Source organism: Mytilus edulis, chromosome 14 (assembly GCF_963676685.1).
Source record: "Mytilus edulis chromosome 14, xbMytEdul2.2, whole genome shotgun sequence".
NCBI classification, from domain to species: Eukaryota; Metazoa; Mollusca; class Bivalvia; order Mytilida; family Mytilidae; genus Mytilus; species Mytilus edulis.
In genome coordinates, this window is record NC_092357.1 from 928685 (window position 1) to 1000773 (window position 72089).

Below are 72089 nucleotides of genomic sequence, written 5' to 3' on the forward strand. Positions count from 1 at the left end.
TGTATAACAATGTTTACTTGAACATATACTCATATTAACAAACACATCCAATAACATTATGTATATCATGATGTTTATCATGTAAAAAGTATAACTATGAATGTACAAAGAAAACACAATCAAAAAGCCACAACATGAAAGACAAAACTTAATTTTAGTATAAAAAAAAGAAAAAAGTCCTTATGATAATCCGTTTGAATATCGATGGTGTTAAGTAATCGAAATATACATTTCTATTGATATATGTCTTCATAACACAAATGAAGAAAATGAAGAGGTTGATCATTATTAAATACAATACAATTCCTACTAAGTTCTTTAAAAAAATATAACGAATGAAACAAATGTATGCAAACTGTTCTAAGTTTTGTTAAAGTCAAAGTTAATCTTTCAACGCAAAAAAGTTAGCATTTAAGATAATATTATAAAATATATAACACATGTTTGGTGAACATAGATAGATTTACCTAAAGGCACTGAGAATAACAATGATAGTGAAAAGTAAATCATCTAACAAATTGTGACTTGGATGGAGACTTGTTTCATTAGCACTTATACCACATCTTCTTATATCTATGATACCAAATACAATTTAATTGTATTGTACATCAATGCAAATGCATTCAATTATGACAGTTGTGACAATAATAGGTTGGTTTTTTTTGCAGCTTGTGAAAGGCGAAAATATTCATTTTGGTAAGTAAAAATATACGTGAATCAATTATTTTCCAAAACATGAACGTGGAAACAGATTGTCTGTAAAATTAAGAAGAATTTTTAAATATGCATGTGTTCTATTACATAGTGTTGACTTCTATGAAAATGTTACGCAGGCACTTAACAAGGTTCTATAAAACTTGGTTCAAAAGGGAAAAATGTATACATTCTGCAATATTAAACGTACAGCAAGTAAGTGCAATAGGGTTAGACATTAATACAACGTTCTAATTATTGTCAAATTACCTCTTTATGATATATCTGCTGGTATTTTGCACGATTATACAGATAAAAATGCAAACTACTCCTATAACAATGTATAATATACAATGTAATGTAAAATGTATGTCCTTTCATCAATAGGAATTAAAAATATATACATCATGTCAGCTTCCATTTAGATTGTTATCGGGTATGAAATAGAAACACACATAACATTCGCATGATATACATGATATAAGTATTGCATTTCACAAAATAAGACCAATATTTGATATATTTTCTCCATTCAATTGCATATTTGTTTTCAATATTCTACTTGTCATTTTAATTATGTTGCAAACATTTCCCTATATTTTAACAACGCAGACATGGAACCTGAGAAGTGGGATCTGGTACCTACAGCAGAACACATTGACAGATTAGCTCCATTAGTAGGAAAATACTCCCTCCCGTTTCTTATCGAACTTGGAATGGATTTTAATATCTGGGAACAGATCAGCCACAGACAAAATGAAAGAGATTTGGTCAGACTGAACCAGGATATCTTAGAAGAATGGCGATTCAAGTTTTGTAGGAGTCACAATCTGAAACCAACTTTGCGAGAAATCGCACGTGCATTCGTTAACATTGGAAAAAATGTAAAAATCGTTGACAACACATTATCAGATTTATTTTAACTATTTTTGGTTTTGTATTAAGCTTGATTTTCTCTTGAACGCATATAAAACACGCTTTTCAAAACATTGTATAGAAATCATCTGAGAATGGATAAATTTAGATTAACTGCATGCAGTTTACCGCCTTCTTGGATTATATAAAAAAAAACAGTACATATCGGTCTAGTCCATTTTAAATTTTAAGACAGATTTAAAACCAATGTAAGAACATTTAGTGATATATTTCATTTTTTTTCAACAAATGCCAAATATTTCTGTTTCTGTAAATCAATTTTCAACTTTCCTATTTAGGCGAAGTTAAAATAAACAGTAATAATTAAATTAGATGTATGTTTCATTATAATACGTTTTTTTCTGTTTGGCTACACTGCAGTCTCGCGTTATTCCTTAACCAACTTCATTTCACAATAAAAATGATCATTCACGATGACACAAGGTCCCACAATAAAGTTCATAGGTAAATTAAATTAATTTGTACCTTCATAGGATTGTAAATGCGTTGACCGTGCGCACATACAAAATGTTCTTTGGTCAACGCTTTCACACCCCCAATGAAGTTACAAAACGACACATTCGATTTTTAAATGGATGAAAGTTAAAGAAAAATGCATGGTTTACTTTTAGTAAGAAAACAAGTTCGGTGGCACCATGTTTTTCTTATTAACTTCTTAACGTATACTATAATTAGTCATCATTGGTTCCAATATTATAATTTGATACACCAAACGCGCGTTTCGTTTACATAACAACCATCAGTGATGCTCAGTTCAAAATAGTTTCTATAAAACATTTTGTTCATCTTTTATTTGAAAATTCTTTTACATAGATTTCTTTTTATTAACATAACAGTTTTTTTTTTGTAAATAATTTTATTGACTTCCTCTTTTGGAATTGGCCTTGTTTATAATTTGTTCTGCTTATTTTTGTGATATTGTGTTCATCTTGTATACAGACCTTAAGCCTTTTTATTATTTTCTTTACTTTTGAAATACTAATTTACTTATCACTACAAACCATTAAAGTCTGAAATGGCCTATATCTGTACTCGACTGTACTGATTTTTACTCGACCCGTCTGAATTGGTCTGACTTTTACTTGACATTACTCGACCCCAGTCTGAACCATACTTGATTGTACTGAATCGTACTTGACCCTGATCTTTGCCGTTAAAAAAAGTCTGAATTATTACTCGACCAGTCTGAAACAGTCTTAACCCATTCTTGACATGTACTCGACCTATTTTTCCAGTCTAAACCATACTTAACCAAAGGTCTGAACAATACTTGACCAGTCTGAACCATACTAGACCAAAAACCCTCTACTTTTTTAATTGTTTAAATAAATTTCTTTTTTACTGACATATATAACAACAGCCAACAAAATTTATAAAAGATTTTAACCTTATAAAAGAAATATATCTCTGACTATATTTAGGATTAAAAAATATATTATATATAACTTATATCAAAAAGGGATAAAATTAAATAAATAAATAAAGTATTTTTCTGATTAGTGGTAAAATATAAAGTATAACCTCTGCTTAGGGCAAACTCATAAATAAGATCACACCTGGTCAGAGGTATTAAATTCTAAATAACATTGATTCAAAATTGCAACATCCTGTTTAAATCAAATAACAAGGCCTTTCGAATATACATGTATGTACTAGATAAGTAATACACGAATTTAAGAAAATAGGGCTTTCTTTTTACCTGTAAAACACACATGTACTGAGTTAATTAGAATATATTAAAGTGCTTTATGTATGCCATGTTAATTTGACAAAAAAATACTTAAATTATTTTTTTAAAATTTTACTGTTACTTTGGAATACATTTCCTTTTTTAAAAAGGTTATCAAGGATTGCTAGGGAAACTCTATTATAAAGTTTATATTAAATTCTTTGTTTAATAAAACAAAACAATTAAGCCCTCATTTTTTTTAAATTTATTAAGTTGTTTTATATACTATTTTATATATATCTTAATAAAAAGAAACATTCACTGCATTATAAACTAAAGTCAACTCACAACATAAATCTATACTAGGCTTAAGTTAATAATGAAAATAGTCCAGTTACCATAAAATACTTCCGAAATATTCATAAAATTTAAATAATATTGAAAATATTAGTCACAATTCATTTTTTTTAGATTATTTGATCAGCTTGTTTTATTTATATTTTAAAAGTTGATATATATCATTATGTAAGTGTTGATTAATATTGAGTTGAAGTTATATTATGATTGATAATGGTGAAATTTTAATAATTTCATTACTGTATTGAATACATTTTTAATTTCAAGTTGTTGTTCAAATTTAATTTTTATTAAAAAAATTCCTAAATTGATAAAATTCAGTTAATAGATACAAAGAATAGGTCTAGTTTGGTTAAGACTAGGTCGAGTATGGCTCAGACTAGGTCGAGTACGGTTCAGACTAGGTCGAGTACGGTTCAGACTAGGTCGAGTACAGTTCAGACTCGTATAAAACGGTTAAGTACTGGTCAAGTACACATTAAGACTGTTAAGTATGGTTCAGACTACAGTCGAGTATTATCAAGTAAATCTCAGACGAATTCAGACTGGTTGAGTAAAATTCAGTACAGTCGAGTACAGATATAGGCCATTTCAGACTTTTAATGGTTTGTAGTGTATCATCATTGATATATTATATCATATATGCACATTTATTATTAATGACTTAATCAAAATGAGCTGTGGCCATTCTCATTTCACTTGTAATATGATTTGTCAATCAATGTGTCCTAGACGCAATAAGAGAGTCGAATGGTATGCGTTTATAATGATCCTAAACGTGTCTTTATGTAAAGTTCAAAATATTGTCGGTGGTAATACATAAAACGACGTCCGTGTAAACGTGACTTTAATTTTTTTTTTAAGCAATGAGCATGCAGGTACCTCAGATTTGAGACGGAATTATAACCAACACTTTTGTGTAAATTTCAAGGTATTTGTACGTTGCGGCTCGTGTTCTTTTCATCCTTACATGTTCAAAGTAACTGTATAATGGTATATCAAAGCAAGCTTTGAAACTTAAATTCAAGACAACCGTATTTGTTCTTGATGATATGTTTGGGTTTTTTTTTTGGGGGGGGGGGGGGGGGTGCCAGGGTAAGCAAAAACCGTTTTAGGAGTAGTACCCAGCCCAGTGGGAAATACTGGGAAAACCCGGGTTTTACTGGGTTTAAGTGGGTAATACTGGGCAATACTGGGTAATATAAAATACTAGTCTTAATTCTAAAGAGGATTCAGTGATTGTCTAGATTGGTCAAACTGTAAACAGCATAAAATCTGGTTTTTTTTCAAATAAGTATAACTCCTATTAAAAATTAACAATTACATGTAAGAAAAATAAAATTAAAATAATGTATATGTACTGTCTCTAATTATTAAGTAATTATTCAGATTAGAACACAGATTTGTTTATGTAACAATAGTCAGCCCTTTAATTTTGTTTTTATCAAAGTTTGGATTGTTGAAACAATGCTTGGCAATTAACAAGGTTTCCATAAATGTGCAAATCTTGTTTTCTGCCTAGGTAACATATAGAATTAATGGAGAACCTGGGTTTTCCCACCCGGGAATTCCCAGGCGGGTAATACTTTACCAACCCTGGGTTTTCTTAATATTAGAATAATTATGGAATACTTAAATGATAGAAACAATAATTCAGCAATGTAGATGTATATACATTTTGTGTACAATTTGTATATCAAGCTTTGTATTTGTTAGTTAATATGTCAATTCTTTTATCTCATGTAGTAGCTCTTGTTCACATTATTTAATGTTAGATCCGTATATATTTGTTTTATCTTCTTATATATCTGCTCTAAATTTGTTACGAAAATTAGTGTTTTACCAGGCAGCAAACAATCCATGTATCGTTGTTTTGAGGTTCATATGTATATAACTTTATTTTTTTCTGGAATATTTTTTATACTGGGGAAAGTTCTAAACGAAAGATAGAGGCTTGTCTCACGCTGGTGACATCAATATGCTAATGTTCAAATGAAGAATCATAAAATGTTGAGTTAAACAAATCAAGGTCACAAAACCGAAGGCGTACCTAACGTCCAATTTTGCTCCCCTGGAAATCAACATCGCACCAGATTCATAATTTCAAGGACTCATCCTCCTAGCAGAGTCAAATGATCAATCAATTATTTCGAAATAATTAATTTTTACACACGTCTTCATGCACGTTCTTATTATCTGCACAGACTCATAAAACTATTGAATATTGTTTCAGATGAGTTGCGATTACAAACAGTTGCAGTAGTATGTCCAGGTCAAACATTACTAGTATAAAGGCATAATCTATAAATGAAAATAAATGAACAGATATATACTTTGAAAAAGTTTCATGTAACTACAAGGCTGCATTAAAATCTGTTGTGAGTTTTCAATGGAGTTTTCGTGACAAAAAAAGAGCTGACGGACTATGATAACGAAACACAGTTCCGTGGGGTATGATATAAACTGAGGGAAAGGATCCTGGTATTTCTCCTTTTTGTAGATTTGATGTGTAAATAGTTAGCATAGGTACCAGGCTGAAAATTTAATACGCCAGACACGCCTTTCGTCTACATTAGACTCATCAGTAACGCACACATCAAATAGTTAGAAAGCCGACAAATAAAAAGTTTAAAATTAAACATGTAAACATGTAAAACATATTGCTTTGATTGCAACAGACCCCATGATGTTGTAGCAGACCCAATGATAAGGTTTTGATTAATTCATTAAGACTGTTTTGTTTCTTTTTTGTTTATTCTGTCGAAATATTAAGAAATATAAACCATTTCATGTAAAATTATATTATTTTACTTATTATATAAATATAGCTTTTATTAATATCATATATATCAAATTGCTTTATAATAAACACTTTGAAATAAATGTTGGTGTTTCTTTGATTGCAAGCTTTTGGTTATTCATGATTTGTTAAAAAGATGTGGGCCGCCCAACAGTGATAAACGGACAAAGGCAATAAAAAAGGAGGAAAGTGGAGATACCCTTGGTTTTTATTTAAGATGTAACTACTACATGTACTACATCGGAATCTCTTTAGCTTGTTGTGTTGTTTCAAAGTTGTTTAAATAATGAGGTGTATCTATTCCTAGCGTTTATGCAATGATGGTTATTGAAAGAGCAATGCTTAACTGGCACATATTGTCTTGAATTGCTAACAAATCATTTCATTATGATTAATGGGTATATATGTTTTGTTATAGCTTTTGAAGATGATAAAAAAACGGGATTATCTTGAATATCTACGAGCAATAATGTACTGCCAATAAAAGCTCTAAACAGAAAAAACTAAAACAGTAAAAAGTTAAATCCCAAAAAGTTTGTTGCCCTAAATTGGTAATTTGAAGAATCCTTTGTAGTTTTTCGTTTTCATCTTGAATATGATAATAGATTGAGATACAATATAAACAGCAAATTTTCAGCAAAGTAAGATCTACAAATCAGTCAAAATTTTTACAATTTTGAGGTAAATATTTGGTTCTTTAGTCTTTGTAAACATTGCATGACATTATATGATAATATTCGTCACTGATGTCAACGGAGTCGCAAAGGTGACAAAATTTATCAGATCTTGGTATATTGTGCCCACTTCCCGTCTTGTGTTCTCGGTCAATTGTTTTACAACTGTCATACTATAGGTCCACTATAAAGCTTGTTATGCAGTACAGATTGCCAATTAATGTACGCTAAATCATGTAGAGCAAAACATAGTTTTTCAATAGGCATTCAAAAAGAAAGAAAAAAGATACCAGAGAGGTTCGAAATCACAAGTCGAAAATAAACTGACAATCCGATGTCTAGCAAAAGAAAGACCAGCAGACATACACAAGTACACAAAACACAACATAGAAAAATGAACCCCATCAAAAACAGGGGGATCACACGGAAGATGCTATACAAAACACAACATAGAAAAATGAACCCCATCAAAAACAGGGGGATCACATAGATGATGCTATACAAAACACAACATAGAAAAATGAACCCCATCAAAAACAGGGGGATCACACGGAAGATGCTATACAAAACACAACATAGAAAAATGAACCCCATCAAAAACAGGGGGATCACATAGATGATGCTATACAAAACACAACATAGAAAAATGAACCCCATCAAAAACAGGGGGATCACATAGATGATACTATACAAAACACAACATAGAAAAATGAAACCCATCAAAAACAGGGGGATCACAAAGATGATGCTATACAAAACACAACATAGAATATGAACCCCATCAAAAACAGGGGGATCACATAGATGATGCTATAAAAAACACAACATAGAAAAATGAACCCCATCAAAAACAGGGGGATCTCAAAGATGATGCTATACAAAACACAACATAGAAAATGAACCCCATCAAAAACAGGGGGATCACATAGATGATGCTATACAAAACACAACATAGAAAAATGAACCCCATCAAAAACAGGGGGATCACAAAGATGATGCTATACAAAACACAACATAGAATATGAACCCCATCAAAAACAGGGGGATCACATAGATGATGCTATAAAAAAACACAACATAGAAAAATGAACCCCATCAAAAACAGGGGGATCACAAAGATGATGCTATACAAAACACAACATAGAAAATGAACCCCATCAAAAACAGAGGGATCACATAGATGATGCTATACAAAACACAACATAGAAAATGAACTCCATCAAAAACAGGGGGATCACATAGATGATGCTATACAAAACACAACATAGAAAAATGAACACCATCATAAACAGGGGGATCACAAAGATGATGCTATACCAAACACAACATAGAAAAATGAACCCCATCAAAAACAGGGGGATCACAAATATGATGCTATACAAAACACAACATAGAAAAATGAACCCCATCAAAAACAGGGGGATCACAAACATGATGCTATACAAAACACAACATAGAAAAATGAACCCCATCAAAAACAGGGGGATCACATAGATGATGCTATACAAAACACAACATAGAAAAATGAACCCCATCAAAAACAGGGGGATCACAATGATAGTGCTATACAAAACACAACATAGAAAAATGAACCTCATCAAAAACAGGGGGATCACAAAGATGATGCTATACAAAACACAACATAGAAAATGAACCCCATCAAAAACAGGGGGATCACATAGATGATGCTATACAAAGCACAACATAGAAAAATGAACCCCATCAAAAACAGGGGGGTCACATAGATGATGCTATACAAAACACAACATAGAAAATGAACCCCATCAAAAACAGGGGGGTAACATAGATGATGCCATACAAAACACAACATAGAAAAATGAACCCCATCAAAAACAGGGGGGTCACATAGATGATGCTATACAAAACACAACATAGAAAAATGAACCCCATCAAAAACAGGGGGATCACATAGATGATGCTATACAAAACACAACATAGAAAAATGAACCCCATCAAAAACAGAGGGATCACATAGATGATGCTATACAAAACACAACATAGAAAATGAACACCATCAAAAACAGGGGGATCACATAGATGATGCTATACAAAACACAACATAGAAAATGAACCCCATCAAAAACAGGGGGGTAACATAGATGATGCCATACAAAACACAACATAGAAAAATGAACCCCATCAAAAACAGGGGGGTCACATAGATGATGCTATACAAAACACAACATAGAAAAATGAACCCCATCAAAAACAGGGGGGTCACATAGATGATGCTATACAAAACACAACATAGAAAAATGAACCCCATCAAAAACAGGGGGGTAACATAGATGATGCTATACAAAACACAACATAGAAAAATGAACCCCATCAAAAACAGGGGGGTCACATAGATGATGCTTTACAAAACACAACATAGAAAAATGAACCCCATCAAAAACAGGGGGGTCACATAGAAGATGCTATACAAAACACAACATAGAAAAATGAACCCCATCAAAAACAGGGGGGTCACATAGATGATGCTATACAAAACACAATATAGAAAAATGAACCCCATAAAAAACAGGGGGATCACAAAGATGATGCTATACAAAACACAACATACAAAATGAACCCCATCAAAAACAGGGGGATCACAAAGATGATGCTATACAAAACACAACATAGAAAAATGAACCCCATCATAAACAGGGGGATCACAAAGATGATGCTATACAAAACACAACATAGAAAAATGAACCCCATCAAAAACAGGGGGATCACAAATATGATGCTATACAAAACACAACATAGAAAAATGAACCCCATCAAAAACAGGGGGATCACAAACATGATGCTATACAAAACACAACATAGAAAAATGAACCCCATCAAAAACAGGGGGATCGCATAGATGATGCTATACAAAACACAACATAGAAAAATGAACCCCATCAAAAACAGGGGGATCACATAGATGATGCTATACAAAACACAACATAGAAAAATGAACCCCATCAAAAACAGGGGGGTCACATAGACGATGCTATACAAAACACAACATAGAAAAATGAACCCCATCAAAAACAGGGGGATCACAAAGATGATGCTATACAAAACACAACATACAAAATGAACCCCATCAAAAACAGGGGGATCACATAGATGATGCTATACAAAACACAACATAGAAAAATGAACCCCATCAAAAACAGGGGGGTCACATAGATGATGCTATACAAAACACAACATAGAAAAATGAACCCCATCAAAAACAGAAGGATCACATAGATGATGCTATACAAAACACAACATAGAAAATGAACACCATCAAAATCAGGGGGATCACATAGATGATGCTATACAAAACACAACATAGAAAATGAACCCCATCAAAAACAAGGGGGTAACATAGATGATGCCATACAAAACACAACATAGAAAAATGAACCCCATCAAAAACAGGGGGGTCACATAGATGATGCTATACAAAACACAACATAGAAAAATGAACCCCATCAAAAACAGGGGGGTCACATAGATGATGCTATACAAAACACAACATAGAAAAATGAACCCCATCAAAAACAGGGGGGTAACATAGATGATGCTATACAAAACACAACATAGAAAAATGAACCCCATCAAAAACAGGGGGGTCACATAGATGATGCTTTACAAAACACAACATAGAAAAATGAACCCCATCAAAAACAGGGGGGTCACATAGAAGATGCTATACAAAACACAACATAGAAAAATGAACCCCATCAAAAACAGGGGGGTCACATAGATGATGCTATACAAAACACAATATAGAAAAATGAACCCCATAAAAAACAGGGGGATCACAAAGATGATGCTATACAAAACACAACATACAAAATGAACCCCATAAAAAACAGGGGGATCACATAGATGATGCTATACAAAACACAACATAGAAAAATGAACCCCATCAAAAACAGGGGGGTCACATAGATGATGCTATACAAAACACAACATAGAAAAATGAACCCCATCAAAAACAGGGGGGTCACATAGATGATGCTATACAAAACACAACATAGAAAATGAACACCATCAAAAACAGGGGGATCACAAATATGATGCTATACAAAACACAACATAGAAAAATGAACCCCATCAAAAACAGGGGGATCACAAACATGATGCTATACAAAACACAACATAGAAAAATGAACCCCATCAAAAACAGGGGGATCACATAGATGATGCTATACAAAACACAACATAGAAAAATGAACCCCATCAAAAACAGGGGGATCACAATGATAATGCTATACAAAACATAACATAGAAAAATGAACCTCATCAAAAACAGGAGGATCACAAAGATGATGCTATACAAAACACAACATAGAAAATGAACCCCATCAAAAACAGGGGGATCACATAGACGATGCTATACAAAACACAACATAGAAAAATGAACCCCATCAAAAACAGGGGGTCACATAGATGATGCTATACAAAACACAACATAGAAAAATGAACCCCATCAAAATCAGGGGGATCACATAGATGATGCTATACAAAACACAACATAGAAAATGAACCCGATCAAAAACAGGAGGGTCACATAGATGATGCCATACAAACACAACATAGAAAAATGAACCCCATCAAAAACAGGGGGGTCACATAGATGATGCTATACAAAACACAACATAGAAAAATGAACCCCATCAAAAACAGGGGGGTCACATAGATGATGCTATACAAAACACAACATAGAAAAATGAACCCCATCAAAAACAGGGGGGTCACATAGATGCTGCTATACAAAACACAACATAGAAAAATGAACCCCATCAAAAACAGGGGGTAACATAGATGATGCTATACAAAACACAACATAGAAAAATGAACCCCATCAAAAACAGGGGGGTCACATAGATGATGCTTTACAAAACACAACATAGAAAAATGAACCCCATCAAAAACAGGGGGGTCACATAGAAGATGCTATACAAAACACAACATAGAAAAATGAACCCCATCAAAAACAGGGGGGTCACATAGATGATGCTATACAAAACACAACATAAAAAAATGAACCCCATCAAAAACAGGGGGATCACAAAGATGATGCTATACAAAACACAACATACAAAATGAACCCCATCAAAAACAGGGGGATTACATAGATGATGCTATACAAAACACAACATAGAAAAATGAACCCCATCAAAAACAGGGGGGTCACATAGATGATGCTATACAAAACACAACATAGAAAAATGAACCCCATCAAAAACGGGGGGGTCACATAGATGATGCTATACAAAACACAACATAGAAAATGAACACCATCAAAAACAGGGGGATCACATAGATGATGCTATACAAAACACAACATAGAAAATGAACCCCATCAAAAACAGGGGGTCACATAGATGATGCTATACAAAAAAACAACATAGAAAAATGAACCCCATCAAAAACAGGGGGGTCACATAGATGATGCTATACAAAACACAACATAGAAAAATGAACCCCATCAAAATCAGGGGGATCACATAGATGATGCTATACAAAATACAACATAGAAAATGAACCCGATCAAAAACAGGAGGGTCACATAGATGATTCCATACAAAACACAACATAGAAAAATGAACCCCATCAAAAACAGGGGGGTCACATAGATGATGCTATACAAAACACAACATAGAAAAATGAACCCCATCAAAAACAGGGGGGTCACATAGATGATGCTATACAAAACACAACATAGAAAAATGAACCCCATCAAAAACAGGGGGGGTAACATAGATGATGCTATACAAAACACAACATAGAAAAATGAACCCCATCAAAAACAGGGGGGTCACATAGAAGATGCTATACAAAACACAACATAGAAAAATGAACCCCATCAAAAACATGGGGGTCACATAGATGATGCTATACAAAACACAACATAGAAAAATGAACCCCATCAAAAACAGGGGGATCACAAAGATGATGCTATACAAAACACAACATACAAAATGAACCCCATCAAAAACTGGGGGATCACATAGATGATGCTATACAAAACACAACATAGAAAAATGAACCCCATCAAAAACAGGGGGGTCACATAGATGATGCTATACAAAACACAACATAGAAAAATGAACCCCATCAAAAACAGGGGGGTCACATAGATGATGCTATAAAAAACACAACATAGAAAATGAACACCATCAAAAACAGGGGGATCACATAGATGATGCTATACAAAACACAACATAGAAAATGAACCCCATCAAAAACAGGGGGTCACATAGATGATGCTATACAAAACACAACATAGAAAAATGAACCCCATCAAAAACAGGGGGGTCACATAGATGATGCTATACATAACACAACATAGAAAAATGAACCCCATCAAAAACAGGGGGGTCACATAGATGATGCTATACAAAACACAACATAGAAAAATGAACCCCATCAAAAACAGGGGGGTCACATAGATGATGCTATACAAAACACAACATAGAAAAAAGAACCCCATCAAAAACAGGGGGGTCACATAGATGATGCTTTACAAAACACAACATAGAAAAATGAACCCCATCAAAAACAGGGGGATCACATAGATGATGCTATACAAAACACAACATAGAAAAATGAACTCCATCAAAAACAGGGGGATCACATAGATGATGCTATACAAAACACAACATAGAAAATGAACCCCATCAAAAACAGGGGGGGTCACATAGATGATTCTATACAAAACACAACATAGAAAAAAATACCCAATCAAAAACAGGGGGATCACATAGATGATGCTGTTTACTCTGAGTTGGTTTTTTGTCTGTGTTTTCATTATTATTACTTATTTTTGTTATTACAATTATTATTCTTGATATCATCTAGTATATGGACCATAATTTCTTCTTCTGTCTTATCTTTTTGACAAAAAGCTCAGAAAGTAGTTTATATAGGACAGTTTTTGTTTGCTTTCCATCGTGACATAAAAGCAATAATATATATTTTGTGGTTGTTCATAGAAACCTTAGTAATGTTAATTGTTTGCCTCTATCCATTATTGCTTTTTTTCCACTGGCATTTTAAATGTTATGTTCTCTATTCCTGTTTTTAAATGAGAGCCGTGATGAAGTGGTTAGCGCATCGGACTACTTACACAAATGATTCTGGTTCGATCCAATTTCCAGGGAGAACTTTTCAGGGACCATAATATGGATCACTATGTGCAGTTGTGCAAGAGATATTATAGGTTAAAATGGCTTCTGATACAATGGAAACAGATCAAATAAATACAAAAATCTAAATTCTAAAACTTTGTAAGTTGAAGCTTCCGTATATAATTTTTAAAAGTGAAAGAAAAAAGGTTTTTTAATTATCTTTGTTTGCATCTTTAAATTAAAGGATGATATTTGGACATACTAGATACTAGAGGGGCGAGGGATACCAGAAGGACATTCAAACTGTACGAACGATAAAATAACAAACTGACAAAGCTATGACTTAGACAGAAAAAAAATATGATGGTACAAAACACTCAATTAGAATACTTAAGAAAACGCAACACAAACCCCACCAAAAATGGAGATGATCTCAAGTGCTCCAGAGAGGTTAGTATATCCTGTTCCGCATGTGACACTATTGATGTTGGTCATGTTATTACAAACCCGGTAAATGGTATAATAATTTACAATTTTTGGGAATTTTCCTCAATAGTTGATTCTATCGCTGATTTACGTCTTGTCCCCGAGGGTATCACGAACTCAGTAGTCAGCACTTCGGTGTTGCCATGAATATCAATAAATAGTATTTTTTTTAAATAAACTCTTTCAAAAGTAAGAATTTTTCGAATAACTAAGGATTTTTTTATCTAGGGCATAGATTACCTTAGCCGTATTTGGTACAACTATTTGGAATTGTAGGTCCGCAATGCTCTTCAACTTTTTATTTGTTTGGCTTTATAACTATTTTGATCTGAGCGTCAATGATGAGTGTTTTGTAGACGAAACCCGCGGCTGGAGTATTCAAAAAATGTTAAGCCTGGTACCTTTGATAACTATTCATCGGTATCAACATTATCAATGTTATAGCAAAAGAAGCCTATCTCAAACAATTAAGAAACTGCTAAACTTGATGCAACGTTTGAGGATCATAAATAACTGAAAAAGAACTGATGAAATGTATTCTACATGTTTGGTGTATCCAAAGAGCTATAACTCTAAAACAATTATCAACGGATTTTTCATACATAGACGTAATATAAAAAGTACGTACAGTATGCAGTTCTCCTCAACGACTACACAGTTGTTTTTTTAAAACAGATGTAATCTATATGAAATGTACTAAAACAATGTAAAAAGGGATCTAAAATCGATGGTCTTATAATACAGATTTTTGCTTAATATAGGTGGTCTATTGCGCAGGTTTGACTGTATTTGATAATGTATAAGTAATATACATCGCATTCTTCTCAAACGTGTTCATTCAACGAGGCTAGCTGACAAATACGTTGTTGTCCCCGCAGATAAAGCCCAAAAAAACATCGTTTATGTGTGTAAAACTCATTACATTAACTGCTTGATAAACGAATTAGGTATTGCCAATTAACTTGGAAACTCATCAACATATACCCGCACGACACTTACCAAAGAGGAAATCCTGGATAATAATAGGTCTTTTCTATGTTCCTTTGGAATTTCAACCAAAGATGAAGACCTGTAGCCCTTTTCACAAAAAATCTTAAGATAAATCTTAAGATTTAATCTTACCAGTATCGTAAGAGAAATCTTAAGTCATTTTCACAAAGGCGGTCGTAAGATTATTTTTTATCTTAAGAGTATTCTTAAGTTTTTATCTTAAGTAAAAACTTACGACTAATCGTAAGATAAACAATTGCATAGCAACCTTGTTTCACTTTCGTTTCACATGCGCAATGACGACTTCCGATTATCACTTATAGTCACCCCTTTGTCAATATTCTCAAATTACAATACAATGTTGTCAAAACCTACGAAAAAGAAAACAATACATATAATATATATTACACGCTGCATCAATATGTAGTACACCACCGGCAAATTCCGATGTACGATTAAATATGTAATGAGTGGGTAAACCGGAAAACAATATTATAAATGTGTTAGCTTGTTACTGCGGCAAATAAAAGGTGGTATAACGAAAAAGGTTCATGAACAAACAAGACGTGCAAATGCAAAAAAGCTATGGTATCGTGTGGAAGTAAATGTCATTTTAAGCATACATGCAAGAATACAATTAGCGATGAAAACTAAGATCAGCTGACTGTGGCATCTATATGTAATGTTTATGTAGCCTCTGAATTGTAAAATTAATACATTTTTTATATGTAGAAATCTACCCATCATTTTTAAGATACAGTTTATTGTATTATTTAAATGTTTTTATTGCATATTTGAAAAAAATACATATATGGTCGAAATACTCATATGGTCCGGGCCGTTAATAACCAAACGAGTATAATACTCATATGGTCTGACCATACGCGGACGGTCTGACCATACGGGTGTGGTCGGACCATATGAGTAAATGCATATGGTCATGATCATACGCGTACGGTCCAAATACTCATATGGTCCGAACTATATACAATGAAGAAGTGACAGTGGATAATTATGAGAGAAATTATATAAAAATAAAAGAGAAGCGTAATACATTATTACAGAAATCAAGTATATGATAAAGAAGGTAATTTGTTGATCAATAGAACATTATTTAACCTTTTTAAGAGGTTATCTCTCACATAGTAAAAGGATGAACATTTTAAAAGAATGTGTAGTTCATCTTCAATGTCTCCATTGTTGCAGCAAAGACTCTCTGCTTTGGTATTTTTATATATCGCCCTCTTTCAATAGATAAAGTATGAGCACTTAACCTTAATCTACATAATGTTGATCTATCACATTTGGATTTGCTTTGATCAACATACGAGGGTCTTCTACTAGGTTTATATAGTATATTGAAAAAGTTTAATTTGTTTAGTTTGATTTATGTCAGTCTCTTGCTTCTGGAAGGTATATCGTTGATTCTCTCTTGAATGGTTTTAAATTCATTTTAATATCAATAGGATTTACATTTATTTTTTGCAGTTGCTTTATACATTTTTAGGGCAAGTGAATTATGAATTTCAGTCTGCAAAAGTGATGCAGATGCAAAAGAAACAAGTGGTGTGTTTAGTTCATGTCTGCAGCTAGACTCGACAGAACATTTAAAAAAAAGCAAGGCGCTGGTTTTGTAACGCTCGTCAAGCAGTTTGAAGTTGTTGGATGTTACTATTTTAGTCTTCCTATCAAAGAAAAAAGTACTACATGTAGTATCAATTTTAATGTTTATGCTTTTCTTTTTAGATATTTAAAAAATACACATTTTAAGAGACTACTTATTCTAAAAGTAAAGAATATCAATTTAGATAATTTTTTAAAGAAGACATTTTGGTATAGATTTTTCTAATTTTCTTTAATTCTTAATGTTTATACTTCTATTAAAATCTTAATTAAGACCGGCAAAATAGCAAAACTCTATGTAAATCACTATTTTGCCGGAGCCGGCAAAATAGCCCCTAAGAGGCCTAGGTTCCGTCAAAATAGCCACTGCCTATTCAGAACATAACTGTCGCAGAAACTTGCGAGATTTTTCAAAGATTTTGTCAACTTAGGATATATTTGCTTGGACGGATTAAACATCTGTATGACTGTATGTGATTAACAATTTGTACACGGGATATTGAAAGTAGTGTACTCAGCACTGGAAATTGCGAAAGCTAACGTGAATGGAAACATTGATTTAAACGGATAAATCATATATATACCTGCGCCGTGAATGATCATGTATCACGATGGGACACTGGACAAAATCCATATACTTTAAAAAAAATGTGTTGATTTAGCGTGAATTTTGATAATATAACTATACATACTAAAAAAAATTGAGAATGGAAATAGGGAATGTGTGAAAGAGACAACAACTCGACCATAGAACAGACAACAGCAGAAGGTCACCAATAGGCCTTCAATGCATGCAGTATAATGAAAGCCATCATTGCTTAAAAACAAGCACCTGAGATCACCCGTGTTTTTTTTTTTGGGGGGGGGGGAGAGGGGTGTTGCTTATGATTAGTTTTTAAGTTTTTTTTATGTTGGGGTAAGTGGAGACCTGTGATTTTTTTTATTACTCGTTACAGTATTATTGTTTTGTTTTCGACCTTTGAGCTTAATTGACCCGTTTGTATCTTTTGCCTTTTTTTTTTAATATGTTCCTATGATGAAACAGTATATATATATATCGTTCTATAATAATATTTATTGAAAAAAAGAAACTTTAGTCAGTGGAAGCTTTGTTAAATTTTAGATGATTTATTATAGGTTTTCTATCTGTTTTTTTTTTTAATGTTGTCGATTATTATTGTAATTTTCACTCGTCACCAACATGTCTGACCCTATTTTTAACAAATTATTCTGCAGCTCTACTGAAGCAAGGACATTGGACGTACATATATAATGTACCTTGTATTAGTTGTATATGGAAATTAATGTAAGATATGCAGAAAACCAAGTGTTTTCGTGAAAACCATTATGTCTTTTAATTGTAAACAAACATTTAAGAAGCAATGTATTACCTTTAAAACATGACTGAAACAGTAACATTGTATTGAATTTGTAATAATAAATTATATGTCCGGCTTTGAAAGCATCTACTACATTTCTTAGTCGGAAAAGCATGCACTGTTGTTCTAATTAATAAAACCCGAACATGAAATCATTTGTATGCAGATGTGCAGTTGAAGTGGATTGAATATTAAAGTTAGGTTGAAAACAGGTCATCGTACAATTCCCCCTTTATCCGAGTACCCTCATATCTCATTCCAAATGTGACCATTTCTGAAACTGTGTGCACAATAATCCAACTGACAAATTTTAGGCTTTGGAAAATAGGTTTATTGATCTTAAACGTTCTTAATATATGTACAACCTTGGGTCTTGCTTGTGTGTAAGTGTTCGGGATTGGCGTAACATAATTTGCAATGTTTCACTTCATAGCGGATGTGATAGAGAGCACCAAATTTGCACATTTAAAAGTTTGATTTGTGTTGTTATACTTCTTGAATATAAGGAGGGATTGCCTTTGATTTGTTGGGAGTTCTTTTAAAGGCATCTCTGAGCGTGTCTGTTAAATCCAAATAGACTGCTTTGAATTTGAATGGCCATTATTTAACAAATCAAGGTCATCGGTCAGGTCTCGAAAAACGTGATCTCTTCTTAAAGCTCTTCTGTTTATAATTTTAAAACGAAATATAGCAGCCATTTTAATTTTCTATATTTCTCTTAAGATTTCTCTTAAGTGTAAAATATATACTTCAGAGTGGGTAATAGCACTCTTAAAGTTACGATAGTTTTTACTCTTAAGATTTACTTAAGATTTTTTGTGAAAAACCTAAAAATCTTAAGATTACTCTTAAGAGTAAAATATATCTTAAGATTTTTTGTGAAAAGGGCGACTGGATCTTCCATCACTGTATTGGATACCTAAACTACATAAGTGTCCTTACAAACAACGGTATATTGCTGGTTCTTGCACGAGTGCTCAACGAAACCTCTTTCAAAATTATTAACATATATTTTATCAGCAATCAAAGACGGGCTACAAAGTTATTGTGAAACTGCCTGTTCTAGAGGTGGCGTGAATCAGATGTGGATACTTAAAAATTCCAAAGATCTTTTAGAGTACATACAATCTAACTCTCTTTCATCTTGTAACAGTATTAAAACATTTGACTTTTCTACTCTTTACACAAGTAATCCACATTCCAAACTAAAAGACAAATTGAAAGAGTTGGTATTGCTTTGCTTCATAAAAAAAGTATGGCCAACGTAAATACAAGTATCTTGTCTTAGGGAGGGATAAATCCTATTTTGTAAAGGATCACTCTGATTCAAAGAACAAATTATTTGAAAGTGATATTATCAAGATGCTTGATTTCTTGATTGAAAACATATTTGTTACGTTAGGAGGAAGTGTTTTTCAACAGACTGTCGTCATTCCTATGGGAACAAACCGTGTCCCTCTACTTGCCGACTTGTTTCTTTGTTATTATGAGGCTGACTTCATGCAGGAACGTCTTAGGAAGAAAGATAAGAAGTTAGAAATATCCTTTAACTCTACTTTCCGCTATATAGATGATGTTCTTTCACTAATAATTAAAAATTTGGTGATCATGTGGAACGCATCTATCCCATCGAACTAGAGATAAAGGATACTACAGATACAGTTAAGTCTGCCTCATATCTTGACTTACATATAGCAATTGACAATGATGGTCGTTTGTGAACATTCCATTTAAAAGTAGCAACATTCCAGCAGCACCTGCATACGGTGTATATATCTCCCAATTGATACGATATTTCCGTGGTTGCATTAACTATCATGATTTTCTTGATAGAGGGTTGCTGCTCATATGGAAGCTATTAAACCAAGAGTTCCAAATTGTGAAGTTGAAATCATCCCTTCGTAAATTTTACGGACGCCATCACGAGTTGGTTGACCGTTATGGAATAACCGTTTCACAAATGATATCGGATATGTTCCTTACGTCGTAACTACAATCCTCTTCCCTTTCATGAATGTGACCTACCGAATTAGACTATTTATCTGATTTGTTATCACATAAGCAACACGACAGGTGCCACATGTGGAGCGGGATCTGCTTATCCTTCCGGAGCAACTGAGATCAACCCTAGTTTTTGGTGGGGTTCGTGATGTTTATTCTTTAGTTTTCTATGTTGTGTCATGTGTACTATTGTTTGTCTGTTTGTATTTTTCTTTTTTAGCCATCGCGTTGTCGGTTTATTTTTGATAAATGAGTTTGACTGTCCCTTTATTAACTTTCTTCCCTCTGTTTTAACCATGTATTGCAGATTTTGATAAGAGTTAACTTTAACTTACACGGTATACCAATGTTTAAATCTCATAGATTTACATTAAAGTCACTGAAACATCAGGGTAAATCGATTCAACGATTCATGGACAAACTGCCATGTCAATGAACAACTACTCAACATGTCAGCATCCGGGACTAAGACAAGACGACTCATGTGTCAAATACATATCTTTGAACAAGGAAACAAGACATAAGTGAGTAAAGACACCGAAACATCAGATCAATTAATCACTTGGAGATAGTGGCAGTAAAATGTACGAGTTTTGCCTGGTTTAGTTTAGTCAATATCGTAAAAAAATTAAATTATGTCGCAGACTTAGTAACGTCGATGGTATCCTCAATTTCAAAATGATATAGTTTTTTTTTTGTGATTGTACTCTGTTACCACTTTTTGGAATTTTGGATTTTACATGCTCTTAAACTTTGTTCTTGTTTGGCTTTATACATATTTCGATATGAGCGTCACTGATAAGTCTTATGTAGACGAAACTCGCGTCTGGCGTACTAAATTATAATCCTGGTACCTTTGATACCTATTTACACCACTGGGTCGATGCCACTGCTGGTGGACGTTTCGTCCCCGAGGGTATCACCAGCCCAGTAGTCAACACTTCGGTGTTGACATGAATATCAATAAATTAATGTGGTCATTTTTATAAATTTCCTGTTTATAAAACTTTGAATTTTTCAAAAAACTAAGGATTTTCTTATCCCAGGCATAGATTACCTTAGACGTACTTGGCACAACTTTTTGGAATTTTGGATTTTAAATGCTCTTTAACTTTGTTCTTGTTTGGCTTTATAAATATTTCGATATGAGCGTCACTGATGAGTCTTATGTAGACGAAACGCGCGTCTGGCGTACTAAATTTTAATCCTGGTACCTTTGGTAACTAATTACCAACGATAAGTTAAGTCGCATGATGATATTTACCACTAAGAATGATACTTAGGAAATTGGCTTGGTTTCTATTTTTTTTTCTTACAATTTAATCAATACCTGAACCCATGAACCTGTTCATAAGTGTGGAATTAAGCAAATGTCGGCTCACCAACTTACACAATTACTTGTACTACAGGCAATGATTGAACATTGATTCATTATGACAAACAATTGTTATCATATTAGTAAAGACAATATGTTCTTCAGTCACGAAACATATGCATTGCGGAATCATAAGGACAGCATATTGTTATTGTATTCTTATAAAAACGTCCTGCAGGCAGTATTTATTTAACTTGTTTAGAGACCGTTAATATTGATTCTTAAATACTTTAGTTATCAAAAAATAAAAAAACTGTTTCGACTGTGGATCCTAACACTGTAAACATAGCTCTTGCTGTCGTATGATATATGTAAAAAAAAATGTGATATGATTGTCAATGCAACCACTTTCCACAAGAGACCAAGTGACCCAGAAATTAATAAATATAGGTCACCGTACGGCCTTCAACAATAAGCAAAGCTTATATCGAATAGTCAGATATATAAAAGGCCTGGTAATGACAAATGTAAAGCACGTCAAACGAGAAAACTAACGGCCTAATGTTTGTATAAAAAATGAAAGAAAAACAAACATCAATTCAATTATACACTTCGAGATAGTGGCAGTAAAATGTATGAGTTTTGTCTGGTTTAGTTTGGTCAATATCGTGAAAAAATTAAATTATGTCGAAGACTTAGTAGCTTCGAAAGTATCCCCTATTTCAAAATGCATTAACTGACGATGTCCAGTTATGAATAACCGCTAGCAAGTAGCACACTGGTGATGAATGAGGCGTTACACACTAGCCAATTAATCAATATACATTCATTTTCGTGGGTATCAATTTTCGTGGAATAGGGAAAACTTACACGTTCGTAAATATTTGATTTAATGGTTTTACCGAAGACTGCTTGCCAGCCTATACAGATTAAGTCATTCGATGAACATCTTATTTCGTTTGCATCTGTACCTACGAAATCGACGAAAATTGGTATCCAACGATTAATGATGAATCAACAGTATTGTGAAAACCAAAAGGTCTTTGAAGAGACGATATTAACTAAAAAATAGCATTCTCGATAACACATGTCATTTCCTAATATGAAATCCGTCGTTTAATAACAATGAATATAATATTCGTTGGATACCAATACTTGTTATTATATATATATATATATCTTTATATATATCTTATAAGGTATAACTTGATACACATGTAAATCAGTCATAGCTTATTTACAGGTTTGTAAAAAATCAGTTCAGATAGTTCGTATCCTTCCATTATAAGCATTGAAATACCTTGACTTCATTAACAACCAACATAAGATTCATCAATACGATTGTTCTTAAAACCTCTAAGTATCAATCATATATACAGTAAGAAAGATTAGTATTATAACATACATAATTATAAACAAAAATATGATTAGAAGATTCCTTAATTGGATTAAGGTAAACTTTGCATCGAATAAAGTTGAAAACAAATAATGAAAATGTATCGTTAAAATCAACAATCGACAGCATTCAGCATTGACATATTCCGTGGTAAACTAGTATAGTAATGGATGCATTTAGGCTACAAAATATTGGAATTTAATGTTCATGCAATATAATATAACTTTAGCAAAATTTATTCAAAGCGATTTAAGTTAAGACATTGCTAACATTTATTCTATACAAATCACTATTATTTTCATCAATAATTATTACTATAAGAAAAAATGTTGATGTACATTTCCCTTTAACAATATACATTCGTTATTTCATATTATCTATTGACAACTGTACACATAATACACTATGATCTTGGTGTAGAATGTCTACAAATATACAAAATGGTCTTGGTGTAGAGTGTCTAGGTGTATATGGTCTTGGTGTAGAGTGTATAGGTGTAGATAGTCTTTGTGTAAAGTGTCTAGGTGTAAATGGTCTTGGTGTAGAGTGTCTAGGTGTAGATGGTCTTGGTGTAGAGTGTCTAGGTGTAGATGGTCTTGGTGTTGAGTGTCTAGGTGAAGATGGTCTTGGAGTTGAGTGTCTAGGTGAAGATGGTCTTGGTGTTGAGGGTCTAGGTGTAGATGGTCTTGGTGTAGAGTGACTATGTGTAGATGGTCTTGGTGTTGCATGTCTAGGTGTAGATGGTCTTGGAGTTGAATGTCTAGGTGAAGATGGTCTTGGGGAAGAGTGTCTAGGTGTAGATTGTCTTGGTGTAAATTGTCTTGGTGTAGAGTGTCTAGGTGCTGAAGTTGTATATCTTTTTAGTACGAAACAGTTTTCCTCATTATTGCCTTGTTGTAGAGTGTCTATGTGCTGAAGATATCTATCTTTTAAGTACGAAACAGTTTTCCTCATCATTGTCTTCTTGCTATTATTTTTCTTTTGATCAGAATCGGTTTTAATGACTCCGGCCATCATGTTCAAAAAATGAAAATTGAATTGGGAATATGTTAAATAGACAACAAACCGACCACATAGCAGATAAAAGCCGATGGTCACCAATTGGTATTTAAAACAGCGATAAAAAATGTGGGTATTCCTGGAGCCTTGGTATAATAGTTGTCCATTCGTGTGAGGTGTTTTATCATTTGATTCTGCCATTTGATTAGAGACTTTCCGTTTTGAGTTTTCCTCGGAGTTCAGTTCTTTATTTATATTACATATATATATATATAATGTCTAAAAATAGCAACAATCAACATTCAATCTAATTAAGCGTGGATCAGTTTGTGAAAATAAACTGATACAGTTACTGAATTAAAATTATATAAATGTCTAAGAATATAACTAAAACACACTAATTGATACATTAAAAAGTTCTATTAGATGTTAAATAGAAATACGCAATATTTCGCTAAACAAATTAGCTTCATCAGGCGTGTGCATCTCTCAAGGTGAAATCGGATGCATGACAGAAAAATATTTTTGTAGCTTAATCTATACAAGATTTGAGGGATGGGTGTAACATATTAATTCGGTCATAAAATATGTTTGTAGCTACAACTACATGAAGTTGGAATAAAAGTTTAACACATTTATAGATGTTCGATTAATTGTATGAATTTTTATAAATTAATTTGTATGATTTCAAGATAACTATGGTTTTGATTTGCTTTGAAATCTTTTTTCGTCTCTCTCATTGAGTCCATCAGGTTCAAGAGTTCGTAACTGGTGCATCCAAAATCTCTCTCTTTTTTGTCTTCCTTGTGTATCCCAATTTTGATTTTTCTCAATGATTTGAAATGTGATGTTTTCAAAATCATGTCCTGCTCTTAAAAGGTGTCTTGTAATTGGGCAGTTCCTTTCTTTTGTATAAAATGACCGATGGTTATTTAGTCGGATGTTAAATGGGGTTTCTGTTTCACCAACATATTGTAATTTGCAAGTTCCACACGTTAGAACATAAATGCAATTTTGCGTTTTGCAATTTGGTGTTATAAATATGTTGTAATTTTTCTTTGTGACTGTGCTGATGAACTGGGTTTCTATATTGGCGACTTTGCAGCACTTACAATTGCCCCTTCCGCATTGTTTATAACCTCCGATTGTTGATATCTCCCGTTTAGATACTTTGGATGATACTAGAATATCTTTGAGGTTTTTTGGTCTGCGGTAAGCCATAACGGGAGGTGATGGAAAAATCTCGCTTAAGGAAGGATCATTTTCAATAAGACGCCAGTGTTTGTGGACAATTGATGAAATATTTGTCAGATGAGGATGAAAGCTAACAACAAACGGGATTTTATTTGTCTGGGCCGTCTTTTCTTTGTATTCAAGTAGGTTTGTTCGTTCTTTTTCGTTTGCTTTTCCGAAAGCTTCAAAATACTTTTGTTCTTATAACCTCTTGATTTGAGTTGCTGTCTGAGTTGCCCTAAACGATGGTTTAACTTTGATTCCGATGAACAAATCCGTTTTAACCTGATGGCTTGGCTGTACGGAATGCTCCGGGAGCAGTGTTTCGGGTGACAACTCTTCGGAGAGAGAAATTGGTGTTTATCAGTTTTTTTGGTGTGAAGGTCTGTTGTCATGACTCCGTTTTCTAAAGTTATGGTGGTGTCGAGAAACGCAATTTTCTCATTTGAAACTTCAGATGTGAACTTGATCGATTGATGAAAGTTGTTACAGAAATCGAGAAATTCTTGCAGGCGTTCTGCAGTTTCGTTCCATTTGATGTCGATGTCATCAATATAACGGAGCCAAGACAAGGGTTTGTATGGTACATTCGAAAGGATGCGTTCTTCGAGACTCCCCATGAAAATGTTGGCAAAAGAAGGTGCCATTTTGGTTCCCATACTGGTACCGTCAACCTGCAAGTAGTGCTGGTCGTTGAATACAAAATTGTTGTTTTCAAGCACTAGTCTCAGCAACTGAACCAGACAGTCTGTTGGGGGATGTTTATCCTTACGATTGTTCCATACCTGTTCACAAGCGACTATTCCTTCATTTTTGGGAATATTTGTGTACAAAGAAGACACATCCATCGATACCAAAATTGTGTTGTTTGGTAAGGGGTTTAATGAATCCATTTTCTTCAAATAATCTGTAGTATCTTGAATGTAAGATGGCATTGTTCTAACATGTGGTCTGAGATGGTAATCCACGAATTCAGATATTTTTTCGGTTGGATGGCCATTTGCAGATACTATCGGTCTTCCCGGAATCCCTTCTTTATGGAGTTTTGGGAGCAAGTAAAATCGACCGGCTGTGCAGGTTTCATCAGATCGTAGATAGTCGTACGTGTCGTCATCAATATGTTTTTTGCTGTTCATGTCTGAAAGGACCTCATTAATTTGTTTACTTATTTCTTTTGTAGGATCACTTTCTAAATGTTTGTAAAATTTTGTATTTGAAAGCTGACGATTCCCTTCTTCAATGTAGTCGGTTTTGTTGATCACTACAACTGCACTTCCTTTGTCTGCTTGTTTAATAACAATATCATCACGGCTTTTTAAATTATTTATGGCCTGGCTTTCTTGTTCAGAGAGATTCCTTAAACGTTTGCCACTGACTGATGATTTTACTTCAGTTTTAATTGATGATATAAAGGATTCTAAATTGTCGTTCTTACTCCTTGGTGGATTCCATTCGCTTTTCTTTTTAAATCTTGGGATGCACTTGTCCTCTTTATCACTCTCATATTCCGAATCATTCATTCCGGCTTCTTGTAAGGTTTTTTTGTGTTGCCTATTAAAATGTTCTTTTAGGCGAAGGCGTCTAGCAAATTGATCCACATCTGTCTCCAGTTGTAGGTTGTTAATGTTTGCTGGTATAGGACAGAAGTTAAGACCTCTACTTAATAATTTTTCTTCGGAGTTGGTTAATTCTGTTGACGATATATTAACAACTAAATTATTCTCCGCAGGTCGTGTCCGTTTTTTAAAACGTCTTTTTCTTGGTTGTTTTAACTTACTCTCTTTTAAAATAGTATTTGTATCAAAATTTGAAAATTGTTTAAGACCATCTCTGGCAAATTTATTTTGTTGCTTGGTTTTGTAATTTTGACTTTCTATTCTTTCAATATCGGATAATCTTTTCTTGATTAAATCCATGTCTCCGTTAGTAATGGACATTGGTGGTGTAGAAATCATTTCATTTATTCCAGAGTTGATTTGTTTATATGAATAGATAGAAAAGGAGAGTAAAAGTTGGAGAAGCCGAAAAGAACAATTGAATAAAGTTTCGTCCCAACGTTTCAGAAATCTGAAGGACTTTACACCCGGTGTTTGTGGTGTCAATTTAATATTTAACCCGTTTGAGAACAAGAACAAAAGTATTTCAGAAGCTTTCGGAAAAGCAAACGAAAAAGAACGAACAAACCTACTTGAATACAAAGAAAAGACGGCCCAGACAAATAAAATCCCGTTTGTTGTTAGCTTTCATCCTCATCTGACAAATATTTCATCAATTGTCCACAAACACTGGCGTCTTATTGAAAATGATCCTTCCTTAAGCGAGATTTTTCCATCACCTCCCGTTATGGCTTACCGCAGACCAAAAAACCTCAAAGATATTCTAGTATCATCCAAAGTATCTAAACGGGAGATATCAACAATCGGAGGTTATAAACAATGCGGAAGGGGCAATTGTAAGTGCTGCAAAGTCGCCAATATAGAAACCCAGTTCATCAGCACAGTCACAAAGAAAAATTACAACATATTTATAACACCAAATTGCAAAACGCAAAATTGCATTTATGTTCTAACGTGTGGAACTTGCAAATTACAATATGTTGGTGAAACAGAAACCCCATTTAACATCCGACTAAATAACCATCGGTCATTTTATACAAAAGAAAGGAACTGCCCAATTACAAGACACCTTTTAAGAGCAGGACATGATTTTGAAAACATCACATTTCAAATCATTGAGAAAAATCAAAATTGGGATACACAAGGAAGACAAAAAAGAGAGAGATTTTGGATGCACCAGTTACGAACTCTTGAACCTGATGGACTCAATGAGAGAGACGAAAAAAGATTTCAAAGCAAATCAAAACCATAGTTATCTTGAAATCATACAAATTAATTTATAAAAATTCATACAATTAATCGAACATCTATAAATGTGTTAAACTTTTATTCCAACTTCATGTAGTTGTAGCTACAAACATATTTTATGACCGAATTAATATGTTACACCCATCGCTCAAATCTTGTATAGATTAAGCTACAAAAATATTTTTCTGTCATGCATCCGATTTCACCTTGAGAGATGCACACGCCTGATGAAGCTAATTTGTTTAGAGAAATATTGCGTATTTCTATTTAACATCTAATAGAACTTTTTAATGTATCAATTAGTGTGTTTTAGTTATATTCTTAGACATTTATATAATTTTAATTCAGTAACTGTATCAGTTTATTTTCACAAACTGATCCACGCTTAATTAGATCGAATGTTGATTGTTGCTATTTTTAGACATTATATATTATTCTCGCAGGCAACACGCATTACACATATTTTTGTGTGTAATCCTTTCATATCTATTTCCTGTTAAGATCATGGAACAAAGAACTTATTTTAACAAACTACGAAGTTTAACAAAACAGAAAATACAAGTTGAACATCATGTTTCAAACATTAAATCATATATTTATAACAACAAAATACCAAACGGGTTAAATATTAAATTGACACCACAAACACCGGGTGTAAAGTCCTTCAGATTTCTGAAACGTTGGGACGAAACTTTATTCAATTGTTCTTTTCGGCTTCTCCAACTTTTACTCTCCTTTTCTATCTATTCATATAAACAAATCAACTCTGGAATAAATGAAATGATTTCTACACCACCAATGTCCATTACTAACGGAGACATGGATTTAATCAAGAAAAGATTATCCGATATTGAAAGAATAGAAAGTCAAAATTACAAAACCAAGCAACAAAATAAATTTGCCAGAGATGGTCTTAAACAATTTTCAAATTTTGATACAAATACTATTTTAAAAGAGAGTAAGTTAAAACAACCAAGAAAAAGACGTTTTAAAAAACGGACACGACCTGCGGAGAATAATTTAGTTGTTAATATATCGTCAACAGAATTAACCAACTCCGAAGAAAAATTATTAAGTAGAGGTCTTAACTTCTGTCCTATACCAGCAAACATTAACAACCTACAACTGGAGACAGATGTGGATCAATTTGCTAGACGCCTTCGCCTAAAAGACCATTTTAATAGGCAACACAAAAAAACCTTACAAGAAGCCGGAATGAATGATTCGGAATATGAGAGTGATAAAGAGGACAAGTGCATCCCAAGATTTAAAAAGAAAAGCGAATGGAATCCACCAAGGAGTAAGAACGACAATTTAGAATCCTTTATATCATCAATTAAAACTGAAGTAAAATCATCAGTCAGTGGCAAACGTTTAAGGAATCTCTCTGAACAAGAAAGCCAGGCCATAAATAATTTAAAAAGCCGTGATGATATTGTTTATTAAACAAGCAGACAAAGGAAGTGCAGTTGTAGTGATCAACAAAACCGACTACATTGAAGAAGGGAATCGTCAGCTTTCAAATACAAAATTTTACAAACATTTAGAAAGTGATCCTACAAAAGAAATAAGTAAACAAATTAATGAGGTCCTTTCAGACATGAACAGCAAAAAACATATTGATGACGACACGTACGACTATCTACGATCTGATGAAACCTGCACAGCCGGTCGATTTTACTTGCTCCCAAAACTCCATAAAGAAGGGATTCCGGGAAGACCGATAGTATCTGCAAATGGCCATCCAACCGAAAAAATATCTGAATTCGTGGATTACCATCTCAGACCACATGTTAGAACAATGCCATCTTACATTCAAGATACTACAGATTATTTGAAGAAAATGGATTCATTAAACCCCTTACCAAACAACACAATTTTGGTATCGATGGATGTGTCTTCTTTGTACACAAATATTCCCAAAAATGAAGGAATAGTCGCTTGTGAACAGGTATGGAACAATCGTAAGGATAAACATCCCCCAACAGACTGTCTGGTTCAGTTGCTGAGACTAGTGCTTGAAAACAACAATTTTGTATTCAACGACCAGCACTACTTGCAGGTTGACGGTACCAGTATGGGAACCAAAATGGCACCTTCTTTTGCCAACATTTTCATGGGGAGTCTCGAAGAACGCATCCTTTCGAATGTACCATACAAACCCTTGTCTTGGCTCCGTTATATTGATGACATCGACATCAAATGGAACGAAACTGCAGAACGCCTGCAAGAATTTCTCGATTTCTGTAACAACTTTCATCAATCGATCAAGTTCACATCTGAAGTTTCAAATGAGAAAATTGCGTTTCTCGACACCACCATAACTTTAGAAAACGGAGTCATGACAACAGACCTTCACACCAAAAAAACTGATAAACACCAATTTCTCTCTCCGAAGAGTTGTCACCCGAAACACTGCTCCCGGAGCATTCCGTACAGCCAAGCCATCAGGTTAAAACGGATTTGTTCATCGGAATCAAAGTTAAACCATCGTTTAGGGCAACTCAGACAGCAACTCAAATCAAGAGGTTATAAGAACAAAAGTATTTCAGAAGCTTTCGGAAAAGCAAACGAAAAAGAACGAACAAACCTACTTGAATACAAAGAAAAGACGGCCCAGACAAATAAAATCCCGTTTGTTGTTAGCTTTCATCCTCATCTGACAAATATTTCATCAATTGTCCACAAACACTGGCGTCTTATTGAAAATGATCCTTCCTTAAGCGAGATTTTTCCATCACCTCCCGTTATGGCTTACCGCAGACCAAAAAACCTCAAAGATATTCTAGTATCATCCAAAGTATCTAAACGGGAGATATCAACAATCGGAGGTTATAAACAATGCGGAAGGGGCAATTGTAAGTGCTGCAAAGTCGCCAATATAGAAACCCAGTTCATCAGCACAGTCACAAAGAAAAATTACAACATATTTATAACACCAAATTGCTAAACGCAAAATTGCATTTATGTTCTAACGTGTGGAACTTGCAAATTACAATATGTTGGTGAAACAGAAACCCCATTTAACATCCGACTAAATAACCATCGGTCATTTTATACAAAAGAAAGGAACTGCCCAATTACAAGACACCTTTTAAGAGCAGGACATGATTTTGAAAACATCACATTTCAAATCATTGAGAAAAATCAAAATTGGGATACACAAGGAAGACAAAAAAGAGAGAGATTTTGGATGCACCAGTTACGAACTCTTGAACCTGATGGACTCAATGAGAGAGACGAAAAAAGATTTCAAAGCAAATCAAAACCATAGTTATCTTGAAATCATACAAATTAATTTATAAAAATTCATACAATTAATCGAACATCTATAAATGTACACAAATATTCCCAAAAATGAAGGAATAGTCGCTTGTGAACAGGTATGGAACAATCGTAAGGATAAACATCCCCCAACAGACTGTCTGGTTCAGTTGCTGAGACTAGTGCTTGAAAACAACAATTTTGTATTCAACGACCAGCACTACTTGCAGGTTGACGGTACCAGTATGGGAACCAAAATGGCACCTTCTTTTGCCAACATTTTCATGGGGAGTCTCGAAGAACGCATCCTTTCGAATGTACCATACAAACCCTTGTCTTGGCTCCGTTATATTGATGACATCGACATCAAATGGAACGAAACTGCAGAACGCCTGCAAGAATTTCTCGATTTCTGTAACAACTTTCATCAATCGATCAAGTTCACATCTGAAGTTTCAAATGAGAAAATTGCGTTTCTCGACACCACCATAACTTTAGAAAACGGAGTCATGACAACAGACCTTCACACCAAAAAAACTGATAAACACCAATTTCTCTCTCCGAAGAGTTGTCACCCGAAACACTGCTCCCGGAGCATTCCGTACAGCCAAGCCATCAGGTTAAAACGGATTTGTTCATCGGAATCAAAGTTAAACCATCGTTTAGGGCAACTCAGACAGCAACTCAAATCAAGAGGTTATAAGAACAAAAGTATTTCAGAAGCTTTCGGAAAAGCAAACGAAAAAGAACGAACAAACCTACTTGAATACAAAGAAAAGACGGCCCAGACAAATAAAATCCCGTTTGTTGTTAGCTTTCATCCTCATCTGACAAATATTTCATCAATTGTCCACAAACACTGGCGTCTTATTGAAAATGATCCTTCCTTAAGCGAGATTTTTCCATCACCTCCCGTTATGGCTTACCGCAGACCAAAAAACCTCAAAGATATTCTAGTATCATCCAAAGTATCTAAACGGGAGATATCAACAATCGGAGGTTAAAAACAATGCGGAAGGGGCAATTGTAAGTGCTGCAAAGTCGCCAATATAGAAACCCAGTTCATCAGCACAGTCACAAAGAAAAATTACAACATATTTATAACACCAAATTGCAAAACGCAAAATTGCATTTATGTTCTAACGTGTGGAACTTGCAAATTACAATATGTTGGTGAAACAGAAACCCCATTTAACATCCGACTAAATAACCATCGGTCATTTTATACAAAAGAAAGGAACTGCCCAATTACAAGACACCTTTTAAGAGCAGGACATGATTTTGAAAACATCACATTTCAAATCATTGAGAAAAATCAAAATTGGGATACACAAGGAAGACAAAAAAGAGAGAGATTTTGGATGCACCAGTTACGAACTCTTGAACCTGATGGACTCAATGAGAGGGACGAAAAAAGATTTCAAAGCAAATCAAAACCATAGTTATCTTGAAATCATACAAATTAATTTATAAAAATTCATACAATTAATCGAACATCTATAAATGTGTTAAACTTTTATTCCAACTTCATGTAGTTGTAGCTACAAACATATTTTATGACCGAATTAATATGTTACACCCATCCCTCAAATCTTGTATAGATTAAGCTACAAAAATATTTTTCTGTCATGCATCCGATTTCACCTTGAGAGATGCACACGCCTGATGAAGCTAATTTGTTTAGCGAAATATTTAACATCTAATAGAACTTTTTAATGTATCAATTAGTGTGTTTTAGTTATATTCTTAGACATTTATATATATATATATATATATATATATAGAGTCTATAAGAATCTACCAACCAGTAAACTTAGACGACTTCAATATGTATATTAATGAAATTTATCCTGTTGAACTTACTTTAAATAAAGCTAATACTAACAATGACCACTGCCCTTTTCTCGATCTTGATATCTATATCACTAATGGAAAGCTGAATACTAAAATTTATGATAAAAGGGATGATTTTTCATTTCCTATCGTTAATTATCCGTTTTTAGATGGTGACGTTCCCTTGTCACCATCTTACGGTGTTTATATATCTCAACTTGTACGATTCGCTCGTGTATGTAACAATGTTTTAGATTTTAACGAGAGAAATTTATGTATTACTGAAAAATTATTACACCAGGGTTTTCGATATCACAAACTAGTCAAAACATTTACTAAATTTTATCATCGGTATAAAGGCATTATTCGTAAATATAGCTCAACATGCAGACTTTTAATACGTTCAGGTATTTCACATCCAATTTTTTATGGTAATATTCTTTATAAAGCACAAAGGTGTCAGTATTCACCTCAGAAACTTACAAAACCTTTGAATAGACTTATTAAGAAGGGATATAATTACGATACTGTTGTCAAGTCATTAAAGATTGCATATTTTGGCGTTAATATTGGGTCATTGATAAGGTCTTTGCATCGGAACTAAACACATTTATTCTAAAAACAGTTCTTGGCATGGTACGGGTTATGTTCTTCTCATATATGTTATGATGGTATGATACTAAACCCCTAACGTGAAGGATTGTGCCTGATGTTCATATGATGAAATCATAATCTTTCAGTCAGTTTAGTTGAAGTCTGGAGCTGGCATGTCAGTTAACTGCTAGTAGTCTGTTGTTATTTATGTATTATTGTCATTTTGTTTATTTTCTTTGGTTACATCTTCTGACATCAGACTCGGATTTCTCTTGAACTGAATTTTAATGTGCGTATTGTTATGCGTTTACTTTACTACATTGGTTAGAGGTATAGGGGGAGGGTTGAGATCTCACAAACATGTTTAACCCCGCCGCATTTTTGCGCCTGTCCCAAGTCAGGAGCCTCTGGCCTTTGTTAGTCTTGTATTATTTTAATTTTAGTTTCTTGTGTACAATTTGGAAATTAGTATGGCGTTCATTATCACTGGACTAGTATATATTTGTTTAGGGGCCAGCTGAAGGACGCCTGCGGGTGCGGGAATTTCTCGCTACATTGAAGACCTGTTGGTGACCCTCTGCTGTTGTTTTTTATTTGGGCGGGTTGTTGTCTCTTTGACACATTCCCCATTTCCATTCTCAATTTTATTAATAGGTATTGGATCATCAAAATTGACAATACTACACAAACAGGAAAAATTATATGAGTCTGAAAGATTGTGTAACAATACCGATAAAAAGATGGAAAACAAAACACTACAAAGTGTTGAATATCATTGCACAAAGATGGAAAAACTGAACAGATGATATAAATTATACAATAATTGCAAATATTTCGGCTCAACAAATGGCCTTCTTCGGTGACAAAAGTTTTAACAATAATGAGATATAATGTATCAGGTGTAAACATAGATCACTAATAATACAGGTAGGTTTTTCATCTGTTCAGTTTTTCCATCTTTGTGCAATGATATTCAACACTTTTTAGTGTTTTGTTTTCCATCTATTTATCGGTATTGTTACACAATCTTTCAGACTCACACATATATATATATATATATATATATATATATATATATATATATAAATGAGAGCTTAATAAAGGCGACAGAATATTCAAACTCATAAATGGAAATTTAACTGGCAACGCTATGGTTAAAAATGAAAAAGACAAACAGACAAAAATAATAGTACACAGGAAACAACAAAGAAAACTAATGACAGAGCAATACTAATCCCACCAAAAATTGGTGGTGGCCTCTGTGGCTCCAATAGAGGAAGCAGATCCTGCTCCACATGTGGCAACCATCGTTTTGCTCATGTTATTACAAATCAGGTAAATAGTCTATATCGATAGGTCCCATTCGTAAAAGGTGAAGGGGATTGTAGTTACAAAATAATGAACACATCTGATATTATTTGTGAAACGATAATTCCATATCGGTCAACCAACTCGTGATGGCGTCCGTAAAATTTACGAAGGCATTTTTTAAACTGCATAATTTGGAACTCTTGGTTTAATAGTTATCAAAGGTACCACTTGAGGACCCACAATTCCAAAAAGTTGTGCCAAATACGGCTCAGGTAATAAACTATTCCTGGGATGAGAAAATCTTTACTTTTTCGAACAATTCAAAGTTTTGTAACAGAAAATTTATAAAAATGACTATATAATTGATATTCGTGTCAACACCGAAGTGCTGACTACTGGGCTGGTGATACCCTAGGGGACGAAACGTTCACCAGAAGAATACCTTGTATTAAGATTAAACTCATCATAGATACCAGAATTGAAATATTATTCAATTACGATATGACTTGAATAGTCTTTCACAAAATTTATTTTTCGTTTAACTAATTTGATTATAACGTAATACTATTGATGAATTTTTATTTTGCTTAACTATGAAACTAATCGGGTTTTTTTTTTTTTTTTATTTCCAATTATTTCCTTACATTATCATAGAGTATTTCCGAAAATTAAACTTTTTTCTTTGAAATTCTGTGAAACTGTTTACTCGGGTAGTGGTATTGAACATTTGTGGATTCTAAAATATTCTAAAGAACTTCTAGATAATTTTAAATATCGTTCTTTTTTTTAAATTAGTTCTATCAAAACTTTTAATTTTTCAAGCCTCTATACCACCATTCCCATGTATGAAATTGAAAAATCGCCTGAAAAAAATAATCCACAATAATGCCTTTATGGTAGCATATGCTATAAATTTATTCCTTTCAATAAGCTAAATTTCGTTAAAAGTGAACAAAAGGGTAAAACATGCTACACAGAGGGACAAATGATCAGTATATGTTGGATTTTTTTTTATCGACAACATATTTGTTGAATTTGGAGGTACACTATTTCAACAAATTGTCGGTATTCCAATGGGAACTAACTTCGCGCCTTTTTTGCCGATCTCTTTTTTCTTATTTTCTTATATGAATCGGAGTTCCTTCAGACACTTGTCAAAAACAAGAAGTTCAAAGAAGCCAAATTATTTAAGTTCACTCTAAGATATTTTGATGATGTTCTTACCATTAACAATCCAAACTTTTCTGATTGGGTTCCATTAATATATCCCCCAGAACTAGAAATTAAAGAAACATCAGACTAAATTTCCACCGCCACATTGTTAGACTTATACCTCGAATTTGAAATACACAGTCATGTCAGTACCAAAATCTATGACAAACGATACGATACGATTTTAAATTTGAAATTATCAATTTCCCCCACCTTAGTAGCAATATTCTTACTTCACCTGTATTTGGGATATAAATTTCCCACCTTATTCGATATTCAAGAGCTTGCAGCTCCTACTCAGACTTTGTGTCTGAGCAGAATGTTGATGAACCAGAGGTAAGTCAAGGAACGTCTCGTTCTTTTTCTAAAAAGGTCCATCGGAAGGTACCAAGACCTTGTTTATCATCTAAACAACATGTTATATTATTCTATTATTTGTCTTTGCTCTATTATTAATATCACTTTTACTGTTTTCTATGATATCATTTAACGTGGCTCGGTACTTATACATCCCGTCAGTGGGTTTGTATTATCTTTCATTTTTACTGGTGTTGTTTGTATTTGCGACTGTTTGTGTTTCTTTGGTTCATATTACGCGACTATGTGCTTTTAAAGATCCCGCAAATGTGTTATTGTTCTTTTATATGTCATTATGTTAATTTTTGTTATAGAGTTGAAAATACTTCGAACGACATTTTGTACTCGCGTCGGGATATTAACCATATGTTGATTCTAAAAATATTCCAAACTTCTGCAAAACTTTAAATCTCAGTCTGTTTCTGCAGTCAGTTCTAACATCTATATAATACTAAAATAACGAGGTCCAATTTGGCAGCCGTCATCGGGTAAAAACGACAAATCAAAGAATTCAACTTTATATATAACTAATATAGGACAATGGTGTAGATTAAAAATTACACCACTCCAGACCCTTTGGTTTTTTCACATAATTAATATTGCCAATAATTAACAATTTCCGGGTCGAATCCGATACCGAACCAATAATATATTCATCTGTTACCTATTACCTTATCTGTACATTCGCATCAGACAGGAACACCACCAAATGGTGTATTTAGGATTTTGCTATATACACGGGTCATAATCACAGGATTCACACTACTAAATTCAATCATTGTCAAATTGTCCCTATTGTAGTATTTAAATCAGTAAGACTTTCTGAGAGAACAATACGAATACTAAAAATCTGGACTTAAAATAAGGCGTATATAGGTACAGTTTTCAATTTATTAGCGGGCATGACGTAAAACAGCGAATAAAATTCAACTCTTTTTACAATGCTGTTGATTAAAAAATTCTCAAGTCTAGGCCCTTCATTTTCCAAATAATTAATATTACCAATAATTGATAAGTTCCAGGTCAACGGGTTCAAACAGGAAGATTTTGAAAGCAGAGAAAACTGTGTATCTTATAATCGGCATGACTTTATGATCCTTTATCAATACAATACTAAAATAAGGCTTACGCATAGTTATATACTTTAGTCACGGACCCGCGATATCACGGGTGTGTTCTTTTATTTTTTATTGTTTAACCCTACATACCACCATTCCCCATGTGAAATTATAACTGCTTTGAAAAAACATTGATCGGCAAAATCATTTTATATTTCTTCATATGTGAAGTTTATATTTTTTTACGTCAAACCCGCTAAGCAATGCAGGAGGTTTTTTTTTTTTTGATAGATGCTTTTTGTGCATTTTTGTTAATATTTGTTTGTATTTTATTTTGACACAGTGGTGACTGCTGTACCGATATTTTGACTATATTACCTATTATGTCTGTTTTGTTTACGCATCGTTGTAAACATAATGGAATATGATGAATTCCTTGGATGGTGTAAACTTCCCACTTACACCATACACCTAGTACCATTACACCATACACGTTACACCTTTGCACCTTTGCACCATACACATTACACTATACATCATTCCCCATGATCCGAAATAACCCATAATGCAATTAAATTTCAAATATTAAGATTATTATTATTGTTTATGTTTACAATTCGAAAAAATAAAATAAAAAGAACTTCATTTTCAACCAATGAAATGTCGAACACCATCATTCACCCCATTCCGATAGCACGTTACACAACCACACCATTCCTCAAACACCATTACACCATTCCTCTTACACCATACACCATAGCACCATACACCTTACACCATTGCACCATATGCCATACACCATTACACCATACACGTATTTTTGGGAAGTTTATACCACCCAAGGGCTGTACCACTGTCATACAAGTGACAGGTTTAGCGCTATGACACCAAATCACCATTTTCTACATTCGAAATTACCTGTACCAAGTCAAGAATATGGCAGTCGTTGTCCATTCGCTTGATGTCTTTTATCATTTGATTTTGCTAAGTCTTTAGATTTCTATGTTGTTTCGTATGTACTATTGTTTGTCTGTTTGTCATTTTCATTTTTAGCCCTGGGGTTGTCAGTTTACTTTTGATCAATGCGTTTTAATATTCCTCTTGTATCGTTTGACCATCTTTAAAGGACGTATTAAATGTGAATATCGGTTAACGTCTATTACATACAGTGTTTATATAAGTTTTATTGTGTTTTATAACAAATATGGTTTACTACTCATGTGTCTCACAATTCTGTACCGATTTGTAAAAGTATTCCACTCTTTTAATATATAAAATGTTAACAACACAACAAAGATTAAAGGGCCAAAAGGCAACATTAAAATATGCGCCAATGTGTTTAACTAATTATCAAAAGTACCAGGCTTATATTTGGATACGCCAATGAGTTTAACTAGTTATCAAAGGGACAAGGCTTATATTTTGATACACCAATGTGTTAACTAATTATCAAAGGTACCAGGCTTATATTTTGATACCCCGATATGTTTAACTAATTATCAAAGGTACCAGGCTTATATTTTGATACGCCAATGTGTTTAACTAATTTTCAAAGTTACCAGGCTTATATTTTGATACGCCAATGAAGTTAACTAGTTATCAAAGGTCCCAGGCTAATATTTTGATACGCCAATGTAGTTAACTAGTTATCAAATGAAACAGGCTTATATTTTGATACGCCAATGTAGTTAACTAGTTATCAAATGTACCAGGCTTATATTTTGATACGCCAATGTAGTTAACTAGTTATCAAAGGGACAAGGTTTATATTTTGATACGCCAATGTAGTTTACTAATTATCAAATGTACCAGGCTTATATGTTGATACGCCAATGTGTTTAACTAATTATCAAAGGTACCAGGCTTATATTTTGATACGCCAATGTGTTTAATTAATTATCAAAGGTACCAGGTTTATATTTTGATGCGCCAATGTGTTTAACTAATTATCAAAGGTACCAGGTTTATATGTTGATACTCCAAGGTGTTTAACTAATTATCAAAGGTACCAGGCTTATATTTTGATACGCCAATGTGTTTAACTAATTTTCAATGGTACCAGGCTTATATTTTGATACGCCAATGAAGTTAATTATATTTTGATACGCCAATGTGTTTAACTAATTATCAAAGGTACCATGCTTATATTTTGATACGCCAATATGTTTAACTAATTATCAAAGGTACCAGGCTTATATTTTGATACGCCAATGAAGTTAATTATATTTTGATACGCCAATGTAGTTAACTAATTATCAAAGGTACCAGGCTTATATTTTGATACGCCAATGTGTTTAACTAATTATCAAAGGTACCAGGCTTATATTTTGATACGCCGATGCGTTTAAACTAATTATCAAAGGTACCAGGCTTATATTTTGATACGCCGATGAAGTTAATTATATTTTGATACGCCAATGTGTTTAACTAATTATCAAAGGTCCCAGGCTTATATTTTGATACGCCAATGAAGTTAACTAGTTATCAAAGGTCCCAGGCTTATATTTTGATACGCCAATGTAGTTAACTAGTTATAAAATGTACCAGGCTTATATTTTGATACGCCAATGTAGTTAACTAGTTATCAAATGTACAAGGCTTATATTTTGATACGCCAATGTAGGTAACTATTTATCAAAGGAACAAGGCTTAAATTTTGATACGCCAATGTAGTTTACTAATTATCAAATGTACCAGGCTTATATTTTGATACGCCAATGTAGTTAACTAGTTATCAAAGGGACAAAGCTTATATTTTGATACGCCAATGTAGTAAACTAGTTATCAAAGGGACAAGGCTTATATTTTGATACGCCAATGTAGTTAACTAATTATCAAATGTACCAGGCTTATATTTTGATACGCCAATGTGGTTAACTAGTTATCAAAGGGACAAGGCTTATATTTTGTTACGCCAATGTAGTTAACCAGTTATCAAATGTACCAGGCTTATATTTGGATACGCCAATGAAGTTAACTAATTATCAAAGGTACCAGGCTTATATTTTGATACGCCAATGTAGTTAACTAGTTATCAAATGTACCAGGCTTATATTTTGATACGCCAATGTTGTTAACTAGTTATCAAAGGTACCAGGCTTATATTTTGATACGTCAATGAAGTTAACTAATTAACAAAGGTACCAGGCTTATATTTTGATACGCCAATGTAGTTAACTAGTTATCAAATGTACCAGGCTTATATTTGGATACGCCAATGGAGTTAACTAGTTATCAAATGTACCAGGCTTATATTTGGATACGCCAATGAAGTTAACTAGTTAACAAAGGAACAAGGCTTATATTTTGATACGCCAATGTGTTTAAATAGTTATCAGAGGTACCAGGCTTATATTTCGATACGCCAAGGAAGTTAACTAGTTATCAAAGGTACAAGGCTTATATTTTGATACGCCAGACGCTCATTTGCAAACGACTCATCACTGACGCTTAGATCAAAACTAGTTATGAAGCAAAACAAGTATAAAGTTGACGAGCATTAAGGACCCAAAATTATTATTATCCCTCTCCAAATGTTTCTTGTATGATAACCAATCAGACAATAAACGTTTATTGAAATTTGCGTTAAAAAAACACATGACAAGGAAGTACACGTACGTGATATGTTAAATAGTATTTCCGATAATTCTGCTATAACAGTTTCTGATAAATGTAACTTCAAACCATTTAAATCGTTAGTATGGATACGATAAGCACTACGGAAGAATAAAAGACAACTTATGTTATATATGATACTGGTGTTGATGTTTGTACCGTTTCTATGAAATCATGATATGTTTCTAGTATTGATATTTCTATAAACCTAATAATCGGTTGTATTAAGGAGAAAAAAAAAATGTTTTCAAACTATTCGGAAAACAGTTTATTCATTTAAAATTCATTTCGAGTTTATTAAATCAGCTTGTGAACATATAGCAATATACTATATTTGTTTTTGTCTTTTGGATACAACGACTTCTACTAACAATTAATTCTAAGTGAAGGAATTATTTTATGTACTCTATTATAGAGAAGACCATTAACATATAGCTGGAAGGCACTCGTTATTGCGTAAAAAATCTATCTGCTTATTGGAAACAATTGTTGTATATTAGAAAACGTGATTTGTTACTTTCAACAAACTAAGACAATGTACAATTAAACAGGGCATTCCAGTGACAATTCTACGTCGGAATATAATGTTAGTGACTGTTTTAAAACCAACAGCGGCCAAACATCTTATTACTTATTTAATTTGAATTTGTTCAATGATTTCATTTGTTTTATTTAGTTTTGCCATGATACTTAGTATTGTAAGGGTAAAAACTCATGCTTAAGCTGTTTGTTGTAGTTTTGTTAGTATTTAATTTTTGATTCGATTTTGCCGTACACCTGTTATGATTTAAGCACAACTGACAATTCGTTTATAGATACAACACGGGTCTGGTGTGCCAAATTTTAAGCTATAACTGAAAAAGAGGTTTGGTAGATTCCAATTGACCTGACTATATTACAAATACAAAACAATAAAAAAACAGGTAAATAATCTCATTTTGTAAAAATAGGATACATTGCTATTTTTTAATGTCATTTAATAAATCAAAACAAGTCAAACATATGATTACAATTTCAAATCTATGCATTGCAATTTCCCTCAAAAAATTGAAATTAATTTCCCCAAACTGAACTACAATCTTTATGTGCTAATCTCAAATTAGAAGCCCAAAACTATCTAGTTGTCTTTAATTGATTGATTGCTTTGGGGTTGTAACTCACCTGGTTAGTGAAGAGTTGACGGTTTCAGACACGCTTTTCCCGCCCTAATTTTTTATGTGCCTGTCTCAAGTCATTGTATTCAGCGTAAGTGGTTGTCTTTGGTTCATATCTATCAATTTTTTTTCGGGGGTGGTTTTGTTATGAATTACGTCGATTTTTTTTTTCATTTGAATTGTTTTATATTTTATAAGTCGGTGCCTTGAAGGCTGACTATACAGTTTTGTTTTTTCATTGACAGCCATGAATAAACTACAACTACTACCGGCTTCTTAGCAGTAATGTCTCTATTTTTTTTTCTTTTACAACCTCGTTTTCTGTCTAACCAAACCTCTCGCTTTATAACAATGTTAAAACATCCATTGGTAATGATTGTCAATGATACAATACAACTCCCTACACGAGACTAAGTACACATAAATTGCAAGCTGACGGCTACCGTACGCCCTTCATCAATTAGCAAAGTAAATACCACAACGTTATACAATTTAAACGAGAAAAAAAACGGCTTAATTTAAGTAGAGAATGATGAACGAAAAATCATCAATGTAACACAGCGACAAACAACAACCACTAAATTTACAGGCTCCTTACTTGAGGCAGATGATACATAGTGTTGAAGGTTAAATATGAAAGCGGGTGCCCAACCTTTCCTTATACAGTGGTGTGACAGTTCTACATCATATCACACTATACAATAATGTATTGACAGCCTCCAGGTCAAAGTCGCTTTGTTAGTATACATCGTTTCAAAGTCCAAGGAAGTGTCTATTAATTCTGACATGTCATAATTTGAAGATAAGCAGTTTGGTTACACAACCATGTCAATCATGTGTTAGAGTTTGGTAACAAAATCTATCTATGCCAATTATGTGTGAGAGTTTGCTTACACAATATATCCATGCAAATCATGTGTGAGAGTTTGGTAACACAATCTATCCAGGTCAATCATGTGTGAGAGTTTGGTTTCTCAATATATCCATGCCAATCATGTGTGATAGTTTGGATACACAATCTATCCATGTCAATCATGAATGAGAGTTTGGATACACAATACAATCATGTCAATCATGTGTTAGAGTTTTGATACACAATATATTCATGTCAATCATGTGTGAGAGTTTGGATACACAATCTATCCAAGTCAATCATGTGTGAGAGTTTGGTTACACAATATATCCATGTCAATCATGTGTGATAGTTTGGATACACAATCTATCCAAGTCAATCATGTGTGAGAGTTTGGTTACATAATTTATCCATGTCAATCATGTGTTAAGGTTTTGATACACAATATATCCATGTCAATCATGTGTGAGAGTTTGGTTACACAATATATCCATGTCAATCATGTGTGAGAGTTCGGTTACACAATATATCCATGTCAATCATGTGTGAGAGTTTGGATACACAATCTATCCATGTCAATCATGTGTGAGAGTTTGGTTACACAATATATCCATGTCAATCATGTGTGAGAGTTCGGTTACACAATATATCCATGTCAATCATGTGTTAGAGTTTTGATACACAATATATTCATGTCAATCATGTGTGAGAGTTTGGATACACAATCTATCCAAGTCAATCATGTGTGAGAGTTTGGTTACACAATATATCCATGTCAATCATGTGTGATAGTTTGGATACACAATCTATCCAAGTCAATCATGTGTGAGAGTTTGGTTACATAATTTATCCATGTCAATCATGTGTTAAGGTTTTGATACACAATATATCCATGTCAATCATGTGTGAGAGTTTGGTTACACAATATATCCATGTCAATCATGTGTGAGAGTTCGGTTACACAATATATCCATGTCAATCATGTGTGAGAGTTTGGATACACAATCTTTCCATGTCAATCATGAGTGAGAGTTTGGTTACTCAATCTATCCATATCAATCAAGTGTTAGAGTTTAGTTTCACAATTTATACATGTTAATCATGTGTGAGAGTTTGGATACGTAATATGTCCATGTCAATTATGTGTGAGAGTTTGAATACACAATCTATCCATGTCAATCATGTGTGAGAATTTGGGTACACAATTTATCCATGTCAATCATGTGTGAGAGTTTGGTTACATAATTTATCCATGTCAATCATGTGTTAAGGTTTTGATACACAATCTATCCAAGTCAGTCATGTGTGAGAGTTTGGTTACACAATATATCCATGTCAATCATGTGTGAGAGTTCGGTTACACAATATATCCATGTCAATCATGTTTGAGAGTTTGGATACACAATCTTTCCATGTCAATCATGAGTGAGAGTTGGGTACTCAATCTATCCATATTAATCAAGTGTTAGAGTTTAGTTTCACAATTTATCCATGTTAATCATGTGTGAGAGTTTGGATACGCAATATCTCCATGTCAATTATGTGTGAGAGTTTGAATACACAATATATCCATGTTAATCATGTGTGAGAATTTGGGTACACAATTTATCCATGTCAATCATGTGTGGGAGTTTGGTTACACAATCTATCCATGTCAATCATGTGTTAGAGTATGGTTACACAATCTATACATGTCAATCATGTGTGAGAGTGTAAATACACAATCTATCCATGTCAGTCATGTGTGAGAGTTTGGTTACACAATCTATCCATGTCAATCATGTGTTAGACAATGTTAGAGTTTGGATACACAATCTATCCATGTCAATCATGTGTTAGAGTTTGGTTGCACAATTTATCCATGTCAATCATGTGTTAGAGTTTGGTTACACAATATAGAGTTTGGTTACACAATCTATCCATGACAATCATGTGTTAGAGTTTGGATACACAATCTAGAGTTTGGTTGCACAATCTATCCATGTCAGTCATGTGTGAGAGTTTGGTTACACAATCTATCCATGTCAATCATGTGTTAGAGTTTGGTTGCACAATTTATCCATGTCAATCATGTGCTAGAGTTTGGTTACACAATCTAGAGTTTGGTTACACAATCTAGAGTTTGGTTACACAATCTAGAGTTTGGTTACACAATCTATCCATGACAATCATGTGTTAGAGTTTGGATACACAATCTAGAGTTTGGTTGCACAATTTATCCATGTCAATCATGTGTTAGAGTTTGGTTGCACAATTTATCCATGTCAATCATGTGTTAGAGTTTGGTTACACAATCTAGAGTTTGGTTACACAATCTAGAGTTTGGTTACACAATCTATCCATGACAATCATGTGTTAGAGTTTGGATACACAATCTAGAGTTTGGTTGCACAATTTATCCATGTCAATCATGTGTGAGAGTTTGGTTACACAATCTAGAGTTTGGTTACACAATCTATCCATGTCAATCATGTGTTAGAGTATGGATACACCATATATCCATGTCAATCATGTGTGAGAGTTTGGATACACAATCTATCTTGGTCAATCATGCGTTAGAGGTTGGTTGCAGAATCTATCCATGTCGATCATGTGTTACATTTTCTATATAAGCAATTTTGATTGATAAAGCAATTCAGTTGGGTGTTAATGTTCTTATAGATTTTTTATTTGAAGGTGAAATATAAGAAGTACATTATATAGCAAATCTTGGAAAAAAAGTATATACACAACTAGACTATGAGGTAATAAAACATATATCATATATGTTCATTAAAAAAAATAAGAGTATGTGATTATTTTATTTATCAATGATTACATTTCTAGAATAAACTGTTAAATCTTATTGCTATAAGAAACAAAAAAATTAGAATTGATTTTAAAATCATCGCTTTTGATCTGTTTACGTACATGTATATATAATATGTAAAAATAATTGAATACGCAATATATCCATGTCAATCATGTGTTAGAGTTTTGATACACAATATATTCATGTCAATCATGTGTGAGAGTTTGGTTACACAATTTATCCATGTCAATCATGTGTGATAGTTTGGTTACACAATCTATCCAAGTCAATCATGTGTGAGAGTTTGGTTACACAATATATCCATGTCAATCATGTGTGAGAGTTTGGTTACACAATTTATCCATGTCAATCATGTGTGATAGTTTGGATACACAATCTATCCAAGTCAATCATGTGTGAGAGTTTGGTTACATAATTTATCCATGTCAATCATGTGTTAAGGTTTTGATACACAATATATCCATGTCAATCATGTGTGAGAGTTTGGTTACACAATATATCCATGTCAATCATGTGTGAGAGTTCGGTTACACAATATATCCATGTCAATCATGTGTGAGAGTTTGGATACACAATCTTTCCATGTCAATCATGAGTGAGAGTTTGGTTACTCAATCTATCCATATCAATCAAGTGTTAGAGTTTAGTTTCACAATTTATACATGTTAATCATGTGTGAGAGTTTGGATACGTAATATCTCCATGTCAATTATGTGTGAGAGTTTGAATACACAATATATCCATGTCAATCATGTGTGAGAATTTGGGTACACAATTTATCCATGTCAATCATGTGTGAGAGTTTGGTTACATAATTTATCCATGTCAATCATGTGTTAAGGTTTTGATACACAATCTTTCCATGTCAATCATGAGTGAGAGTTTGGTTACTCAATCTATCCATATCAATCAAGTGTTAGAGTTTAGTTTCACAATTTATACATGTTAATCATGTGTGAGAGTTTGGATACGCAATATCTCCATGTCAATTATGTGTGAGAGTTTGAATACACAATCTATCCATGTTAATCATGTGTGAGAATTTGGGTACACAATTTATCCATGTCAATCATGTGTGGGAGTTTGGTTACACAATCTATCCATGTCAATCATGTGTTAGAGTTTGGTTACACAATCTATACATGTCAATCATGTGTGAGAGTGTAAATACACAATCTATCCATGTCAGTCATGTGTGAGAGTTTGGTTACACAATCTATCCATGTCAATCATGTGTTAGACAATGTTAGAGTTTGGATACACAATCTATCCATGTCAATCATGTGTTAGAGTTTGGTTGCACAATTTATCCATGTCAATCATGTGTTAGAGTTTGGTTACACAATATAGAGTTTGGTTACACAATCTATCCATGACAATCATGTGTTAGAGTTTGGATACACAATCTAGAGTTTGGTTGCACAATCTATCCATGTCAGTCATGTGTGAGAGTTTGGTTACACAATCTATCCATGTCAATCATGTGTTAGAGTTTGGTTACACAATCTAGAGTTTGGTTACACAATCTATCCATGACAATCATGTGTTAGAGTTTGGATACACAATCTAGAGTTTGGTTGCACAATTTATCCATGTCAATCATGTGTGAGAGTTTGGTTATGCAATGCATAACAAATTGGGATTAATCATATTAATGTATAAAAAAAACAATAACAACTTAGGATTTACCATTGTATTTAATAAAAACTCTGACACATCGGGTCTTACCTAAGCATTGCATACACACTATCATTATTTAAGATTAACAATAGCGATTCTTTAAAACTGTAATCACTTGTGATTAATCAAAACAATGCATAAAAATAAACTTTTACCACTTGTGATTAACCAAAGCAGTGCATAAAAACTGTTACCACTTTGGGATTTACCTGCCAATGATACGATCAATTGATATATCCTGCCGAACTGAATAAATACTAACAGTGAAACATGGCTGTATATCTTTAACCGGGAACTTGATACCAGAATCAATGATAAAAGAGATGATTTGACATAATTTTCAATTTTTAGATATGACCTTTACTTGACAACCATCTCATGGTGTTTATCTCAAATTAAACCATTGTTGTGAAATTTTTCTATTCAATAAGCGTGGATTCTTTTTCAAGAATCCACTGTGCTTGAACAATGAGAGAGCCTTTGGCAAAACTCATTAAGGCTACAATAGCTCATTATCGAGTAATGTTGCCTGACGAGTATTTATCACTGAACCTTCGGTCCGATAAATCTGAAATAAGTTCAATTACAAAAATGAAAAGACACTGCATTTAACTTTTATTCACGTTAACATTAACATTTATATTAATGTCTAATTCCTGGTTTCCAATACAGATTTTTTTCGACACTTCCTGATTTTTAGGAACACCACCGCGAATAATTCCACATGCGTCTCGTCGCATTGTATCGCTAGTTCTTTTGTTCTCCCTCACAGCATCACTCCGGTGTCCAGTTACCTCTGATATAATTTGTTCATCAACACCACATTCATACAAACGGGTTGCAGCTGTTGCACGTAATGAATGGTTTGACATAAATCCACCGAGTCCTGCTTCTGTGCACATTTTCCCGACGGTTGCAGATAGGGTGTTTATGCCAATTGGTTGTGCTGTGTACCAAATGTTTTCCTTTGGTTTAAATCAATGCCTCAGATAAAAAAAACATTATTTTTTGTCTGTTCTGGGCTGAAATGAAAAAGTTGAAGCTTTAATAAAAAAAAATCTAATTAGGCATTTATAACAATATCTATTTGTAACTTTGATTCTAAGGGAGTTAGGGAAACTGACAATCCTGCTCAATTAAGATTAAGAATCGAAAACTTATGATACTTGCATGATTTTGAACGCCTCGAATAGGAAAAATAAATTCTATACCAAATCAATACAGAATTACTATAATCAATGTGAGCAATGGATTCCGTAAATACTATTTAATATATATAAAGAGTTGTCCTTCAACAAGAACATTCATGAAATATTTGCCACTGGACGTTAAGCAACCAACAATCAATCAATCAACATTTAATTCTAAACTGAGTAAAACAAAATTAGCAACATATATTTTAACTTAAGAATAAATATATTAAAATGTCCAAAATTGGGAAATAATTTGTAAACTTTGAACTAATGTAAAAGCACAACAGATCGTATATATGTTCTCTTTAACGCCAATGTATTTATGTCTATACTTAGAAGTGTTTTATTGTAAATATAAACTCTACAAATTTGCTGCTAACCTTTTTTAATTACTGAGTATACTATATATAATTGCATGAAACAATTGTTCAAGTACACCTTTAGAGTACGCCCAGCTTAAGTGACTCGGCATGAAGTTATGGTGATTATAAACAATAATACATGTACGATAACATAACATGGACGAACATGTGAGTATTTTTTATTCTTAAAAGGTTATCAACAAAATTCTTAAAAACAGTCTAGGGTTTTGAAAAAAATATAAAAATTCCTGCAAGCTCACAATTGTACTTAGACACGGACCATTCATTTTTTCAGGGGTACGAGTTTTTATAATTATAAATTATTTGATTTTGAATTTTAAACAAACTCATAATTGTTTTTGGATGAGCTTGTTTCCATTGTGATTGGTGAATTAATAGATAAAATTGAGTTGTAAAAGAATACGCCATTAAAAAAAGAATGTTTGCTCTCATTGTCGAAGAACATGGTATGTCCCTATAAAAAAAAATCATACAGAAGAAGTTAATCAGAATAATTTAAATCAGTCGTCTTTTCTGCTGCTGTTTGAATGTAAAATAACTCGCAAGTTGGAAAATCGACCACAGTGAGGGGCTGAATTATTTGTTTTTTTTGACGTAAGTTGTTAAATGTAAATTGCGTGAAATGTCAAAATAACTTGTTACATAATTTATACATAGCATTAGTCATTAAATGTGCTACAATTTAAGTTTATCTATATACTTACCAATGATCAATGTACTTCTTGTATAGTCGAACTATACATCTATCTGGGTTGGCTGTATCTTCGTAGGCGTAGACTTGTTTCTGTTTAATTCGTCTTGTTTTTAATCCACCTTGATTACTCTTCGAAATATCTTCGGAATATTTTAGGCAAGTCTCTCCATTTCTTTCCAATATAGTAATTTGGGAATTATTCATTCTCAAGTTTCTGTGCTCTTTTCCAGCCCGAAGAGCGAAGTGTAATCCAATCAAATACAATATGGTGTCCACTAGCCTTGATGGGTTACTGTCACCTAAAATCCCTCTCTGCCACAAAAGTTCTTCCTCCTCAACTAGAATAGTTTCCGCTTTCTTCTTGTTAATGCCTAGTCCTGCTGCTGCCCTCTGTTTCATGGTGAAATCCAAGGTGTTTTTCACTTGTAAAAAGGCATCCTCGTTCAGGAACTTATAACATTTTCCTTTTTGTTCAAAATGCATTTGAATGTTAATCAAAATCTCGTACAATGTTTGACCCGGATAATCTTCATCATTTTCTTTTATAACTTCGCATACGAATCTAGATAAGGAATAACACAGTTCATCTTTTGTCATTTCTTCAATATCAGGTGCAATACAACTTATATTCTCGTCGCGTTTCGCCAATTCATTTCTTTCCAACTGCCATTTTTAAAAACATTTATCGCCCATCTCATCTTTTTCTTTGTAGTATCAGCAATACTGAAAATAGAAGACAATTTGTCAGATTAAAAGCGAAGACATAAAGTGCATATCCCTAATTTAAATTTATGATCATACAGTACCCTTTTCTCATTGATGTAGCAACATAAGATATTTCGGTGATTCTATATTTATTTTCATTCTATAGCTCATTTCTACGCAATTAATTGATAAATGCATACAGTTTCATCATAAATACTTAATATATACGAAATATTTGCCACTGGACGTTAATCAACCAACAGTCAATCAATTATTTAACATTCCGAACAAAATCTATTTCCTTGATTCTTCTTAGTTGCAGTCTCAACTACGAATATAGAATTCTCTGCCAAACTTCTATAATGTAACTAACATGCATTCGGAAATTAGCTCTAAATCATTCTTTATTCATTTAAAAGGTTATCAGAAATAAAGATTATAAGTTATCAAATATAATTCATAGAGATTTTTTTATAAATAACTAACATGAATTATCTTAAGTTTGTTGGTTAAGGAAGGTTTCATATATTATTACAGCTAATTTACTTCTGCTTGTAGAGTGAAACTTTGGTTGGCTTGCTTGCTTTGTTTGTATAATTGCTTATTCAAGCTTTGTAATTAAGATTGACATCTCTAAACAATATATATATGACATAGTCAAACCTGTATATATATCATATTTGAATTTAATTGAACTTGATTGTACAATATACAAACAAAGCAAGCAAGCTAACCAAAGTCTTCCTCTACATGCATTAGGAAATTAGCTGTAAAATGATTTTTTATATACCGAAAACCAGACATTTATCAAACATAATTATATGATATATGGAATTTGAAAAAAGAAAAGAAATCATGATGTATCGATTACTATGGAACTGACACATACTTACTATAAGTACACGGAAAAGGCAAAGAAACGACAGTTTTATAGCCGTTCTTTATATCCAAAAAGTAATAGAAACGATTTCGACATGGGTTAAAAACTCGCACTTTACTTAATTTCAAGATGGAACCTAACCCGAACTAAGAGGAATTGTTTGCGATATATATCGATCACAGCTTTGTGTAAATCAACTTAATGCGTACTTATATGTGTATTATCCCCTTCCACCGTTTGACTGATACTGTATACATTTAAGAAAAAACAATATTTTTTCCTTTTAACTGCAATTCTTTTAATCTCGTCGTCAGACACGATTCTTTTTAATTCTTTTGTTGGTGTTTTCTGGACCGGTTACAGTTGCAGCAATGGCGATGGATGGATGTTGGGTCTCGATTTGTTCAGCCCATGCAGCTAGGTCATCGTCAATTTTAGCAGATTCTAGGTCTAGGTCTGAGTTACCATTCCCAATGAGGCTAAACACATCATCTTGATCAAGCAATTGAAAGTCTGCAGTTTGTATATCTTCCAATTCATCTGGAACTGGTAATCCAAAAAGGGAGCATATGTCTTCAGCTGGTTCATCAGGTTCTTGGAAAAAACGATTCTGCGTCAAGAATATGTCGTCTCCGTCTTGAAACATGTTGTGCAGTATGTTTAATTAGATTATGCCTTGCTTAAATACACTTTAATACACATTCGGATTATTTCTTTATTTTTTACTCCGAATAAATTTTAGAAAAGAGCTCATGATGAGTTAAAATTAGAAAAACAGTACATTTTGTTAAATGAAGGCTCGATGCAGGAATTATAAGGTATAAAGGGATGAATAAATTTATCGTATTACAATGGTATCATTAAAAAAAGTTAAGAAATCTGACCTATTTTCGATACAAACTTTTTATATTAATTCAATTACAATAAAATAAAAATATCAATGAAAAAAAAAGTTTTGTTAAAAAAAAATCCCCTTTACTGGGCAGTATCGTCTTTCTATAGTTAGCTTGCAGTTCAAAGGTATATATTGTTGCGGAGACGATTTGAAATGTGCAGTGGAATAAATTGTTTCATATAAAGTTCGACGATTTGGGATTTGGGAGTTCGACGATAACGTTATACCAATAGCATTATTATATCCATATCACATAACTAACGAATGTTTGCTAATAACTACGTTTTAATCCAATATTTACAATATATACAATTTTCGTAATACAATTTCACAACATTGTTTTCGATGTTAACTTATCGCATGATAAAGACGATCTGTTTACGTCTGAACATTAGACATCAAATTTCACACTAATTTAACCTGATTCCCAGAGATGATCAAATCAAAGTAATTAAATTAAATAGCCACAGCTGCACGTGCAGACGATTTTTACTTGAACTCTAAATGACTAGACTGACCTACTGAAGGTGTCATCAAATTTAGGAATACCGTTAAGATTAACCATTAACTTTCTACACAGTAATAAATTCTTTGGAAAATACTGTTATCTTTAACTAATCTTAGCAGACAAAAATGTAGCTCTATTTCAACATAATTATATTGAAAATTAACGATACAAATAAACTTGCAAAATTATAAGTGCAATCAATAAAAACCGATTTCTACTCTTAAAAAATCCTAACTATAAACAATCATACTAATAAAAACTAAAAAGCTATTGTCTTCAATTCATTCTCCCCCTCTTGATTGCTCTAAGCCAATCAAACAAACAATAATTAAACGATATAAAACTGTCTTTGGTCTAAGTTCAATTGTCAAATCTAAAACTATTTCAAAATATTTAACTGTCTAAATTCAAATGAAAATATATGTCCACATTTATACTTCAATTATTTATCACTGTCATTTTCGGAGGTTTCGATCTCTAACGGGCACAGTTTGTTATTGGTCTTATTAATACAGTTTGTCCAAGTGAAACTTTTGCAACGCGAACATGTCCATCTTTGCCAGGGAAAACTTCGATTATTCTGCCAAGCGGCCAATGTCCTCTCGGAGCGTTCGGATTCATTACAAGCACAATATCATCGGTTTTCATGTCCCTTTTTGTTTAAGTCCACTTGTCACGTTTGTTAAGTCCCGGCAACCATTCTCTAATCCAACGTTTCCAAAAATGTCTAATTAATTCCTGTATTCTTCTCCATCGTTTTCTCGGGTTAAAATCAGTATTATCAACGGTTTCTGGAGCGAAATGACCACCTAATTGTCCGTGCAAGAAGTGATTCGGTGTTAAAGGTGTATCATCTTTCGGATCGGCAGATTGGTACGTAAGCGGTCTCGAATTTATCAGTGCTTCAGCTCCGGTAAATGCTGTTAAACGTTCCTCATCATTAATGTCTGCATTTCCTAATATTGCATAAATAGCTCTTTTTGCCGATTTTATCATCGTCTCGTGAATACCACCAAAATGCGGAGTTAACGGTGGGTTGAAATGCCACTTAATCCCTTGGTTACTAATTGAATTATGTATTTTATCCTTGTCTAAAAGCGCACACACAAGTTCTTTCAGTTCTCTATTTGCTCCAACAAAATTAGTTCCATTGTCTGAAATCATCTCTTTCGGAAGACCTCGCCTGTTCACCATCCGATAAAATGCGTTAAGAAATGAGTCCGTATCTAATCCAAATGCTACTTCCAAATGCACTGCGCGTGACGCTAAACATGTAAATAGACATAAGTATCTTTTCTGACGTCGTTTTCCTCTGCCCTGAACAGTTATGAACGGTCCACCAAAATCAACTGCTGTACGAGCGAAAGCATGTTAAGGTGTTTTGAAACGAATTTCCGGTAACGGAGCCATCACTTGCTCGGCAACTTTAGCTTTCTTCTTACGACACGTATAACACTCATGTTCATATTCTCTTATTTCTTCTCTCCCTGAAATAATCCAAAATCGTGACGATAATGCTGGAAATGTTTGATTTGTCCCACTAACATGTTTTCCAAGTTCGTGATATCGTTTCACAATAAGCTTCGTGACCCAATTTTTTCGTGGTAATATTATTGGATATCTTGCATCAAACGATAGAAATTCGGCGTTCTCTAAACGTCCATCACATCTGATTAGTCCATTTTCATCAATTCGCGGTTGTAATCCTAGCAATTTGCTGGTTTTCGGTAAATCTTTACTTTTCATAAGAGCGTTGTATTCGTCTGAAAATGCCTCCCTTTGTGCATTTTTGATTATATCCAACTCGACATCTGCATATTCTACGGTAGATAAACTACCTTTACGACGTTGTTTTTGCTTTAGTCTGCAATTGTCAATGAATCTGTGCACATACGCTTGTACACGAACTAGTCTTACGACACTAGAATAACGTACGGGATCTAAACGCCAATCTAAATCATTATTATGAATACTTTACAGTGTAGTATGTTTATCGCTTGTTTTCTTTTGACACTTAAGTTCGGTATCACGTACGTTTTCTATCTGAATATTAGTGTCCGGCCATTGTGGTTCCTCATCTTGTAGAAATTCCGGTCCATTCCACCAAATTACGTCCGACTGTAATTGTTCAACGGTTCTACCTCTAGATACTAAATCTGCCGGGTTAACTTTTGTTGGCACATGTCGCCATTGTTGAGGATGCGATGACGTGTGAATCTCTCCAATTCGATTCGCTACAAATGGCTTGTACTCTCTACTCCTGCCTCTAATCCAATACAAAACGTTCATACTGTCTGACCAGAATGTCATATTATCATCGGGCACTTCTAATGCGTGTTTAACTGAAAGTGCTAATCTTAATCCTAAAACTGCGGCCATTAACTCAAGTCTTGGAATGCTGACTGAAGTTAAAGGAGCAACTCTGGATTTCGCTGCTATAAATCTCGTAGATATCATTCCACTCTTATACTCGTGTCTAGCATATATAACTGATCCATGAGCCTCCTGAGAAGCGTCGCTGAATGTGTGTAGACTCGTTAAAACAATGTCTTCGTTTAACTGCAAACATCTCGGTATTTTAATACAACATAGTTCATCAAGTTCACGGAACCACTCTCTAGATTTTTCAACAAGTTCTTCGTCTAACTGGTCGTCCCAGTCTAGTCCTGCTGTCCACATCTCTTGTAGTAGTAGTTTTCCTCTTATTGGGTACGGCGCAATAAATCCTAACGGATCGAATAACGTAGCAACTTTGCTTAGAATGTTTCGTTTAGTAAATTTAAAATCAACTGCCGGTGGATTAACTTTAAACATGAATATGTCATTGTCTACCTGCCATATAACTCCTAGAGTTTTCACTGACGGTAAATATCCCTCATCGAGATCGACTTGTGACGCGCGATCTTCTTCTGGTATGCATTGTAAAACTGTCTTTGAATTCGATAGCCATTTCCGTGCATACATCCCTGCCTTTGCCCATAACTGTGATAGCTGATTATAAAGTTCGATGCCTTGTTCATCGTTGATTACGGAGTCCATACTGTCGTCCATGTATGTAGATTCGAGAACTGTTTCGGCGGCTCGTGGATATGAATCTTTTGTCATTTCGGCATGTTTTATAGAAACAAACTGAGCTTGGAATGGAGACGAATTTACTCCAAAAACAACACTATTGAATTCATATTCCTCTGGTACTTGGTCAGTTTTCATTGCGCGCCATAAAAATCTGTGATACGGCCTGTCGTCTGGTGCAATTTTAATTCTCAATTACATTTCGGCGATGTCACAAACAAGTGCAACGGGGTATTTTCTGAAGCGTAATAATACATCTAATAAATCTTGCTGTAACTTTGGACCTTGATGAATAGTGTGATTTAGCGAAATCCCCTGAAATTTTGCGGACGCATCAAATACAATCCTCGTTTTAGTTGTTTCCTTGTCCGGTCTTACTACCGGGAAATGCGGCAAATACCATTTTCCTGTTACGGTCTCCTCCTTTGTCGATACTTTGCGAACATATCCTTTCTCAATATATTTCTCTATTGTTTGTGTATAAACATTAGCAATACTCGGGTCTTTGTTTAATCTTTTTTCTGTATTTGCTAATCTACTTAATGCCATATTATAATTGTTCGGTAATGAAGGTGTGTCGTCTTTCCACGGTACTTTAACTTCGTAGTGTCCATCCTTAAAATCCAAAGATTGCTCTACCTTTGACAACGCTTTTTGCTCATCACTGCTTAGAAACACGTTTTCGCTTGGTGTTTTGACATTTTCGATTTCCCAAAACTTCCTAACAATGTTATCTAAATCGTTTCGATCCTCTTGTCCACGAACAAAATAAGTTCGGTTAAATAGTGTCTGATCCTGTCCGCTATTCGGATCTCCGATGCACGTCCAACCTAACGGTGTTAGTCTAGCAATTGGCTCTCCAGGTTTACCACGTATATCTCTATAAGAATAATGTAGATCCGCATAGTCCAGTCCGATCAACATATCAACAGTAGGTCTCTTTCCTAGATTCGGAAATTTAATCCCTGCAAGATGGTCCCATTTCCGAGCGTGTTGTTTCCAGTCAACTGGCTGTAAACTTCCGGTTACACGGTTAGTAGTGAATGCGACTATTTTGGCGTCTGTCTGACCATTGTGACTTTGAAGTCTTACCTCGACTGGCATAGTTTCAAATGTTTCAACATTGTCATTTAACACATTAACTGTCACTTTCTGAACTTGTCCTTGAAGTCCCAATTCGGCGGCAACATCAGCGTTGATATACGTTTTCGTACTTGCGTCATCAAGTAATGCATTAACACTTACGGTACGGTTTCCATTTTTCAATATTACAGGTACTGTTCTAAGTGCAACGAAGTTTGATTTTCTGTCTCGGCCAATCATTGTGCGATCCCGATTCTCCCCCTCAGTGGCGGCGTCTGTATTTTCCTTCTTTTCAGCAGCATAGTTCTGTTTTGTTTTCGATTCGGTTCTCACTGGAACTTTTGGCTCACTGAACGATTGTTTATCTCTGTGTAAAAGTCTATTGTGCACTTCTTTGCATCCACCCAAGTTACATGCTCTACTTCTCGGACACTGTCTGCCTACGTGATCATGTCCTAAGCAACGATAACACAACTGTAAACGTTTTGCGGTATCCCATCTCTTGTTAACGGTTAACTTCCGAAATTCATCACACTTCCAAACTCCATGATTACCGTTACAACACTTGCACACCCTATTTCCGGTATAGCTTTCATTTTGCGATTCTCCAAAAAATGTTCTTAATCCATCCCTACGATTTCCTTTATAATTCCGCTGTGAATTGCTACTAGAGTTTGCACTTAATCCATGTATTGTTTCTGAGGCTATAGTTTGAAACTCTGCTTCCTGTAAAATCCACTCACGTAGACATTCAACTGATTCTGTTTTTCTGCTTTCGAATATCCAACGATGATACCTCGACAACATAGATTCTGTCATCTTTCGCTGCAATTTGTTGTACAAAGAACCATTTTTTAAACCCTTCGAAACGACCTGCTTCTTTCAAGTTCACAACTGCTATATCCAGTAAATCTGCAAAATGTTCTATGTCTTTAGCGATACCTTCTCTCATAGGTTTAAAGTTTTCAAGTTCTTCTATATACAGGGTTATTTGTCTTCGTTGTCCTCCATACTTTCTTTCTAAGCGCTCCTTTGCGGCATCATACGCAACTGCTGAATGTCCTAAATTTTCGATAACTTGTAACGCTTCACCTTCCACATATTGTCTTAGTTGTAATAATTTATATTCCTTTGTCGCCGGTGCTTGGTCGATACATGCTAGAAATGCAGCTTCCCAGCTCTGGTAGTTTCTTTTATCTCCTTTAAATATCGGTATTGCAACTCTTTTTAATTGTTTCCACATGTCGCTTCCTAATTCTGACTTCAATTGCTTGTTGTTATTTTCTTCTTTCGTAGTTTGTTCAAATTCTGGTTTAACTTCCTTTTCTTTAGTTACATGTTTTCTTTCCACTTTATTTTCGGAATTCACATTATCTTGTTTTGATATTCTAGATACACTGGATCCAACGCTTGACGCAACTTTGCTCTCGATCAAATAGTCACGACACTCATTTTCTGCGTCTGTAAATTCTTCTTCGATTTTTTCCATCTCTTTTGTTGTTTTCATCACATTTTGAATGTCATTTCTATGCTTGTATTTGTCGTATAAATTCCCCATAATATCCATCGCTTTTTCTTCTGCATTTATCAGTTTCTCTTGAATTACTTTTAATTCTTCACGATCCGGAAAATCTTCTTCAAGAATTTGTAGTAATGAATGTCTAGTTTTTGTGAATGCCGATTTCGCTTTCGCTTTTTCCTTCTTAAGATCTTCTAATTGTAAACTTTCGTCCGGTTGAGCAATTACAGTTTCGTCCATTTTGTCTCACTCGCTTGCCGCTGCTTCGATTTCCAAATCCCAATTACTCATTTTCTCACAATACGATTACGATTAAAGTTCTTTGAACCACGCTCTGCCACCAAAATGTTGCGGAGACGATTTGAAATGTGCAGTGGAATAAATTGTTTCATATAAAGTTCGACGATTTGGGATTTGGGAGTTCGACGATAACGTTATACCAATAGCATTATTATATCCATATCACATAACTAACGAATGTTTGCTAATAACTACGTTTTAATCCAATATTTACAATATATACAATCATTTTCGTAATACAATTTCACAACATTGTTTTCGATGTTAACTTATCGCATGATAAAGACGATCTGTTTACGTCTGAACATTAGACATCAAATTTCACACTAATTTAACCTGATTCCCAGAGATGATCAAAACAAAGTAATTAAATTAAATAGCCACAGCTGCACGTGCAGACGATTTTTACTTGAACTCTAAATGACTAGACTGACCTACTGAAGGTGTCATAAAATTTAGGAATACCGTTAAGATTAACCATTAACTTTCTACACAGTAATAAATTCTTTGGAAAATTCTGTTATCTTTAACTAATCTTAGCAGACGAAAATGTAGCTCTATTTCAACATAATTATATTGAAAATTAACGATAAAAATAAACTTGCAAAATTATAAGTGCAATCAATAAAAACCGATTTCTACTCTATTAAAAAATCCTAACTATAAACAATCATACTAATAAAAACTAAAAAGCTATTGTCTTCAATTCATATATCTTTTATTTTATATTAAGCCAGTCGTGAATAAACGAAAAATTTAAATAAATTTTATGAATTGACATTGAATCTTGGAAAGTAAAATATTGTTTCAACTATGTTTTTAAATTTTTTTACGACAACTGCTTAAAAACAGTATCTAAAAGGTACAATTGCCAATGTACTTATTGGATATTAAAAATAAATAGAACATTTCAGATGACTTTCAATTCATAAATTCACATTAGCACAGCTTCAATTGAGCGATTTTAGTTTTTTTTTAGCTGACTCAAAGATCATTGTAAATTTCGAATTGTAAAATTTCACGTACACTTTTGAGTAACCCTCTCCACCAATCCAACCCCAGCCCTGTCATTCCCACCCCTACTGTCATTAGAAAAATAGTATATGTTTTAATCGATCTACGTCGAGTTGTAACACACAATTATGATTCTCTTTGGTATATAAGTATATATTCTATGGGGTTTTTAAAACTTAAGGTCACGCACGATAAGTGATTTCTATACAGCTATAGAGAAATTTACATCTTATTGTAATGCCATCTGTTTTACATTTTGGTATTCTAATTTCACCTCTAGCAACATAATTAATTTAATACTTTTTCAACGTAAAATTTAAAAAATAAGTGTTCCTATTTCGCATTTCTTATTAAAAAAAACTTCCTTAGGTAAATTATACAGTAATTTAGTAATGAACATACGTGCGTTAATTTATAAGAAAGACGTGATCCGTTGTTTTTCTCTAACTGATTATGTTTGAACTTTTATTTATAAATGCATCGTTTAACATGATAACATGGTTATTTATAATAAAAAAAAAAATTCACTTACAATACCTGCTAATTAAGAAAAGGCTTTAATTTTGAAAAGAAATTAAAATCAACACAATAGTTTAAGTGATAGATACAATGGATAAGCGTAGATTCATGAAAAACAAACCATTCGCCCTCCGGGCTCATGGTTTCTTTTTCAAAAATCTACGCTTATCCATTGTATCTATATCACTTCTTCCATTTGCTCGTGTATGTAACAACGTTTTTGATTTCGACGTAAGAAATATCTGTATTACTGAAAAATCATTAAGCAATGGTTATCATTATCACTTATCACTCCAAACAATTATAAGATGTAGTTATCGGTACCAGGACATCATTCCTGAATATAAATCAGCATACAGCCATTTTATACGTTAGGGTATTTCAAATCCAATCGTTTATGGTTATACTCTTTTCAAAGCACTAACATGTCGGGATTAAATGCTATTTAATGTTTGTAGTCCTTTATTCATTTTTGTATCACTAGAACACACCAGAATGTCGCGGGCATTTAGAGCGTTGTTGAAATTATATAAACTGTTGAAGAATGATTTTTTTTTTCAAATATTTTTGGCGTTTTTCTGTAAACTATGAACATACATATATACAATTTGTTTTACCTTATTAACTATTCCATGTTCTCTATACAATACAACAGTGACCGCAGGGTTTTGTAGTACACTAGGTAATGATAGTAAAAAGCAAATACATTTTATCGATAGTATATGCATGCTCATTGCAGCAGTCCTAAATTGAATATGTGTTTACGACTAAAATGTCCACTCGAAGGAGGACAAAATATATGGATGCCTTCACTTTTAGATTTCTCCCCAAATAAACCAAACTGAAAAATTATACACGATAGTGACAAATACGACTGTGCATGCTACATTTAGGACACAATGACATGCATATTTATTTATTGTGAACGGAGGAGAAGGACACACAAAATGAGGTCTTCTGATTTAATAGTCTATAGATAATCATTTTACTTAGTTTCTTTTGTTACCTATTCTGACATCAGACTCTGACTTTTTTTTTAATTGAATCTTACTCTGCGTATTACTTAACACAATAATCATCATTTCAGTCAACAGAACAGCAAAATTATGAAAAATAGTATAACGAAACAACAATAAGTGATACTTTTATATAAAAATATATTTTCAGTTATGTTTTTCATTTTTTTTAATTGAATTTAGCTTCTACGAACGTAATAAAATGTTATAGAATATTGATTAATATCTAGTTCACCACATTTTATCTTTACAAACAACCTTTTTAAAGGTATCCATGTACATACCGTACAACGTATGTTTGATTAATTATACAGTCGTAGATATTTTATTCCTAAAAGTATGTACGTATGCTTGAGATAGTTTAAATCAGATACCATAAAAAGATAAAACTGGCAATATTTAAAATACAGTGCACTTCGCTCTCAGCTTAAGTCAATAGTTAACAAAACAATAAATTCACTTTTATAATGTAGTTTAAACGATAATTTAAACCTATTAAATCGATTTTGTTAGCACAATGGTTTAGATGGAAATATTGTGTGCGTATAAGAACTTTTATCATATGTGAAATAATATAAAGGTACATGCAAGATATATCATTACTCCCATTATGATTTCCGGATGAGGTAAGCATTTTTTTTAAATAGTTAATTATTCAGTTTCTGTACTTCTGTTCAATAAGAAAAGGCTTTAACGTACAATTAGTCGACGATTGAAGCAAAATGTGCAATAAGAGTTAGTTCCGAATATAATATTGTCATATAATGTATCCGTCCATTGAAGTATTTCTTTGCGATCACTCGTCGAAAAGCTTCAAAGTGAATCGCAGCTGATATTTTACAGTAGCAATATGCAAACAGCATAATACCAGATACTAAATGAATTTATCTTTATCATTTCAAGTAACACTATAATATTATTATGTATCATTTAGTAACAATTATCGCATTTTTGTTATTTGGTGTTTCTATAAAACGACACAAGGTTAGAGAAACGTGATAAAAACTTTTGTCCATTTCTGTTGGAAATTCAATTGTGAATTGCTCAAAAGAAACACATATTTTGAATAAATCTGTTTCTTTCGAAAAAGTTAGGTTATAGGCATATTTTTGATACATTGTATTTTATACACACACCATTCGTTGTATGAAAGATGCAACAAAAATACAATGACAAAAAACACCTTATATTTGAAATGTCAAACAAACAGTAAATGCATAAGATTAATTTATATGGATTAGCATGTTTTATCTTACAAACCCTTCTCGGTATTGTGTATTGAGAGAGAGAACAATGTAGAAAACAAAATTTTGAGTTAAAGAAAAGTAAAAAATTGTAAGTTTGGCAGCATTTTGAAAACTGCAGACTAAGAACACAGTGTTGTCATGATGAACAATGTGTTATTCAAAAGATGGGTTAATGATCCCTAATTACATATGATGAACTGTTTAATATTCTGATTTTGAGGTTTTTTTGTATAAAATTTGCAATTTTTAAAATTGATTAAAAACAGGCTATTTTTTGTATAAAAATTAGCATACTTATTCTTGTTGAACATTCATTTTTTTTAATTGTGTAAACATAATTGTTTACACAACATTAAAACTAAATTTGTAGCCAAACGAAAGATTAGCTAATACTATTTAGGTTTGGTCTGGTATATTATTACGTCTGCTTCCGCGTACGTCATTTACTCGTTTGATGAAGACCAGTATATATGGATCAGAACTTCAATGGCAGTCAATTATTTCAATGAATATGAAGACATTATGCATTCTTATTTTACAAAACCGAAACGTCTATTGAATCCTACATTCTCTAAAGGAGTAGGGGCAATAAGGCCCTTATTTGTCCCAAAAATTACTGCAAATTTAAAAGTTATCGTACATATTCTTAAATAACTGAAAACTTGACTAAGGTTTAAGGTACTAAGAATAACAAATCAAATTTGACATCGGAAAAGTTACCATGGCTACAAATCATGATTTAATTTGCATATTATGTTAAATTTCGCGATTTTCCTTGTTTTGTCATCAAATTGTAAGTATATTTTAGATTGAAAAGGTATGTTCGCACCCAAGAAATAATTTTATATTCGGTGAGATTATGCCAATAGTTATAATGAAGCTTCTGTTTACTTATTTTGTTGTTTCTTGGCTGCGCAGGATGTTTCCACAACGGAAATAACGATAGAAAACTGCATAAATTCTGTATTTATTCATAATTTTTGTGAAAACAGTACATATTATGACGTAATTGTGAAACGGTTATCAAACATTTTATTTTCTTGGGCCAAAACTAGGCCTTAATGCTCATACTCCTTTAATATATAGAATTACTAATCTTTAAGTATACATAATGACTGATAACAATTGACGTTGCAGTAACTTTGATAAATGAAAAGAAATGTTTGCATTTTTAAGCAACGCGAACACAAATTTGATACCTTTTTTTTTTTAGAAATTCCGCATAGTTTATGGAAACCAACAATCCTGTATCTAAACTGTACATTTTGATTTATATAAAAAATATTAGAGGTATGTCCGAGACACGATGTTGTTACGATATCGACAATATCAACGACATCGTATCGATATAAACTTAATCACTATTTCACTAATTCATCTACTTCATTAGTTACCCATCCACGTTCACTTGTGTTTGTGTCCATTTGATGAGTTCCCCTCGTAATGTGAAGCATCAATTCACAAGTTATTCCAATTATTCCTTTGATTGTGTTGTCGATGTCGTCGATATCGACGATATCGATTTGATATCAATATTTAAATTTTCCTTGTAATTTGTAGCACATATTCTATAATTTGTAAACATTTTAGGTTGTATTCATCGTAAACGAGTGTCGATATTGACAATATCGATATCAACATTTAGATTTTCCTTATTTTGGTTCATAACTTTGTTTTCATTTCCAACAGGCGACAATTCCAAAATATACAAATTATATGTTCACATTTTAATTTTAGTTTTTTGTGTATAATTCGGAGTTTAGTATGACGTCAACTGAACTAGTATACATATTTGTTTATGATCCAGCTGAAGAACGCCTCCAGGTGCGGGAGTTTCTCGCTGCATTTAAGACCCATTGGTGGCCTTCGTCTGTTGTATGCTTTGTGGTCGGGATGTTGTCTCTTTGTCACATTCCCCAATTTGATTCTTAATTGTAAATGATAATGTTTGTTATTCTAACAAGACATTCTTCGAATGCTTAGAGAACACACAAGTGCATGATATCAACATATTGTTTGGGATGTTATGATCATACTCTCAAGTCATATGCTTTTTTATGAATGAACTACCTGACGTCATAGAACAATCACGTACGAATATATTCATTTTACGAGAAAGTGCACGACTGTTAAACAGAAAATCATCACAGCAATAAAACGTAAACAAATGATGTTTAAATTTGTTATAAGCCTTTTTTGGCAAATAAGCAACATTATCATTTAAATTAATCCACAAACGTTATTGTAAATAGTTTAAGCATGTAACTTCTTTGGTTTGCTCTGTTCTTTTACGCAAAAGTGCGATTATTTACGGGAACGGCATATAGATGCCTTCACCTAGAGCGCTTCGCAAATAGTGCAATATTTATCCTTTTAGAAAAGAAATAATTCATGGGGGCTTGCATTTATACTGATTTTACCACGATTTGCCCGTTATCCCAATAAGTGTTTTCTGTTTGTTAAAAATCTCAAGATATTTTCAATATTTCCCCCAGCTTTCCTATACTCCTCAAATTGTGCCCCGAATAGGTTAAAATTTTTATAAACTTCATCGCAATGTCTATTTTAACATCCAACATACCATTCTTAATAAAAATACAAAATCGATATCTACTCGATATCATGTCGACAATGTCGATATCAACGATATCGACATATCGGTAATAAGTATGTCATAGATGTTTAAAACAAACTTCGATATCGAATCGATTTCGTGTCGACACTGCTGATATCGACGATATCGACACATGATGACATCTTCAACATGATTGATATAGCTAGCTTAATATCTTAGTGAAAGGGCAGTCACAACAAGTTCCATTATATTGACAACGGTGCGAGAGTAGATAATCTATTGAATTTGTATTAAACAAAAACAAAAAGTTATGTTTATATTTATTTTTAAATTATTCATATCTTATATAAACGTAAATATTCAAATGCATTATTTATCACTTACTGCAATTTTTGTTGAAATATTTCATGTTTAGGCAATGCGAACTAAAAATAAGAATCTTATGGCTGAAATTCAACATATTTTATGAAACACAACCAATCCTGATGTACAAAAATACTAAAAAAAGGTGGCGGTTCCTATTGTATTTCACAATAATGACATCATTGCATTATTATTAAGCGCGAACTAAGGGTTTTCATTTGCGTAAAAAAGTCCTCAAGCAGGCAATCTGAAACGATAATTCGTCATATTGTGTAAGGTCACATATTTTACAAAAGAAAGAAGCTGTATGAGACTATTTGAATATCTTACTTTCCTTGTATCACCAACTCCCCGCAAAAAAAATCACGCACTTGTAGCAATATTTAAGTCTGGTCAATTTAGTATAATCTAGTATAAATCGACTGAATTTACCGCGAGATAAAAACGTCAAAATTTTTTTAGACCTTCAGACGGTGTCACGATATACCGTGTTAAGTCCATTCAACCATGTCAAGATAAACAAGACAAGTTATGCTTGCGTCCGTTAGAGTCTGTTAAAACTGTTTCGGACTAAATCAGACCAAACCTAAACAAATCATTTCAAATTTGACAGACCACGTTTAGATCCGTGCAGTTTGCTAGTTTCTACTACGAGTTACCACCATTCTGATTGATGCTACATTTTAAATTGAGAAATATGTGCTAGAGTTAAAGCGTAACTTTCGAAAAGATAAATAAATATGATAAAGACAATCATCTGCTGGTTATTTATTTCAGTTGTTGTTTTCCGGAGGACTTAAAATATTATTCGTCGATAGATGTCATTGGTAACATTTTTTAAACAAATGTTAGTTTATTTTGATTATTTAATCATTGTATATCAACGAATGCAGATTAACTTTTGTTTGCTGAAACCTGTATTTAAAGATTTAAAATGAATAATGTATATTAACTAAAGAGTATAAAAGTTACCCTCAGAAGTTACCGTATTAAAACAGATTTGACATGTGGAAATTGTGTGTATTTGAGAAATCTTAACCCAGCAGGTAATAATGTAGTCGTTATCCCAAAGAAAATGTATACGGATATTGATTTTTGTCTTTGGAACTAGAAATTTTAAATTTAACAATATGAATTTAAGGAGATGTTGTATGATTGCCACTGAGAAAATTATTCGTCATATTTCAAGTGAAGAGAACAATTTGATTAGCACATATGTAATGTGTTTTATTTCAGGTGCTACAATTCGTTATCTGTTGATTCTTTCCCCGTAATAAAAATGGAAATTTAATTGAACACATTTTGTAAGCTTGTTTCTTTCGAGCAGGTTTCTTTGTAAAACTTGAAAAAGTTTCTTCTTGTTTAGCTTGTATTGTACAATATATTTCTAAATTTCTAAACATTAATTTACATCACTCATGTGTCCATCTACACGCTACCAAGGCCCCCTAAATACATTAATTGGTTATCAAAAGTACCAGGATTATAATTTATTACGCCAGACGCGCGTTTTGTCTACACAAGACTCATCAGTGACGCTCATATAAAAATAGTTATCAAGCCAAACAGTACAAACTTGAAGAGCATTGAGGATCGAAAATTCCAAAAGGTTGTGCCAAATACGGCTAAGGTAATCCATTCCTGGGACAAGAAAATCATTAGTTTTTCGAAAAATTCAAAGCTTTTGAATACAGGAAATTTATAAAAATGACCACATAATTGATATTCATGTCAAAACCGAAGTGCTGACTACTGGGCTGGTGATACCCGCAGGGACGAAACGTCCACCAGAAGTGGAATCGACCATAGCTTCTCACACTACACTTAGCCCATGATGAAACAAAATTAAAATTATAAATAAAATACCATCGGATAGAACTTTTCATTTAAAACAATATTCATATTTATTTTTCAGTACAAATAATAATGATTATTAATAATGTATATAGTAATATAAAACCCACAAGATTCCAAAATGTCTGACTACATAAATCCTTGTCTTAATCTAATATGTTCTGATTTTAGAGATTGTGTAGCAATGGCATCTTTTAATAATCAATCAGGACAATAAGTAATAAACCCAATGATTCATAACGTGTGCAGGAAGATTCAGAATTACATGACTATTTTACAATTTCACCTATTATAAGAGATAACACATGTTAAAAATAATATATATTTATTGGTGAAGTAAGATCACGGCTTCTGTCGGTTACCAACCCATGAACAAAGGGTTTTTGGGTAACCGTAAATTAAAATTATAAATCAAATCTTCAATAGTAATTGTAATAGTAATTATAATAGATAACTAAAATTAAAATAAAACTAAAATGTAATGAAATTATGAATTAATAGTGTGCTGAATTGAACCCTGGCAACAGATGTCCAAAATCAACATGAAAAACTACGTTTGAAGTGTAAATGAAGAAATGGAGTAATGTTCTAAATTAAATAATAATAAATCAAGTTTATCGGTACTGGTGCAGCCTATAAAGTCCGCCCGTTCATGACCTCTGGCAACAGATGGTCATAAAATCATCTTTGGTCAGTGCATTATTATTGTAAAACATTATCACTTCACCATATGGAGGTCGTAGTTCGGTTAATTGTGTTTACATAAACACACACAAATCCAGAAGCCGTGACAGGTTTTCTTTCAAGTTCAAGTATATGTACAGACAACACACATAAATCTGTAAAATAAGAACAAAAACAGCAGTATCGAAAATAAAAGGGAGAGGCTGGGTGGGTATCAAGTAATCATGTGAATAATAAGTTAAATCGATAGTCTGACCTTAGATCAATATAAATCCTTGAAGATAGCGTTTGCATTTGTGATGAGAGTGCAAGAGCAGTTAATGTATATGTAGTGTAATAAATTTAGACATGCGCGTCTGCTTTGACCTGCTAATGAACTATTGCTGGTCTTCCTCTGATAACGCGATTTAATGGTCGAGCCCTTTAAATCGAATTATAGTATCATAGCTCAGTTTGTGTATTTTATGGTTTGAGCAATATTATAATGGCTTCTTTCTGAACACAACAAATGACCCAATTACCTTTACCACGAAGAAATTTCAAAACTGCAACAACTGTGAGTACTCATTAAAAAGATTGGAAATTACTGTAATAAATAAAAAAAAAAATCTGCAGTAAGTACGGTCTGAGAATTATGACAAGAACTTTTACAGACTGGTGTAAAAGTACGCTTTGAGAATACTGACAAGATATTTTACAGAATGGTGTATAAGTACGGTTTGAGAATACTGACAAGATATTGTACAGACTGGTGTACATAAGTACGGTCTGATAATACTGACAAGAACTGTTAAAGACTGGTGCATAAGTACGGTTTGAGAATACTGACAAGATATTTTACAAACTGGTGTACATAAGTACGGTTTGAGAAAACTGACAAGATCTTTTACAGACTGGTAGATAAGCACGGTTTGAGAATACTGGTCAGATTTCTAACAGAGTGTTTATCAGTACGGTTTGTGATTTATGGTCAGATTTCTAACAGAGTGTTTATTATTCCGATTTGAGAATACTGGCCAGATTTTTAACAGAGAGCATACATACGGTTAAGGAGTATTGATACGAATATGAACATATTGTATATACGTACGGTATGATAAAACAGGTCAGATTTCAAACATAGTGTTCATTATTACGGTCTTGGAATGCAGGTCAGATTTGTAACATAATGTTTATAGGTTGGAATTCTGTAAATATTGACAATGCAATTTCCCATAGGAACTCCCTTTAAGGCTAAACCTGTACCACTTTTAATATGAAGTTTTGAAAAAAATCTTATCCTAAAATTGAAAGTTCATATGCACTACAATGTTTTTCAAAGGTCAAAATATAGGGCTACCGGCATATTTTCAACGTTTATATGCCCTGAACTTTTCAGAGTTTAAACTAACACTAATTTTCTTAACAACACCTACCTCGAATGAAAGGTTACCACAAATGTCAATGTAAACAATATGCACATGTATATTTACTGGTAACATTCCCAAATTATGTCTCTATGAGATGGAACACAGAGAGCATAACTGGGAACCAGTATGTAAACAAAATTAATTTTCGATGAATATTCTAATTCTCCCCAAAAGAGGCGTGGCTTGAGAAACAGCTGTATTTACAAAGTGCAACATAATGTTGATAAGTACGGTTAAAGAATACAGGTCAGATTTCTAACAGACAGCGTATATCTACGGTCTAAGTGTATTTGCCCAATTATAAACAGACTATATATAAGTACGATCTGAGAATACTGCCCAGAATTTTGACAGACTGGTGTATAAGTACGGTTTGAGAATACTTGTCATATTTCTTAACGACCAGGGGCGGATCCAGGTTGACGGATCCCATTTTAAGAACGACTGGATCTGCCCATGCAGACAACATGTACGTACGGTCTAAGAGTATTGGCCAGATTATGAATAGACTGCTTATAAAGTACGGTTTGAAAATACTGACCAGATTTCGAGCACACACACGGTGTATATACATACGGTCTACAAATGCTGACCAGATTTCCTCAAATATACTTTGTAAAGTACGATCATAGAATGATGACAATGTCTAGACATGATACCCGATCTATCATGTCTATTGTACAGGGAAATCCAATGTAAATTACGGGCTGAAAATGTTGGCCATGTCTAAATATGATACTCGATCTATTGTAAAGGAAAATCAAACAAAATAAATTTAACTTACCTTGTTTTAGTACGTCATTATTTATCTGTTACGTTTATTTAATTGATTTAATTATTAGTTTGTCTGGTTACTTGAGCGCAGTCAGTTGTGACATGGGTTAAAATATCTGAGTTGCTGGCGATAAAAAAACTAAATTATTTTCATACTCAGAATAGAACATACCGCCTCCCTTTATAAAGCAAAATAATCGGCCAAGAAATGTATTTTCTTTAATATATGTGGACATGAATAGTATTTTGGACAATCCTAAAAGTAAAAAAATAATGGTAATGACGTTTATATTTCAATAAAAAAAGACAGGAAATATGTAAATACAAATCAAATCAACTCACCGATGCACGATTGATCTTATAAATAAACAAGAATGTGTCCCCAGTACACGAATGCCCCATTTGCACTATCATTTTCTATGTTCAGTGGACCGTGAAATTGGGGTAAACCCTCTAATTTGACATTAAAATTAAAAAGATCATATCATATCATAGGGAACACGTATATTAAGTTTGAAGTCGATTGGACTTCAACTTCATCAAAAACTACCTTGACCAAAAACTTTAACCTGAAGCAGGACGGACGGACGGATGGACGGACGAACGGTCACACAGACCAGAAAAAATAATGCCCCTCTACTATCGTAGGTGGGGCATAAACAAGAGTTCATGTAATACAAGTTCAAATAGGCAGCTAATCTTGAAGAAAATCGTTCAACTTATGTCATCAATTTTCAAAGGTAAACTCCAATGGATCATAAAGTAATACGTTTTTAATCCCGATCAACACTTGCACAGACAATCATGAATTTAAAAACAAATTAAACGCCTGAATATATCTAATAACAAGACAAAATCTATTTTTTCATATTAATTCATTCCCTAATGAAGTTGGAAATTCATTCTTTTGATACATTTATATTGTTATTGAATCTATATAACAGTTCAATTATTATATACCAGGGGCGGATCCAGCCTTATAAAAAAGGGGGTTTCGTACCTGAAAACTTTTTTTAATATGAAGTTGCATTTTAAAAAGTCTCAAATGTGTACAACATTCATCTTTTACTTGAAATGGTTCTTTTTTTTTTTTATCAAATTAGAACTTTCTTGGGTT

General features: G+C 33.3%; 6 protein-coding genes across 6 annotated transcripts in view; 1 reads left to right on the top strand and 5 right to left on the bottom strand.

The window, feature by feature from the left end:
- LOC139502605 (uncharacterized) overlaps positions 1-1809 on the top strand; it is an 8691-nt gene extending 6882 nt beyond the window's left edge. Inside the window, exons 6-7 of the mRNA XM_071292139.1 lie at positions 669-696; positions 1306-1809. Of these exons, the coding sequence (XP_071148240.1) occupies positions 669-696; positions 1306-1616 (339 nt within the window). The 3' untranslated portion in view covers positions 1617-1809. The remainder of the gene's footprint in view (positions 1-668; positions 697-1305) is intronic.
- A 23943-nt stretch (positions 1810-25752) lies between these two features.
- On the bottom strand, positions 25753-27633 carry LOC139503344 (uncharacterized). The gene has a single exon (XM_071293115.1). The coding sequence runs from the start codon at positions 27631-27633 to the stop codon at positions 25753-25755; it is 1881 nt and encodes a 626-aa protein (XP_071149216.1).
- Positions 27634-50561: 22928 nt separating this feature from the next.
- On the bottom strand, positions 50562-51152 carry LOC139503347 (zinc finger MYM-type protein 2-like). Its single transcript, XM_071293119.1, has one exon. The coding sequence runs from the start codon at positions 51150-51152 to the stop codon at positions 50562-50564; it is 591 nt and encodes a 196-aa protein (XP_071149220.1).
- Positions 51153-54203: 3051 nt separating this feature from the next.
- On the bottom strand, positions 54204-54737 carry LOC139503348 (uncharacterized). Its single transcript, XM_071293120.1, has one exon. It carries the CDS (start codon positions 54735-54737, stop codon positions 54204-54206), a length of 534 nt encoding a protein of 177 aa, XP_071149221.1.
- A 780-nt stretch (positions 54738-55517) lies between these two features.
- LOC139503349 (uncharacterized) lies at positions 55518-56753 on the bottom strand. The gene has a single exon (XM_071293121.1). It carries the CDS (start codon positions 56751-56753, stop codon positions 55518-55520), a length of 1236 nt encoding a protein of 411 aa, XP_071149222.1.
- Positions 56754-56810: 57 nt separating this feature from the next.
- LOC139503350 (uncharacterized) lies at positions 56811-59457 on the bottom strand. Its single transcript, XM_071293122.1, has 2 exons — positions 58495-59457; positions 56811-58424 (listed from the first exon to the last, which is right to left on the bottom strand). Exons 1-2 carry the CDS (start codon positions 59455-59457, stop codon positions 56811-56813), a joined length of 2577 nt encoding a protein of 858 aa, XP_071149223.1.
- Positions 59458-72089: the final 12632 nt, after the last annotated feature.

Excerpts from the sequence above, each read along its gene's own strand:
- LOC139503350 (XM_071293122.1), bottom strand. The coding sequence starts at position 59,457 with ATGGACGAAACTGTAATTGCTCAACCGGACGAAAGTTTACAATTAGAA. Across the intron at positions 58,425-58,494 it reads ACAGAATCTATGTTGTCGAG|GAAGCAGAGTTTCAAACTAT; the intron begins GTATCATCGTTG and ends TGGATTTTACAG.
- LOC139503349 (XM_071293121.1), bottom strand. The coding sequence starts at position 56,753 with ATGAAAACTGACCAAGTACCAGAGGAATATGAATTCAATAGTGTTGTT.
- LOC139503348 (XM_071293120.1), bottom strand. The coding sequence starts at position 54,737 with ATGGTGAACAGGCGAGGTCTTCCGAAAGAGATGATTTCAGACAATGGA.
- LOC139503347 (XM_071293119.1), bottom strand. The coding sequence starts at position 51,152 with ATGACAAAAGATGAACTGTGTTATTCCTTATCTAGATTCGTATGCGAA.
- LOC139503344 (XM_071293115.1), bottom strand. The coding sequence starts at position 27,633 with ATGATTTCTACACCACCAATGTCCATTACTAACGGAGACATGGATTTA.